The following is a 72,089-nucleotide window of genomic DNA, read 5'->3' on the forward strand; positions in this document are numbered from 1 at the left end:
CTCTCATACACAGTACAGCCACCACTGCCATACCCCACAAGGCCAATGTGATGTTATTCACCTTACAGGTACCTTGTAACACTCATCACACTAGTAGTCCTGTGTCACCTGCAATAACCGCATAATAGTGTGGTACCACAACTTGATAGATAGGGGATCCAAGCACAACAATGGCAACTGTGATCCTGTGTGTATGTGTGTATGTGTGTGTGTGTGTGTGTGTGTGTGTGTGTGTGTGTGTGTGTGTGTGTGTGTGTGTGTGAACTGTATTCTCTGTGAGTTTGGTCAACACAATATCCTCTGGGGTTGAGGAACTTAGCAATCTGAGGTGTGTTCCACCCACCACATTTACCATTGTCCATTATACTAGAGCTGATGTCAATGACCATAGACTGAGATACAACCCCTCAGCCCTATAAGCTGTGAGACACATGCAAGAACTGTTAGACCTGGGAAATGTGTGCAGATACAGCTGTACCTAGACAATGACATGGTCGATGTGTTGTAACACTGTCATACCCCTCATTGGTGATGTCTGCAGGGCCACATCCTGCTGACACACAGACACCTGGAACACAGAATATAGCATGTGAGACCACATTCACTTAGTGTTACTAACACCAATAATGCATCATGGCTGAAAAGGTACACACACACTCTGATGTGTACCCGATACAAATGCCAGATGACTGCTCCTTACACAGAATTAAATAGCTACACTCTACTGAAGTCACCCTGTGCATCAGACCCATATAAGCATGTCCCTAAATCAATGGTATGGATGGCATGAATGTGGTACAGGTATAATCATATGCACAAGGTGTTGTGTGGGTTTGCCAGAAGCCTAGACTGGCCCATACACTTGACATCATGTGTGTGTGTTTGTGTGTGTGTTTGGGGGGTGTTAATTAAATGTGCCATGCAGGGGTGGTGTGTGTGTGTGTGTGTGTGGAGGTGACTTTTCTGATGGTGATGTGTGTGTGTGTTTGTAAGCACACAGTCACACCATGTGGGCACCCTATACATGGGTATTTTGGACAGCTGTGGGCCATACATGGCAGGGTGTACAGTTCACAGTCTCTGGCCATGGTCACGGGAACTGGGCCTGCTGCGGGTATCACCGGCGTCACCAGGCTGAGTCCAAATGCAATACAACTCCCTGCTCATGACTGCTGCCTGCTGGTTCTGCATCCCTGTTGGGACTGGTGAGGATTACGTGCCTATGGATGGCTGTGTCATGGCGTGGACAGCACACCCCCTGCAGTAGTAGTGGTACTGCCAGTATGGGAATGTGATGATGCACAGCCACGTAGACCCTTAGCTGATTGTGGTGCTGCCCTACTGCCAGGTGGCTGCTGGCCAGCATCTGCCAAATGCTCAAGCACAGATATTCCATGGTCAAGGAGGTCATGGTCTCCCCCACCATCTATCTATGACCCCAGTACACTCACAGATGGCTGCAGTGAGTTCGTATCACCAAGGACACCAGGGAAGTGCTCATCCACTACCTGGCATATATGTCTAGTATTACATTCATTACGTGCCTGCGCCCCCATGATGACCCAAAACATGCATCTGGCGACTGCTGCCATGGCACTTGCAACAGGGGCATTATGGGCTGCAATCCTTCTCCGAGCATCCTTGCCCATCTGCTTGTGTAGGACCTTGCCAGCACTCTGGCTATGGCTAGTGCCTGCACCCTCACTTGCCATAGTCACCATAGTAGCCTGTTCTATGCCACCACCCGCCAACTGTCCATTATCTGTGGCTACTGGTAACGGGGTATGTTTGGGCATTGCGACTTTGTACAGAGATGGAGTTGACAATAGTAGGATGCCAACAGATGGCACAGTATCAGCCCTTGACAACATCAGCTGTGCCTCAGTATGAATATCATCATGGTCAGATTCTGCAGAAAAACTGACATCAGTATCAGACCGGGAAGGACCGCAGCTACCATTTCCACCTGTGAGGGAAAAACAACATATGTAAATTACTACCGGCACTATAAGGTTTACTGGTGCACACACACACACACACACACACACACACACACACACACACACACACACACACACACACATGCAGACATACACAGACAGGTGAGGTGCCTCCAAGGCATTACACACACCTCACATTAGCTGACTGGGGGCATTCACGACACACAGTCAGACAATAACATATACACTCTGGACAGACCCTCATCATCATGCAGTGCAGCCCTTTCTAATTACCGTTACTACTAATATACACCTTGGGATACATGAGTGGTGAGAGACCTCAGAAATCAGGTCATAACATTGTCATCATTTCATATGACATATAACCTGTGCCATCTAAGTGAAGAGCATACACATCAGTTACAGGTAACATCTGGTAACTGAAATAGGTACAATAGACTGGTTGCATGAGTGTGCACACCCTTAAAGTAATAGTCTGTTAAAGCACCTTTTGATTTAATCACAGCATGCAGACCTCTTGATAGGTTGTCTATCAGCATGGCACATCTTGACTTGCCAATGTTTGCACACTCTCCCTTGCAAAACAACTCCAACTATGTCATATTGCAAGGGCATCCCCTGTGCCCTGCCCTCTTTAGGTCACCATGCATATATCCTATTGGACATAGGTGTGGGCTATGACTTGACCAGTGCAGAATGTTGCATGTGTTTTGGTGAAGCCATCCTTTTGTTGATCTGGATGTATGATCTGGGCCATTGCTGTATCTAAAGGTGGAATTCCTCACCATCCACAGCTATGTGGCAGACACCAGAACATTTGGGAGCCACAAAGGGCCACTGTTTGGAACTTTTCATAATCCCTGCTAGCTTGGCTACATCTCCATTTCCAGGTTGTGAACAGCAACCCCAAAGCAGGATACTGCCATCACCATGCTTCACCGTGGGGGTGTTGTTGTTGTAGTGATGTGCAGTTGTGATATTGCACCAAATACACCTGTCAGAATTGTGGCCAAAGAGTTCAGCCATGGTCCCATTATACCATAACACATTTTCCCACTTGCTTTTTGGAGACCTGATATATTGTTTTCAGACTATTACCAGGGCTGGATATTGTTTGGTGTGAGGAACTTCTGCCATCTTCCAACCCTACCCTATAGGCAGGACTTATGGAGACCATGGAAGATTGTCGTCACATGTAGTACAAACCCAGTACTTGCCAGAGATTCTTGCTACTCCTTCACTGTTGCTGTAGGGCTCCTGTCAGTTTTGGTCTTGTATTCTCATAGACTTTGGTGGGATGTCAACTCCTTTGCAATGTCACTGTAGCCCCATATTTTCACCACCTTTTGATGACTGTCTGCACTTTGTTCCATGGTATGTGCAATGCTGTGATATGTTTTGGTACCCTTCTCCAGGCTGATACATCTCAAACATGTGGTCCCTTAGCAGCTTTGTCAGCTCTATGCGAAACATAGCTGTTGCTGTAGCAGGCAACTGGGTATATGTTAGGATAATCCTGGTAGGACAGCTGACCATTATTTGCTGTTAATCAAAGAGTCTCTGTAATGGATGGCTGTTGTGTACCCAATAAGATGTACTGCTGCAGTTATATTGAAAGCTGCCTCAACACAGTACTAACTTTAGCCTGTGCACACATATGCATCTAGGTTGTTTTACTATTGTTATGTGTCATTATTGATTCCCTAACAGATTTTTTTGCTTTACAATTTAATTTTACACATTATAGGTCATATGAAAGGTAGGCAGTATTTTGAACTTGTCTATTGTGCTCTCATTTTTGTATATCACACACACCTGGCATTCTAAAAGGTGTGCACACCATTTATATACACTTTATACCACTAATTTCTATAATATGACCCTAGTTTTGGGCTTTTGTCACCCCCATTTTGTCAATCTTTGTCCAGATGTCCTGCAATGACAGGCTGTGAGGTATGCTACAGATATGTGACATCTTCTGCAAATAGGCCCCTGTCATGACCACCGTGATGCAATACAGTAAACACCACCACAGGTGGACATGCAGATATTGGCAAATGGCTGAGTGTAACAGTTGCGTGGATGGTCAAATGCATTAACTGTAGCATGCCTGGGGTACTGGTGAGCCACAATAGGAAAACCCCCATACTTACTGGGTTCAGACTGCTGTCCCATGTGCAGACCAGAGGGACCTATGTAGTTGTGAGGGAGAGGTATTGTTAGCAGATTCACATTAGGCATTGGCATAAGATGAACGCTACATTTCTGCACAGGTACAGTACGCACTATGATATGATTTTCTGTCCTTCACCATAGATGTGCACTTGTGTGCATTACTACACCCCACCCACTAATTCATTTTGCACTGACATATGCATCTAGAGACTCTGTAAAAGACAATTTAAATGCTACCTCATTAAATTGATGTGCACTTTGGCCTTACCTGGATGCTCCTCGCCTGTTGCCTGGGTCCCACCCAGCACCATGACTACTGTTTCCCGTGTTTGAGTTTGTATGGGGGCTACCCCAAGGTTAGTAAGGAGCTCCTCTGTCTCCATAAGTGGGGCCTGTGTAGCTGGCCCCCACCGGAAGCAGTATGGTCTCTCACTACAGCAGCAGCCCTTTGCTGGGCACGATGTATCAGGTCAGTTGCTTTATGCCTAACCTGATTGTATGTGCATCCATGGTGGCCCAAGACAAGATGTTCACTCTGTGGATGTTCTCATTCAACTGGGAAGTCCGTTCCGGCAGATTTTGCTGGCTATGGCCAGAAAGGATGGCATAGTTTAAGATTACAGCTTCTGTGATGGCTGCTGTCCCTGCATCATTGTAAGGTGGATGCCGCTGCATGGCACCTGGAAGACATACACAGGGAAACACATCACAGGACCGCGGACATTGACCAGAGTTCTTTACAGAGCCAGCACAGGCATATGGAGTATCATTAGCCACCACTTACAAACACATCATACCCCTGTACCTGGCAGCACTGTATGAACATGCATTGTACTCCTGGTGCTGATGTTTCATGTTCCCCAAAATGAGGGCCAGTACATTGCATAAACCACCATTCATCATTCACGTTTGTGTAGAGAGATGACAGTGGCCGTGTTCCTTGCAGATGGGATGTCAATGGTGCTCAGGCTTTGCTTGCAGACAGTGTGTAATGGAGCTTGGAGTATATGCCTGGGTTCATGTAGAATGCAGACAGTAATGTTATCAGGCCCCAAGGGGACTTACTTTTGTTAACTTTGATTAGGCAATTTGCACCTGATCCATGATGATGAGGGGAAGGGTGTGTGTGATGTGCATATCCAATTACACTGATGGTGATCCAGTGGGGGCAATGTTTGCCCTAAACCTGTCTGCAGCAGGTTGGCTCTAGCTATGGTGTATGTGTGTATGTGCTGTGATTGACCAGCATTACAGGGTGGGTTGGGCTAGTGCCTCAGTGACTGCAGACATATGTGAAGATGGCCTTGTGATTACCCTTAGTGGATGTGTCCATTTTGTACTCATAGTTAGCCTTGCTGTAATCCATCTGTGACCTATTATACTCATTCAGACAAAGGTTGACATGCCGCCCAGTTGGTGTCTGCTCCTACTTTGCCATGTATATTCAATATAGCATCACATTATGTGCTTTGCGCATTGCTGCTGTCCAGCAAAGAGGTTTTCTCTACTTTGGTGGAGACAGGTTTTACAAATAAGGTATTGCTGAGGCCATACAGCTATGTGGGTGGTCATATATCTGTTTGTAGTAGGAATGGACACAGGGTCAGAACACAGTTGGCCACCTCTACAATTTCAATGTGATATTCATGCTTATTATACTACCCATGTCTGTGTCAGGGCAATGACACAACCAGTAGCTGTAGAGTTGTAACTCTGTTGGATGCACAGAACCCAAGGTTACACACATGTACAACATGTGCAGCTTATTCACCTGATGTTTTGCATCCCATGTCAGTTGTTATGAGGCAGCCAGGTACACCTACTCATACATACATATGCACAGGTAATACCTGCTATAAATTTCTGTTCTATGTCAGTATAACACACTGTAATGACAGACTTGCTGCTCAATCAGTTATGTCAACCTATTAGGGTAGGACATCTGTAGGACAATGCACCTACATGGTGGGCTATGGGCCACAATTAGTGACACTTTCTTCATATTGCTGTAACACACATGTGTCATTTGATTGTACAGGTAGTCTTTGCATTCACAGACATACCCTGGAGGATGTCTGATGCTCATATTGTAGGCAGAGAGGTGAAAGGCAAGGTGTGTGGTAGTGAGGGTAGGAAATGTTAATGTTGTGAGTATGACTGGTATGGGGACAGAGCTAGCTGATATGCTGGACAGAGGAAAGGTGGATATATTGTGTGTGCCAGAGACCAGAAGGAAGGGGTGTACAGCATTGTGTATTGGAGTTGGGTACAAATAGTTCTACCATGGTGTGTATGGGAGGAGAAATGGTGTAGGGGTTAACCTGAAGGAACATTATGCCAATAGTGTTTGTGGAGGTGATAAGAGTGTCAGGTAGAATGATGTTCAGGAGGCTGGGAATTGATGGTGTAATGTTGACAGTTGTTAGTGCATATGCTCCGCTAATTTCGTGTGTGATGGATGAGACAGACGTACTTTGGTGTGGTTGAATGAAGAGGTGATGTATGTACCCAAAGCTGAGTGAGTAGTGATTGAAGCAGATTTCTATGGGCATGTTGGTGAAGGGGACAGAAGGGATGCAGAAGTGACGTGTATGTATGGTGTTTTATTTATTTTTATTTATTTATTTATTTTACATCTGTTGACCGGGATAGTCCGACTGGATATATGTCCATTTTCAGCGGAAGCCTATAGAGAAAAGCTCCATATACCAAAAAAGATACAGTACATGTGTCACTGAGTGATAAGTTCAGGCAGACATGTGTTAAGCAAAGGAATGCAGAAGGTGAGATGATGGTGGAGTATGCAACAGAGGTTGCACATGGGTGTGGTGAATATATAGTTTTACAAGACCGAGGGGCATAGGTTGACATACAAGAGTGGAGGAAGATGCACACAGGTGGATTATCTCCTATGCAGGTGAGTCTGTTTGAAGGGGATTGGTAACTGTAAAGTGGTGACAGGGGAAAGTGTAGTTAGGCAGCATGGAAGCCTGGTCTGTGGGATGACGTTGGTGATCAAGAAAAGGGGGAGGAGTGTGAGGGCAGCACCATGGATCAAATCGTGGATACTGAAAAAGGGTGATTGTGAGGTTGAGTTCAGGGAAGAGTTAAGACAGGCAGTGGGTGGCAGTGAAGAGTTAGCAAATATCTGGGTAACTACATCCAAGCTAGTAAGGGAGATGAGTAGAACAGGGCTTGGTGTGACATCTGCACAGAGGAAGAAGGACAAGAAAACCTGGTGGTGGCATGAGGGAATACAGGGTCGTGTACAGAGAAAGAGGTTGGCGAAGGAGAAGTGGGATTGTCAGACAGATGAAGAAAGTAGACAGGTGACTAGGAAGATGGGGTGCATGGCAAAGAGAGTGGTGGCAAAGGCTGAGGATGGGGCATCTGAAGGGTTGTATGTAAGGTTGGACACCAAGGATGGAGAATAGGACCTGTACCAATTGGCTTGACAGAGGCATGTAGCAAGGAAGGATGTGCAGCAAATAAGGCTGAGAAAGGATAATGGTGGAACTGCATTCACTAGCAAGGAGAGTGTGTCGAGCTGGTGGAAACAGTACTTTGATGGGCCGTTGAATGAAGAGAATGAGAAAGTGAGAAGGTTGGATGATGTGGCTATGGTGAATCAGGATATGCAACAGATTATCAAGGGGGAAGTAAGGATAGCTATGAAGAGGTTTAAGAATGGAAAGGCTATTGGTCCAGATGACATACCTGTGGAAGCATGGATGTGTTTAGGACAAATAGTAGTGGTCTTTTTAACCAGATTGTTTACTGTAATCTAGGAAAGTGAGAGGATGCATGAGGAGTGGATAAATGCATTTGGGTAATGATTATGAGAATAAGGGTGTGTGCAGAGCTGTAGTAACTACAGAGGGATAACATTGATCAGTCACAGCATCAGGTAATGGTAAAGGGTGGTGGAAGCTAGATTCAGAAGGGTGGTAAGGATTACTGACCATCAGCATGATTTCATGCCAGGAAAGAGCAGTACAGATGCAATGTTTGCTCTGAGAGTGTTGATGGGAACATACAAAGAAGATCAGAAGTAGCTGTGTTGTGTCTTTGTGGACTTAGGGACAGCATATGACAGAATGCCTAGAGAAGAGTTGTGGTATTGTATGAGGAGGTGAAGAGTGGCGGAAGAATCTGTAAGAATGCTACAGGATATGTACAAGGCTAGTGTGACAGCAGTGAGTTCTGCATTGGGAGTGTCAGGTGTGTTTAAGGTGGAGGTGGGAGTACATCTGGGATCAGCTATGAGCCCTTTCTTATTTGCAGTGGTGATGGACAGATTGACAGACATGATCAGACAGGAGTCTCCCTAGACGGTACTGTTTGCAGATGACATTGTGGTCTGTAGTGAGAGTAGGGAACAGGTTGGGGAGACCCTGGAGAGGTTGAGGTATGGTCTAGAGAGGGTGAGTAGGACTAAGATGGAATATATGTGTGTAAATGGGAGAGAGTATGGAGGAATGGTGAGGATGCAGGGAGTACAGTTTTCAAAGGTGGAGAGGTGTAAATCCTTGGGAACAACAGTTCAGAGTAATGGTGAGCATGGGGGAGAGGTGAAGACATGCGTACGGGCAGGATATTGGTGGTGGGGAAGAGTGTCACGTGTGGTTTGTGACAGATGAGTGCTGTAAACAAAACTCCTCACCTGGACAGCAACTGCAAGGCCAAAGTAAAGGTAGCACCACAAAAAAAAAAAGGGCCAGCAGATTCGAAGAAACAAACATTTATTACATTTATTACAATGTACAGACTGGTTTCGGTCTAATGACCTTTCTCAATATAACAAACACTAATCCAAGAGCCTTAAATAAATACATGTGACCAAATTTAAACCCACCAATCAAAAAATGTTTTTTGATATTACAATTCAAAAATTAAAGGTATAAACCCATTATATGAAAGCTGGATATAAAATAGACATCAAAATTATTTTACAATGTGAACATGCATTATATACACCCAAACGAAAAAAGGTGTATATATATATATATATATATATATATATATATATATATATATATATATATATATATATATATATATATACAACCTTGTGAAGTATAATAAATACAATACATAACAAAATTAAATATAAAAAATCTAATCACATTGTTCATATACAAATATAATCAACTGATTGTGACTGACCATGAAGTCAAAACAATGAGTACAAATGTATTGTATAAAAATAATCGATTGTACATTATGGAGCCACCTATACATTATGGAGCCACCTAAACATAGGTGTACATATATCACTAATATCATGAAATCAATATATAAAATTGATGGTATAAACACAGATAGAAAAAAATGACTCGTCAGTATATAGGTTACAAGAGCTTAGTGATATAAGATGTTGCCTCTCATAAAATATACAAAAATCATTATTTATAAATGGTCATTCAAACCAGTGGGAAATAAACCCCCTAGGTTAATGATCCAAGATCTCTCTTTTTTATTGAGAATATCATGCCACTTATTTTTAGAGAATTTGGAATCAACAATCCTATCAATAATCGTGAATGAAAATTTAGCTGTATTGTGAGTCTGAACATGTTTATGTAGTGCATCGGTTATTACCTTGTTGCGTATATTGCTCAAATGTTCTGAAATTCTAAGTTTAAATGGCCAAGAAGTTTGGCCAATATAGAAAGCTGAACATTGGCACTCAGCAAGGTATATTACCCAGCTGCTACAGTTGGACAATGTGCGGATTTCAAAGACTTTAGAGGTGTTTTTACTAGAGAATTCTTTAGTTTTTAGTACATATCTACAGAAGATACAATGTTCACATGGATAACAACCATAGGCCGTGTATCCCCCCAAGGTCTTTTGTATTTTCTCATGAGATTGGATGGGTAGAGATTTTGTATAATGATTGAAATGGGCCCCTAAGGTGACTCCCTTTCTATAGGAGAATTTGCATCTGTCATCTAAAATGGTAACAAGATGTTCCTCAGCAAAAAGTATGTCCCAATATTTATTAATAACCTGAATCAACAATTTAGTATTTTTACCATATGTAGGGAGGGGGTAGATGAAAGTGTTGAGGGTACTTTTCTATCTGACTTTTCATGCTGCTCCAGCTTCTGGCGCTGTATATATTTGTAGGGGCATACTGAGACATGTCCCATACCACAGTCTGGCATCAGACTACACTGTGAATTTGGCCAGTATATGTAGGGGTAGTGTGTGAGTGGCAAACATGCTGATGATTTTGTTCAAACAGTCCATATACTCTACTGTTCCTGTGGCTTACCAGTATGTCACTTTGAATTTGGTGCAATTGATTGCAATTGATTCTGGGTATGCACTTTCACGCTGGTGTCTGTTGGTCAGTGCTGTTACATCCTTGTAGTGCCTGATATACTTGCAATTACAGGTCTATATTATGAATGTGAAAACCCTATGTGCGAATACCAAAACATCGACCCCTATACCACGAACTGCGACAATCCCAAATGCACTAAACAGCGGGAAAAAAAATCGAACTGTCATAGTCTGCCAACCCCACCACTACCTATATACTACCTACCCAAATAAAATAAATAAACCACATACATACACTAACCAAACCCTACTTCTAACCTAAAGTAAAGTACAAAACACTACTTCGAACCTCACACTAAACCCCACATACACATGCACTTTCCTTAACCCCTCCCTAACCCTAAGGTCCGTAACAATCGCACACATCCCCTACAGACATACACCCAAACAAAACAAATAATCCACATACATACATTTAACAAAACCCTACCTCCAACACTACTAAACCCCACATAGAAATCTATCTATGCACTATCCTTAACCCCTCCCTAACCCTAAGGTCCGTAACTACCACACACTTCCTCTATGAAAACAGACGCAAACAAAATAAATAACCTACATGCATACATTTAACAAAACCCTACCTCTAACCCTACACTAAATCTAACATACATTACTTATCTAAGCACTTACCTTAACCCACCCTAGCCTAAACTCAGTAACTATCCAACACTTACCTTATGCAGCTAATCCACAGAAGGGCCAACCATGGAAATTCGATATTTCCATTTTCGTGGTTTTCGACTTTTGCTATAAGTCCACTTCACGCTATATGGTTCGACGTTTACGTATTTGCGTAAGCATCTTTTCGCTTTCGTAATATAGACCCTGCAATTACATGTGTATTCCCCCATAGCAAAATTGGGTTTGTGTTGTGTCAGTCTGCCTGTAGTTTAGACAGTACTTGGTGATATACCTAGCAGCTCAGTGTAGTTTCCCTACTGTGATGTTATGTCCCGATAGTCATCAGATGTACTGTTGCCTGGCCCCCATACATGTTGTGTATGTCTGACACATCGGTGGGATGATGTGAAGATTTATGTCAGTGACTAGTGGGGAGAAATTTGGTGTTGGACTTGGGCTATTCCAGTCAATATATGGTACAACAGACAGGAGGATGTTACTGCATCAACTGTGTCACTTTATTTACTCCAGTATTTGGGATATGTTCCCAGTTTCATAGCTTTACACCCCCCCAGGTCAGGCTTGGTCCAGATTTGTTGCACTAGGGGGTTCTGAGCATACCTCTAGACTGGCCAGATTGTTTCAGACTGTCCAGGATTATTGTTCATATGTATGTTCTGTTCCACAGAATCATTATTTTCATTTCTGTGGTAAATCACTGTGATGATGTGAGGATTCCTGTCTGTAAATGATGACATACATTTCAGTTTCAGAACACACATCCTTCTGAACATGTATGCTGACATGAACCCTGTTGTTGTAGCAACATTCTACATTTATAACTGCAGTACGTACATTATGTCCCTGTTCTTGGACCATTCTCCCCCCATTTTGACGGCCTTTGTCAAGAATTATTTCACTAAGAGGTGTAGAGGTATGGTGCTGGGACTCCACTACACTTTATGAGCATATATATATATATTTATTTTATATATATATATATATATATATATATATATATATATATATATATTCCTTTTTTGATATCTTTACATATGTTTATAAAAACTGTCTTTTGGCTTTTCCTGGTTAGTGGTCACCACAGCAGAACTCACGCCTGCTAATGACTGGCAGCAAATTTTTTGGTGTTGAGTTGCCAGCCTGGCACCCAACCTTCAAGGAAAGCACACCCACCTGCATGTCTTTTAAAGTGAATTCGACCATGGAGAGGACATGCAGACTCTGCAGAGAAGGCACGCCAGCCAAGAATTTAACCAGAGAGCCTCTTGCTGTGAGGCAACAACGCTAACTGTTGCACCACCACAGCCCATCTATACATATGTTTATATAAAATATATATGTATATATGCTATACGTATTTGTTTTATAGGTATAGCTCCATATATCTGATGTCTATACTTTTTAATATTTAGCTATCACCATAGAAATCTATATGTGTATATTTATATATACTAAACATGACTGATTCCACAGTGTTTGTTCCCTACTATTCTATACCTGTACTGAATGATATATTTGACAGCATTCATTATTGCAGCACAGATGGTATAGTGGTACATTGCTGTGACTGTGTTTTGCAGGGTCCTGGCTCGTGACTTGGCAGGGTTGATTATTTTGTTGCTAGGCAGAACAGTGGCTGATGGAGACAGGGTGATTAAGGCAGTTTTAAGCAGTTGTAAATAGGTTTGCATGGGTTTGTGTGATGGTAAGCGATGCCAACACCCAGTTAAATGGGAAACTGCTTAATCTGTGTAGGCATGGCTTAGTATCATGCAAACTCACTTACTGCTGCTTATTGCAGCTTACTCCCACTTACCCACATGCTAATTTCTTTAAAAGAAAAGAAAAAAGGGGTGATAGGAAAGTGGTGAAAAAGGGGGCATGCAGAGGGAAAAACATTATGAAAGATAGCTAGGGATGTGCAGGATGGGTGTAGAGAAGGTCCATAGCTGTCCATTTCTGATACAGCAACAGCTGTGCATTTGTACAGAATTTGGAGGTGAATTTGGACACTCAAACCCCTGAGAGAGGGGTGAGGACAGCAGTAATGTGTTTTTAAGCGAATTAGACCAGATTACATGTGTCCAGTGGACACGTGTGAAATGGACAGCTATGTATGGGGCGACATTTTTTTGTGGGAACAGGTTGCCCTTTTTTTTATAAGGTGAGAGTGGGATGTTTGGGAAGGCTAGTAGGTATATTTGGGGAGGTAGGTTTGGTAGGAAGACAGATAAGACAGACAAGACAGCAGACAGGGGCAGTATATGATGCATGTGGGGGGTGAACACCTTGGACCGGGAGTGTGGTTGGGAATCGGATGCCCATGAGCCCCCAATTGGATACAGTGGGACTTAGATCCCTACTCATGGGCAGTCACCACTGCACCTTCATGGCCCCAAAGGTGGCTGTGCTGGGGACTAAGCAGGAGGGGCAGGCTGACCCTCAAGATGCACAACACAGCCCTCAAGCTGGCTTAGCTGATCTCCGAAATCTTTCAAAGCTCGCTATGCACCAACCCCCAGACCTGATGATGGGTGATGGTGTCCTGTCTGCGCCAGCTCCCAGGGCTGGGGATGGGCTCCATCCCCTGAAGCAGTTCCACCCGAAGGTGGTGCAGGACCAGCAGATGAAGAGGTCCCAGGTTGGGTCCCAGATATGCTGGGGCCCAGTGCCATGGCCAGTTGAGGCAGGACAGGTGGATCCACTGGGATCGGCCTTCCCAGATGTGCTATGGTGCTGAGGTTTTACAATATATGTTGGTTAGTCATGAACAACACATTCCAGAATTAGTTATAACAGCCTGCATGGGTGTTCCCCTTAACCCAAAACAACAGATTTTAAACAGTTACATAGCAAACAGAACACATGCATATATGGAACCACAGCGGACATTACAATGGCATGCAGGTTACATTGATAGCAACAGGCCACCAATGATAGTATTTGAACAGGGAACATTAATAATCAAATATTTAAATATTTATAAAACAATAGGACACATGTCCCAACAGTTGGTTTTGTGAAAAACATACCTGTTGATTTATGTTTTTATATTACTGGTGCAGATAGGTAGGGGGAGAGAGAGAGATGTCAATTAACAACTGTATAGGCTTCAATTGCTCACACCTTTAATGATCATTGCTCTAAGCATTACTCTCCAGGTATTACCTCACTTTGCATCAACCTATGGCCTTGTGCTGGGCAGTGGTATGTTTGTACAGAGTGTATAATTACAGCCTTCTTACAGCTCATTTATGCCTTTTTTTACCTGGCAAACCAGTGGAGGAAATTACTGTTAATGTTACCTGACTGTTTCTACCCATATTCATATAGTCAATGTTACATAAGTGCACTCATACTGTGTATGTGCTACTGCCATACTCCACCTTGATTTCTATCGGCAGTGACCACTAGCTGTGACAGTGTGACACTTGAGGGACATTTCTTGGAGTAGACTACTTGGTGCATGTACTTATCTTGCTGTCATTTGTAGCCTTGGGGTTGGACAGTGGGTGTTGTACACAGTGTATAATTACAGCCTTCTTACAGCTCATTTATACCTTTTGTTACCTGACAGACCCGTGGAGGAAATTACTGTTAACACTAAGTGACTGTTTCTATCCATATTCACATAGTCAAGGTTACATATGTGTACTCATAGTGTGTGTGTGTGTGTGTGTGTGTGTGTGTGTGTGTGTGTGTGTGTGTGTGTGTGTGCTACTGCCATACTGCACCTTTATTTCTATTGGACGCCCTGGGTGTTGGCAGCAGTGAGCACTATCTGTGACAGTGTGACACTTGAGGGACATTTCTTGAAGGAGACTACTTGGTGTAGAACTTATCTTGCTGTCATTTGCAGCCTTGGGGGTGGACAGTGGGTGTTGTACACAGTGTATAATTACAGCCTTCTTACAGCTCATTTATACCTTTTCTTACCTGGCAGACCTGTGGAATAAATTTCTGTTAACAATACCTGACTGTTTCTATACATATTCACATATTTTTGGGTGAGATTATGTATACAGCTTAATACCAGTCCCGGGATTCGAACCATGCCGGTTTGTCCAAAAAGGTACAACACACTTGTGTTTCATCACAATGAACTATTGGGAAACTGTTGTTTATTGCTTTACTGTTTTCTGCATAATACTACATTGTTTGGGCAATCTGCTTTGTAATTCTGATATTCATGCATGGCAGATAGTTCTTATACTGTGTATTCATACCTTCACATATTACTGTATAGAAAACAATGATTAACACAACATTGCTATTCAGAGATCAGATCTTGGTGCATGGAACATTTGTTATAGTTAATCTACAACTCCACAATCTTTGTCAGATGAGCCTCAATTAATTCATGCTGTCAGAGCCATAGTTGCTGTGCAAAACCTGTACACATTCAGATTCATACTACCATATAGCAAAGTAAACACAACAGTCTGGGGTTTTGAGTTTTATTGACAGGTACTGACACTTTTATTGATATATATCCTATACATCAGTATTACTCTGCTAATGTCTCATTTATTCAGTACAAACAATACACATTTCTAACTACTGTCAGCCTTTCTATTTATTTTTCCTGACTACTGCAAGCTAGATTTGTACTCACCTGCCTTGCAACACAGCCTTAGCAGCCTGCTGGTGTGGGCGTCCATGTTCACAGCCCTCTCATCTGCAGCTGTACAGGAGATAGAGAAACATTTATGCATACCTATCCATCTCATATTTAGGCTTGACTTTGTTACACAATAATTGATACTGATGCTTACACACTCCTGGGACATTCTGTGCCCGAGTGTCTTGGATCCACTGGTCCAAGAGGTCCCTCTTCTTTCGCTTCAGGTCAGGATAATGGTGCTGGGCATGCTCACCAGTCCGAGGGATACCAGTAGCACTGGTGAGGTCACATGTGAGATGGTCCCAGGCCTCCACTTTGTATTGGGAGCCCTGGTACTGGTCCTGCAGCAGTCTCCCTTCATTGTGTTTTACAAGGAGTCCAACCATGACCCTGGACTCCTGAATGCCACAACTCTATGCCCAAAAGTGCACACCTTCACCAACACCAGCCATAGTACCTGCAGTGATCAGCTACAACTGGCTATGGTTGTATTCCCACCTGGGGGGTTTCAATAGGGCTGTATTCCCACCCTTTGCCCTGTTTGGCCAATTTTTAATATGCTGAGCTAAGCTAAGTGATGGGCAAACCTGCTTAGCACAGATAAGCATTGCTTAAAGTGGTAGATAATAAGCACTGCTTACCAGTGCACAAATCCGCTTAGCTACACTAATTATTGCTAAGCATACAAATTTAAGGAATGCTTACTCCGGCTAAGCATAGCTGAGCACAATTTAGAGATGTTCAACTTACATTTTATGGATTATCAGGATTGTGGGGTTGATTTCTTCCTAATTACATCTTATTATATGCATGTTTCTCTTCCATAACACCCCCCTATGTGATTTCATTGCATTATATTCTTTTGTGGCTATACTGTATGGGACACTTGTGTTTATATGGGGGTTTCACATCTGTACTACACTGACACCTCACACTTGGACCTGCTACACTACCCTGGTTAACAAATATGTATTATCCACTACCTATTTATAAAAAAAGATACTTTTACTGCTGTTTTCATGTATAAAAATGAATGGACTACATTGGGGCTCTAACTACTATGATATTTAACTTTGACTATTTTGACTGTATATTTCTATTTAGCTCCTTCAGAGATTTAAGCTATGCTATACATAGCTGTGTGATGCATATACCCACTCAGCTATGCTTAAACATTACTAGGGACAGAAAAAAATAATAATTTGTTTTATTTTTATTAGCTTAGGGATGTGCACATAGCTAATAGTCATACCTCTCCACCTCTGACAGAATACAATGTGGATTAAGCCTGATATGATGGGAGGGCAAAGATTTTAAATATTTCTCTTATAAACTTGGAAGTTGATGAACAATAGGTTTTGCATTAGCATGACTTACTTGATGGATGTGGACTCTTACACTCAATTGTTTGTCATTATTTATTGACTTTGAGCCTCAGCTCTTTGGCAGGACAGTAGGGGGAACACACCTGATATATGGGGCACAAATCTGGACATTCTGCAGATATCTGTTCATTTGGGGGTATGCTAACAGTGTCTGCAGACACTGTTTTTGTTTTCAAAGTGCTGTACTGCACTTCCTGAGTGCAGGGTGCATGTTTACTGTGTGAGCAATGCTCGGACACACCCCCTCACTCGTTCACGGCTCATACCCGTATAGGTTATACAGCAGCGCATCTTCATGAATATGCAAGGTGCACTGCTGTGCTGAATGGGCACGATCCGCTCTGTGCAAGAATAGACTTATTCTTGCACGGAGCTTTAATGAATCCCAGGGTTTGTTTTCCATCACTGTGGTTGGTTTCAAGAATGCACCAGTTATTATACATAATACTGTATATACTGCTGGCTCTGCAGTGGTGGTGCTGGATTAGCGTTGTCACCTCACAGTTAGATGTTGCCCATTCGATCCTCAGTTAGAGCGTCTTCTGTGTGGCGACATGCGTGAATGGGTGTTCCTTCGTTGAAGGTTGTGCATTAGGCCCAGCAAGCCAGCACGTAAAACTCTACTGCCAATCATTAGCGGACCGGAGTTCTGCTGTGGTGACCCCTAACCGGGAAAAGCCGACAGACACAAACAAAACTGTATATACTGCTGGAGTCCAAACTATGGGAGTGATATACCAGTCTAATCACTCTTGTCTACCTTAACATTCCTGAAGTTAGCAATGGCCCTAGTATTCATGAGTGGATACAAATAAATTCTAATATTTTGTAAATAATATTGTCTGTGCATAAGCAAAGATAGATACTGTATAAAAATTTAGATTCTAGCTGGCACATTTCTTTCAGAAAGGTGTGATCATCTGATGTTAGTCTAGATGATGTAGTTACTTGTCCCTTAACCACAATATTTTTTACTAGTATAAGGTGCAAACTGTCATAATGTTGGAACGAATTGTTGCTCTTATTTCTAGCAGTTTCAGTAACAACCTCCTGATTAGTCCAACCTTTATAACTCTGTAAACCCATGAATAACCGTCACAGTCTGTCTTTAAGTATTTTATGACTCTGGAGAAGTTCATGACGGACAAAAAGACAAACTGGTTTATTCTGTTTTATATTGATTTTATGTGTTAATTTTAAGATAACTGAACCGATAATGTTAGAAGCTTTAACAAATGTTCATTATTTTATGGAATATGCTAATAATAACTGACATCACATCACCTTGGAGAAAAGGAGAGCACATGATAATATGTAAAACTGTGAGCTAGAAAAGAGATGCATTTGAACTAGGAGTTGTACAAACTGTTCTGAAAATTACTTGGACTGCAAGAAGATCAAACCAGTCAGTTTATTCAAGGAATTAGCCAGGCTATTCAATGGAAGACCTAACAGCAAAACTAAAAATGAAATACTTTGGCTTGATAGACAGGCTTCACTGGAAAATATGATGATTCTGTGAAACATCAAAGCCAGAAGATGAAGGGTTAGTAGAGGTTAAGAAATACAACATTACTGATGTACGTAATAAATATGAATTTGCAATAACTTAAAGAGGCAGTTTTTGACAGACATGCCTGCTGTGCTAAATTCCTTGAATTTGCAAAAATTTGGAGTCAACTAAATGACTAAACAACCACAAAAACAGCAACAACAACAGCAAAATAAACCTCCCCACCTTGGCAAAGCCCACCACTCCCTCTTCGAAAACAGACAATACAACAGACTCTATACTCACACATTTTAATTCTACTTTATACAATAAGTATTATTTATCTTAGACACTAATACATCGGCCCCCCTCTCTCTACCCCTGTCCAATCAAAAGCACCCACAGCTCTTCAATTTTAGTCCAGTACAGCAATAACAATCCCAAGGATAGAGCAGCAAAAATGACTACAAATAAAAGTCCACCACACTGGTCGAACAAAAAGAGAAGAAGCACGCTTTACCGAAAAAACAGACTTTAATATCGCTTTCGTCTCAAAAGAGACTTCATCAGAACAAAGTAAGATAATAATTACAGAACAATATATACCATTCAACTAATGAACACAATAATTCAATTTAACAACCAATTAAGTATTTAAAACAACAGTACACGTTTAAAAAATATAAAAAAAATATATAAATCATTTTAAAACTTTTATCCTTCTGTTTTTTAAAAAACACTTTATATTAGCAGGATCATTTATTCCAGGCTGCTTATCAGCCCCTAACCTCAACTGCCACATAGTTTCTCTTTGTTCGACATAATCTCTATAAGACCCCCCCCCCCCGGCATTTTCAATTACTTGTTCTAAAACTGAAAACAACATTTTTTTATATCCTGTACATTTTGTAGAATATCTAAACAATGCATTATTACTATTTTAGTTTTTATACAGTAATAATGCTCTTTGATTCTTTTACTTAAACATCTAGTCGTCATGCCTATGTAAAATTCGTTACAACCTGAACAAACAACAATATACACTATACCATGTGTATTACAGTTGTACACTCCATCAATAGGAATACTTTTGTTCAAATATAACAATTCAACATAAGGTCCTTCTAGAATAAACCTACAGGAACTACAAAACCCATATCTATACATTCCTTTAGTACGTGTTCCAATGGTGGTATTGGTTTTTGTAAAGGATTCAAACTGCAAACATTTTTTCAAACAGTAAGTATTTTTGTATATAAACCTTGGTTTATCACCTATAACCTTAAACAACTCTGAATTCCCTTTCAATATGTTCCAGTTTTTACATATTAAAGGTGTAATACTGCTTCTATCAGTCAACATATCTAAAATACAGGATGCAGCATAATTATTCTTTGTAACACTCAAAACATTTAGAGACGAAAGCGATATTAAAGTGTATTTTTTCGCTAAAGTGTGCTTCTTCTCTTTTTGTTCAACCAGTGTGGTGGATTTTTATTTTTAGTCCAGTACAGTTGATCCTTAAACTAAAAACTACTTCTGTAGCTGTAAAACAACTACCATTAGACTACCTAAAAATGGCCACAGAAGTCATAGCCTTCCCTGTGTCCATACTAATTAACAGGTCCATAGAAGAAAAACACTTCCCATCACTGCGGAAAAAATGGTATATCTTACCACTGCACACAGGCAGCACATATACAGAGTTTCATTACTACAGACCAATTGTGATTCTCTCCCTCCTCTCCAAAATATTAGAGATATGCATCCATATGCAGCTGATGCAATGCCTAACCTCGAATAACTTGCTCTCAGAAACACAACATGACTTTAGGCCCAGCGCAGCATCCCTACTTCTCTAATACATTTTACTAATATAATAAACCAACATAGAAACAACACAATGGTCTGCATGTGTCTGCCATGTTCTTAGACTTGTCAAAGTAGTTTCATACTGTCTTGCAACAGCAGCTGCTCGTTCAACCCTCCTCAGTAGGACTTTCACAATACTTCTTGCTGTGGTTTCTTACTTACCTATATGGAAGGCAACAAGCCATTAAATGGCAACAAACCTAATCATTTTTTCAACCAATTACTACAGGTGTCCCTCAGGGCTCTATCCTGGGTCCTCTCCTATTTAATATATTTATTAATGACCTCCACACTTCCACTCACCATGTTAGTTCAGTTCAGTATGCCGATGACTCAACATTAATATGTATGGCTTCAACAATAAATAAGCTCCAAGACATTACCCAAAAATTATTCTCCTCTGTAGAAACCTGGTTTAAAGAATCAAACCTCCCATTCAACCCCAAGAAAGCTAAGTTAATGCTTTTTACCTCAAAAAGGTTCCAAAATCAAGAGCAATTTTTTACCATAAAGTCAGCAAATAATACAGTCCGTGAACGTGTAACTCACAGTAAATTTCTAGGCATTATAATAGATGACAATCTTGAATATGACCACCATATACTGCACACTATTAAATCTACTAACCAGAAACTAGGCTCCCTTTATAGGATCAATGGATTCCTTTCAGATACTGCATGAAAAACTCTACCCACCACCTTCTTATTGCCAACTCTCTTACATGCCTCTTCTAGCCTAGCAAGCATAAACAATACTCAAAGAAAGAAACTTGCCTCCTGCTGCAGTAAAATAGCTAAAATTTCCACCAGTCTCCTTCATAGGACCCACCATTGTTATAGCTTAAATCAATTTAACTAGCTTGAACTACACTAGACTCAAACAACATTTGTCACTTAACTGGCTATGTCAATGTATCAAGCCTGGCTAACTCGAATGTGTAAAAATCTGTTAACCAGTTTACTGTGTAAATTAATTTAATCCTGACTTGTGCTCAGGACTAACTTTAACCTGTGGAACTTGTTTAACTTGCTTACTTATGTAATCTCTGTAAATAATCTGTTTGTAATATGTAATGCTGGTATTATGTAATGCTGTATCTGCTTACCCTTGGAGCTTTTCTCCCCGGGCCTCCGCTGAAAATGGACATGCATCCAGTCGGACTATCCCGGTCAACAAATGTAAAATAAAAATAAAAATAAATAAATAAACTACACAACTACCTAACATATTTGCAACTAACTACATCACACGAACTCATTCATCATCCAGAAAAATGCCCTGCACTGTATAACTTTTTACTGACCTAATATGCAGCAATGGACCTCCGGTCTAGTAACAAATTCTTATTACTTACAAATAAGTTAAATAATGTTGCAGGAGACTCACTCTTCTGCCAATACATTACTAAACTTTGGAATAGTATCCCCACACAAATAAAACTCTGACAAATTCAATAGCTTTAAACCATTGATTAAAATCAATAGTTTTAAACCACTGGTCCTGCACATGCTCATCTGAAGGTTGAGACCTTGTGTTCACCATACAATACTCTCTAAATACTCTACTTAAATAGAATACACTCAACCTGTCACTGAAATGGCAAAACAATTTTTATACATAACTGCTGCCTGTACAATCCCACTAAGCTGCACATGGGCTTTCTCTTTAGTAACTTCAACCTCTGTAAAATCTTGGAATGTATAAATGTAACTATTTGTGTATAAATATAAACACTCTGTGTTTAACTGGAACTTAGTATAATGCAATATAAGCAAATGGAGCTTTTCTCCCCAGGCTTCGGCTGAAAATGGGTATTACCCAGGCAGACTTTCCCGCTAAACAAAGACAAACAAATAAATAAAATATCTATCTATATCTCTCTCTCTCACTTTTTCTTTCTGTCCAGATATGCTACCCTTCTGTGGCCACGCACACACGTACACACAAGCACACACACACACACACACACACACACACACACACACACACACACACACACACACACACACCTCTGTCTATATACATTTAATTTATCCTTGCACTTGCCTTTTGTGGCACTGCTGCCTGGTTTAAAAGAATTAGTAGTGGACTACTTATTTGATCTAGTTAAATAAATGAGTTAAAATGAAGTTGCAACTAACTTTGTCACTTTATTATGTTGCAAATTCTAGATGGCACAGTGGGTAAGGTTGTGAGCTGTAGTTCCTGTTGTACAGAGTTTGATTACCTTAGCTCGCGTTTACTACTGTGTGTCCCAGAGCAAGTCACTTTACCAGCAAGTGCTTGTGGGCAAAAGGAAATGTCAATGGTCCCCTGAATTGCAAGCCTAGTAATAAATTATGAACCTATATTCCCTCAAGGAAAGTACTATTAATTCTCATAATATATTTTGCTGGAAGTACTAGAGTATCTCCCAGCACATTTCACCGAATCACAAAATCATATTAAGAAAATGCTGAAGCCAGAAATACCTAATGCACAAAATGTTGGCAAATACTGTTTTTGAACTGATGCATAGTTTGGAAGAGCACAGTCTTTCTAACAGTGAACATGTTGAGTTTCAAGTCCCCCCGCAGTCCCTATGTGGTGTCGTGTGTACCCACATTCTCTATTACTTAGCAGTTGTCATTCTGAGGTTTTGCACCTTTGTGGGTTATTAAACTACTCAAGATCCCTTTAGAAACCAGGTATTGCACTAATGTCTGAGCTTGTATAACCCTGGTGTGAGAATAATTAAATAACTCACCACTAGGGATATAGTAGAATAGAGGTGTTTGTCTTAGATATTTGTAACTGTTACAATGTCACTACTGTACCAGCCTTATGTGCCTGTGACATGCTTCTTTCCTAAGTGAAAACTAGGTTAATGACTAGAGTGGGCCTTTTTAGGCCTAGCCATGTTTCCAGAGGTTATTTCATCTTTGCTTATTAAAGGTTGCTTTTAACTTATAGCTATAAACTTCTGCTCCTGCTGCTGCTGTCTCACTTTGTGACATAAAAATGTTCAAAGTGCCTCTGTGACCTCTCTCCAGATTTTAGTCCCCCATTCTCCAGTTGTGATCAGAATTTAATTCTATCCCTTTATTTCAGTGTGTTTTTTTATGTTTGCGATCCCTCCACTAGGTGCCAAGATATATTATTTATACGTAGCCACTTAATCTTGCCATAGTGCATCTCCTTTTTTTCCTGCTCTCCTTCTTCTGTGAGCAGGAAACCAAAGAACAGCCCTTATGTGATGTCTTCTGCAGCACAGCGGTATATTTTCTATAATTCTATTTTCTTTAGAGGGTCTTATCTCTTTCTTTCTTTCCTTCTTTCTTTTATGCATTTCCCTTATACATTTGATGATGATGGTATGTTTGCCCATATCTGTTCTGTTAGACTTCAGACACCTTTAAGTATCTGTACTTTATCAAAAATTTTCTCTGATATCTGTTAAATCTGTTGACAGCATATGTCTTCGTGTATTAAGACTTCTCCGCTAATCACAGGCTCTATGATCCACAGAAATACCGCACTGATCCAAACAATTGGTTTGGAATGATGCTGTTCGTAATAGTTCGTAGGCTCATGGGTTCATGCTGAGCTGTTGACCAAGTGGACGTCTTGTATCCTAGCCAACCCTAATCTGGTTTGTAACCACATAGGTACAGTGTCTGCAATTTACTTGTGCCATTCTCTTCTAACTGCCTGCTCTCCTGTCTGCTCAAGTGAACTCCTAGCCATATGTAAGTATGTCAAACTCCATCTTGTTATATTCTAGATGAGTTGACTAATTCCAAAACTGTTCTCCATTTTATTTATTTATATATTTTTCTTCACTCTAATTTACTGCACGTGTAAATGTGTTTTAAGTTTAGGGTATATACTAAAATGCATTTTGCTGTAGCAACTTCTCATTTAGGCAAATTATTTTGCATGTGACTGCATGTTTCTCTTCATTATCTGTCTTGTATTACAGGTTCATAGGTTCATAGGTGTGTACTAGGGTAATGGCCCTGGAGCCTTTACAAGCCTAGCCAATAGAATTATCCTGGCATAGTGCCACCCAACCTTAGTGCCCAGTGCCTCTGTCGAGTAGAGCCACTGGAATGATCCCAAGGGTGAATTTTCTATTTCCCATCCACTCATCAAGATTTCTCCTGAAGAGGGCCAGTGAGGTGCTCTGTTTGACATGTATGGCAAGTCTATTCCACAGCATGGGCAGTCTCTGGGTTATGAACCTGTCCCTCCAACACGTTCTGGTGATTGTGGTAATGAGATTGAGGTCTCTGGAGCATGTGGTGTGGAGGGATTTGGATTTCTTAAGATGTAGCATTTCTAAAAGAGCTGGGTCAGACATGGCTTTGTAAGTCAAGCAGAGATTGCCTCTAAGTAGGCAATATGAGACAGAGAATAGTTGGAGTTTTTTGAGTCTGTCCATATAGGACAAGTGTTTGAGGCCTAGGATCCTCTTTGTGAGGTACTTTTGCTGCCTCTCCAGTTGTTGCAGGTGTCTATTAAGGTACATGCCAAATGGGGCATTGCACTCAATGATTGGCCTAATGAGGGAAGAGTAGAGGGAGACAATGACCTCTTTCTTCTTGGATGTAAAACCCTTAGTAATGAGATGTGCCACATAGAAGGACCTTCTGACCACAGTGGCAATGTGGTGGTCAAAATAGAGGTTGCTCTCAACTTGTGTTCCCAGATCTCTTATAACACCTTCTGTGTTCAATGGACTACCATCAATGTGGTAATTCATGAGAACTGGGTTTTTCCCAAAGGGGATGACAACACATTTTTTGGCATTGAGATTAAGGCCATGGTTCTGACACCAGTCGTTGGTCTCAGTAAGGCCTTTCTGTATAATGTCATCACTTGGGGAGTTAATAATGGCTCCCAACTTGCAATCGTCTGTAAACTTTGTCAGCCAAAGTCCCTTCATGTGGCCTGGATGTCTGAGAAGTAGATACAAAACAGGAGCAGACCCAGGACTGATCCCTGTGGGACTCCACTTGTGACTGGTCGGCAGTCTGACTTGGAGTCAGCTACTTTCACACTGTGGGTTCTATCTGTGAGCCACTTTGCAACCCACCTAGCGATACAGGGGTTGATGCCTAGCTTAGTGAATTTTTCTATGATTCCTGAGTGGGGAATGGTATCAAAGGCCTTGACCAGATCAAGGTAGGCTGTATGAACCACCTTGCCTTCATCCACAGCTCTGGTGACTGACTCAAAGAAGTCAACCAAGTTTAGCAGGCATGATCTACCCTTCACAAAACCAAACTGTGTGGGATCCAGAGTTTGGAGATTCCCTCTATCCTTGTTTGTTAGATCCATGATGATGCATTCCATAGCTTTGCATATCAGACTTGTCAGGCTAATGGGGCGATAGTTCCCAGGGTCTGTAGTTGCTCCTCCTATTGTATTAAACACTTGCTGTTATGGATTTCAAGGGATAGTGATTATCAATAAAATTAATTGCAAAAATAATACTCTTTTTTTATATCAAAGACTGAAAAAAACTTGATATGGTGTTTGTTGAGGAGTGTACTTCTCAAAATAAGGTTTTATTATCTACTTTGCAGAAAGTGTGACAATACACTTTAATGGATCAAAACCTGATTCAGAACTGAAATTATAAGGTGAGAGCAGGTAAAGTGTCTCATATCAGTAGCTTAACGAAAGGTAAAGCAGCATATGACTTGAGATTCTTTTCTCAGTAGATTCATCCATCAGCCCATCTAGCTTGTTTCTACTATGAAAACCCTTTTTTTCAAATTTCACCTGTACAAAGCTTCTATATACTCATCACATTTATATGATTCTTGTCTCATTTATGTAGAGCTCAGCAACACCACCAGAAACTGATTTTTGCTTGAATCAGCCTGAAAAACTAATAAGTACATGTACATTGCTTCTGCAGTTGCATTGTTTACTTTTTGGTAATTTAACTGCATATACAGTTACATTGTTCACGTTTTGGTAATTTAACTGCATTATTGTACTGTCTTTCTTGTTGAATTTGCATTTGTTGCCCTTTTTTGTGATAGCATGTTAACACTGCTTTCTCTAGTGAGCGAAGAGGAAACCTGAGGCGTTTCTTGTCCCAGGATTACTTAAAAAGATTTAGGGTTGGCATAATGGCTAAGGTGTTCACCTTACAGGATTTAATTCTCACCTTTGGAAATATATCTAGGGTTAAAAAGACTCCTTGGGGCTGTTAGCCTAGTGATCACCTGTGACAGAAAAGTGTGTTTTTTTCTGTGCAACCAGAAGGTCCCAGACTTCCCTATAAAATTGCCAACTTTATTGCTCAAAGAACAATTAGTTTGTGCCATGATGAGCATAGCTCAATGAGTTTATCCACATATACTATTGATTTTGGCCTATATTCTTACAGTGTCCAAACTTGACAGGTGTAAAACCTCATGTAACATCTGCTTGTAGATCAAGTAGAAAGGCTCTGCAGCCATGGATATGTACTTCTCTACTGTCTTTGCAGCCAGTAAAACCTCATGTAACATCTGCTTGTAGATCAAATAGAAAGGCTCTGCAGCCATGGATATGTACTTTTCTACTATCTTTGCAGCCAGCTTCATGGATATCTTCATCCTGAGGCAATGAATCAAATTTTGTAAGTTTAGATACAATCATTTAAGTCTTAAAAAAAATGCAATAAATGGGAAATGTGATTATACAATGAGGTAAATGTCAATGTCTCACATACAAACACTTGTAATATTAGACAGGTGTAGTCAGCAACACTTACACTACACCCACCATACATAATATGGTCAAGACACATAGACCCTCATATGTTGAGGTTCTTAAAAATGATCTTCCTAATCCTGAAAGGGCTCCCATACATTACACTTAAAATAAACATCCTCAGCAACCTCAAAAGTGCTCTACTAAAACTACACCCACTACTACACATACAACCACATCTCTTGGTGTCTCAACTTCTTAGCCAATATGACTATCCATTGCAATATTGTGGTCATAGAAATCTTCATTGTGAGAACCACAGAAGTTGTACTTTCCAGGCTGAGTAAGGAGAGAGTCATGGTCAATAGCCTATCAGGGGTTGAGATCCACCAGATTATGAACGCTCTTAGATCATTGAGTCACAAGCACCAGTATGACTTAGTCATAGTCCATGTGGGTGTAAATGACCTGAATCATACTTCTTTGGACTGTATGAAGAATGACATGATGTAGCTCTTGGTGGACTATATGTCCCACTGGGGGGGTGTTATAATATTAGCACTGGGCAGCAGTCTACCTTCTCCAAGGATGGTGCTACAATATGAACAAAAGATAATTCACTTTAATAATTGGCTTGGTTTTCGTTGTCATTCAAAGGGGCTACAATATTCCTTAGCATGGGAGGATATGATCAATAGGCCTGGCTACTTTACCAAAGCTGTCTGCAACTGTCCACACTAGGCTTTCAAATATAGGCTAAAGTCTTTTCCACTCCCATAGTGCCATTTTTTGGCATTACCAACCCGACAAACCTTCCAACATAGCAACACCATTCCAAGAAAATCTAAAGGTGTGACTGCTCAGTGCCAGGAGTTTAAAAAAGAGACTCCACTCCTTGCAAGCTTTTCTCACCCTGGAGAATATAGATTTCTGTGTGGTTACTGGGACATCATTTAAGCTGCAGAGAGAACCCAGCAGTGAAGGGCTATAATGCCTTTCTCACCAGCTACTGCATGTGATGAGACAAAAGGTGGATGTGTCTCAATTTATATCAAAACCAACCACACTTGAAGACTGGTGAAACAGTATGATGCACTCGAGCTTTTGCACACCAAATTATCATAGGCAAAGTCTCAACCGATATCCTTGCATTCTATAGGCCTCCCTTTGTAACCCAGGAAACCCATAACACAGACTGAAATGTGCTAGAGACTTTCTGTCTTCAACCCAACACCATATTTTTGAGCAACTTTAAGTATCGCATGTTAAAGTGGCAATCATACACAATCCCAAACTTGCAGACCCACTAATTCATGGAATCATAAAGACAAATACCATAGACCAGCTCATCTGTATGTCCATTAGTGGCAAACACATGGCAGAACGAAGCACCTCTCCAGTGTAATGTCCTCTCTGTTCAAGTCGTACCATAAAGCTGTCTCCTTTGAAATAAAAATAAAACCTGGGACTCCAGCTGAACTAGGAACATTTAGGAACTATTCTAAGGTGAACTTCCTACTATTAAGTGATACCCCCACCTATGCAGAATTGTTCACAGAAACAGTATATAATCATGTTAAAAACTGTAGAGACAGCTATACCTTCCTGAAATAAGTGCAGGAAAATCTCAAACAAAAAGCCAGTCTGGTAGAATCCTGACATCAGTAGGTTGTATGACAAAAGAAAATCATGGCAAAAATTAGGAAGTGCAATGTCCATCAAGACAAAAACTTGCTCATCGATCTAAGCAAACATTTAGTGGATTAGTTAAGTCTACAAATCCAAATCTGAGGTAAAAATAGCCTCCCAGGCATAGGACAAGCACAAAGCTTTCTTTAGCTATGTCCCAACCTCAAAGAATACACCAGAATGGCATTTATATTATGCTGTCAAAAACTCAAACTGTCGACAGCGTAATAATCGACACGAAAATGTCAAAACCCCTGAACATCAAAAACAGACAAAAAAAAAAAAAACACCCAAACACAACACAGATTGCTCTATGCAGTGGGGCAAACCCTCCTGCACCCCACACCCCCGCTACTTAAATATACCAACTCCGAGATCGCACTACATTGAAGTAAATGGAAATCTCTCCTTATGGAGATTTCCGTTTACACGCGCGATTACTTTTGCTTTCGACATTTTTGTGCCAACAATATCAGCTTCGATATTGTTGGCCTTCGACAGGGTGAAGTAAACCCACCAGAATGTGCTGAACTAATTGTTAATGGAACCACTTACAGTTAACAAGAAGATTTAGAAAATCTACTTATGAACAAACTACAATATTATCCCCAGCCCCAGACACCCCCGAAAAAGACCCTCTCATATAACTAATCCCCCCAATTATCACTAGGGAACAAGTACTCAATGCACTGTTCAAGGCCAAAAACACCACATTGATGGGCTCCAATAATATCTTAGAATACCTCCTTTAATAGCATTTAACATACTTATCTGGACAATTAGAATCATTATTTAACTGCAGCCACCAGACAGACTTTGTGCCAAATGAATGTTGGACTGCAAATGTCATTCCTCTGCACAAGAGCAGGTCACCTGTAGACACCGGTAACTACAAACCCATAAGTCTGACTGGTCCTACATGCAAGGCCATGGAAAGAATTATCAAGGAAATGACATTGAAAACCTTCAGACATAGGACCCAGCTCAGTTTGGTTTGGTGGACTTCTTTGAGAAAGTCAACAAAGCAATGGATGAGGGCAAAATGGTGCATACTGCCTATCTTGACCTGGATAAGACATTTGACAGAATACCCTACATGGTAATTATAGACAAGCTCATGAAATTATATATAAATCAATATATCAACTGTTGGATAGCCACCTGGCCTACAGACAGGTCACAAGAAGTTAGGATAAGAGAATCTACCTCCACAATGAGACAGGCCACTAGTGGAGTCCCTTATGGCTCTGTGCTATGTCCACTCCTTTTAGACATCTACTTTTCAGAAGTCAAGTCCAACATCAAAGGGTTCTGGCTGACCAAGTTTGCAGACAATTACAAACTGGATACAGTCATATAATTCCCCAGTGATACAAATACCATCCGTGAAGGATTAACACAGACTAATAACTGGTGTCAGTGTCACAGTCTAAAAGTCAATGCAAGGAAATGCATAATAGTATCCTTTGGGAAAATGGCCACCCCTGAAAAGAGCATGTTGATAATCCACTCTTTAGAGAAGACCCACTAGTCAGGGACTTGGGAATATATGTAGACAGTAACATGGCCTTTGATCATCATGCATCTGCGGTAATAAGGAGATCATTCTATGTTGCACAACCTATAAGCAGGGGTATGGTATCTAGGTCCAAGGATGTCATTATTCCACTGTACTCAGCCCTCATCAAATCAGCTACTGAATTCAACACTCCCCTTTAGTATATATCTGACCAGGTATATCCAATAAAGAGAATGTCTACAGAGGTTTCTCATAAAAAGAATACACATGGTTAACAACAAGTCCTATTCAGACTGTCTCAAAGCATATCCCTGTACTCTGTCACCTACAGTCTGCTGAGAAGTAATCTGTGCCTTGCGTTACAAGACATCCTCTGATCCTGCTCTGATGGACCTGCTGCACATTTGTAAAACAAATAACATTGGAATTACCTGATCAATGGACCTAAACCTCATTTACAACATAAATAGGATGTGTTGGAGGGACAGATATACCCTTTCTCTGGAGCAGGCTCCCCATCCATGTAAAGCAGAATTCTTCTTTAACCCAATTTAAGCATAAGCTGGAACAGTGGGTGGAGAGCTGGAAATTTACCTCTTGTCTAGCACCTATATTTCCAATAGACAGAGGCAGCCTATAAATGCTAGATCACCCAAGCCCACATATATTCCATAAAATAGCCTTGAGTACCAATTTCTTTAGATATATGTGGGAAGCATGACTTGGCTTAAAAAGCCTCCAGGGTCATTAACCTAGTATACACCTATATATTTATGAACCTATAACAGTTCTGCAGCATATAGGCTAACCTGCAAAATTCATGCATAGGATCCAGTATATCCACAGTAGAAGAAGTGTCCTCTTCCATCTTACTCCATCTCTAGTAAACAACCTGTGTAAAATTTCTGAAGAGCCATCAGCAATATGATTTGCACTAACTACTGTGGGGTTGCCAGATAAATCACAGACTGTAAGTTAGCCTTCTGCATATTTGTCAGCAAAGAAAGAATTCCTAGTGATCTAGCTACAACAAATGAAATACACATTCCCTTTGCCATCATTTTTTACTATTGTCAGAGATAAAACCATGTTGCTTTACTTTTCGGTGCCCCACTGCCTGATGATCACTAGCTTTGTGTGATTAAAATAATGTATCACTTTCATCAGAAAGCTCATCAGAGAGGGATGTCCATAGGTAAGTACTAGGCTAGCTACCCTTATCGGCCATTTTAAGCCTAGCCAATCTCCTTCTTTTTTGGGCCATTTTCCCTCCTGCACCATGTGCCTAACCATTATGTAAATCCCCAATCTCAAAGATACATCTACTCCACTTCAAGGAATCAAACCTAGATCTCTGAGGTGACAGGTGAGGATACTCACCACTATACTGATGACTCTTCCCTCTGTGGTGGATTTTCCCTCTTTGTTGTCCTGGTGTTTCAGGGGAGTGATATTGGCTGTACCCTGGGGGAGTAAAATTAGTGGGTCCACCTAAGCAGGTTGTGTAAAGGGAATACCTTATTTAGTGGTCCCTTCAGTCTTCGTGCAACGAGAACTATTCTCATCCAGTCCACTCCACAAGACATGGGAGATGATCATGTCATCATCCTGGAAACCATTAGGCTATTTTTATTTTGCTGCTTAAAGCCAGCCCCTGATGGTGACATGCATTTCATGTCATCATGGAGTTCCTGCCTATGTTTCTGATACAGAGACATGCCTGCTCCCTGACTTGTCTCTGCAAGGGTTTCAGCAGCAACTTGGTTGTCCCAAACATATTCCATGTAGTGTGTTGCAAGTCCATAAAATGGACTTGAAGTGGGAATTGATAACGTTTGTGTAAATACAGAATGTTTTCTCTACTCTGTTTTGTGTTGAGCTTCTATGTTTAGATACCATTGGAATGTAGGAATATGACAAGCTAATATGTAATGTGGAACCATTTTTCATTCTTCCTAAATGATTAGAAGTGTTAGAGGTTAATGTTGTTTTCTTAATTAAATGCACAATGAAGTACTTCTATTTTTTCAACTAACTATTATAAAAAGAGCTTCACTAGTAGTCCATTCACCTTTAAGACTTTGCAGCCTACTGGTCTCATATCACACAAGAAAAAACACATTTAGAAAAGTATGCCAGCAATGTAACTGCTTTGGGCACAGACAGTGACGTGGAAGCCTTAGAATATCCTACTGGAGTCCAGTTATTGTCAATGGCTTTGGGCCTTTGTTGTCTGACAATGTAAATAAACAGTTGAAGGAAGAAAACTTTGAGTCTTTTTTCATACAGTGTAAATCAAATTATTAGTTATCATCAGTTTTATCAAAAGTTCTATCAGGGGGGGGGCGTGGCTAGCATGAGCCTTGAGTAGCAGCACTTTCTCTCAGCTCTGTCTTATTACATCTTTTATGACAGGAATTTTTTAAATTAACTATCTAAATAGTAATTATTTCTACTTATTTGGACTCTCCTTACAGTTTATTTGGATAGTATCTCATTAATTTTTTTTTTCAAATAGACTTTTATTAGATTTTACACACCACAACTTGAAGAATAAAACTGTAGTTCAATAATCATGTGAACAAACCACATAATAATGTACAACTAACAATGCAACTGATATAAAAAACTATTTACAAAATGTACAAAATGCTGCTATAAGATAAAATAAGTCTACCTATATAACAAGATTATAAGTAGAGTTGAGTACTTTACCTTTTGTTTAATGGGTAATAAAACAGTATATAAAAATCAAAAGGTTAAGTTATCTGTATACAATTCAGCAGATACAAAAATAGAAAGAACTGTTGCACAAGTTAGTACCCTGAGACATAGCAAATAGGACCTACTGGAGATATCGCAGTGACCCAACAACAGAGTAAGCTAGGGGATTGAGATGTTATGTGTGAAATTATCTTCAGTCATTCATCAAAAGAGAAAAAATAAGATCCCACACTTTTTGGTAAGCAACTCTTTTGCAGGGGTTAGTTATTATCAGTTTTTGGGCAGTAATGTATTTAATTGCAAGAGTTTTAAAACCTTTTCATGACAGTTTGGAACAGTCATTCCAATGTTTGACAATATAAAACTATATTAATAGACATAACGTAATGAGAGCTTTAAGTTTAAAGTTTGATAATCTAACATTTGTAATGTGTAACAATGCCATTTTCCAACTTAAGGTAGATTTATAGTATCCCATTTTGTCTAGTCTTATTTTAAGAGAGCACCAAATACTATGAGAATATCTGCAAAACCACATAATGTGGAGAATATCCGCATGTGGACAAGAGCAACAGGAACATGCCATGGAGACAGTTGGATTAAATTTATTTAGATGAACAGGGGTCAAGTATAGGTTGTTAATGATCATAAATTGCATATACCAAAGCTTTTTGAATGGCGAATGTTTAATAGTGCAATTAATTGAAAGCAATTTATGTTGAAGGGAGATGGTGTCATTCTGTTGATTCCAGTACTGGTATCTCATTAATTTTTACGTTTTATTACTTTTTCCTGTCAAATTTCATAAGACAAGCTTTTGGTGCCTGACTTCAGTATGAGCTTCACAAAATCTTCTCACCAGGATACATCATTAAAAAAGGAGCTACAGTCTCTACTATCCACTATCCAAGAGCTATCCACTAAAATAGACGGAATAGACCTGAAATTGGATAATTTTGAAGAAAAATGTTCACAGCAAATGGAGACTTTACACCAAGACTTAAAACTGCAGAAAGAACAAATTACTGGCATAGAAACCTCACTGAATGACATGGACTGTAGAATTCAAGAAAATGAACATAATTTGGAATTTCTCTTAAAACAAAACTCTTTACTTCAGTCAAAGATTGATGACCTAGAGAATAGAAGTTGTAGAAATAACATCAGGATTTTTGGGTTGCCGGACAATATTAAAGAAAATAACATGGAGAAATTTTTAACCTCATGGATACCTGAGATTTTACAACTTCCTGAAGCCCTCTCTTTTGGTATTGAAAGGGCTCACAGATCCCTGGTTCAATCTAAGAACAATAAAAGTAATTCCACAAGGCCAGTGATAGTCAACTTTTTATCTTCACATGGTAAAGAAATTGTATTAGACTGCATGGTCCAACTCACCTATAAAATTTCAAGATAATATCATACATTTTGACAATGACTATTCTTCCTCTGTGATTGCCAAAAGAAAACTATTTTTGCCACTACTCAAAGAACTAAAGAAAACTCAAATAAAAACGCATCTGCTTTTTCCAGCCAAGCTAAAGATCTTTCTACAGGATGGTCCTAAAATATTTGAAGAACTAGAACCAGCTATCATATTTATCAAATCAAAGAAAATATTGGAAAAGATAGATGAGATGGATTGGGCTACTTCCAGTCACAAGAGATTAGCAGAAAACAGATCCTGGAAAACATCTGATCCTAAAAAGAAACTAAAAAAAAAAAAAATGACATGAGTCTGTTCATATTACCCTTGTAGTTTTTTTGTTCTATTTCTTTATATATAAATAACTCTTGTTTATGACACAGAAGTCTAGAGAGATGAAAATGGTTCAACAGGTGAGTGTTTTTTTTTTTGTGTTCTATGTCTGCTATTAATGAATATATACATGTTTTTTTCTCTCTTAAAGTCTTGCTCTACCTTACATATATAGAAATAATAATTAGCTTAATACTTTCTCATAAGTTTCTGATCATACAGAATAACTAACCACTTACTTGATAGGTATTGAAAATATCTTGCCCAGTTATTAATAGTTTAATATGTTTTTATTGCTCTTTTTGGATCTAAAAACTAGCATTTACCCTTAAAAGTTAATAAACGTATAGCTTATATTCATATACATAATGTAGAAGTGGTATATCTTGTTCGTTTGTTATAATACATAGGTTTAGTTAGATATTTTAGTAAGCTAGGGCTTGTTGTTGCACTGATTGCTCTGATCTTTCTTTTGGTCTGGTTGTCTAGTAATTCTGTTGTGAATTACATGTACGTTAATAGTAAAAGAATGGTGGTTTGGCAGTTGGTGCAGGGTTCTGGTGGTTAGTGCATACATTTGTTGCTTTTGTTTGTATATTAACAGGATAATAATGGTGGTATGATAGTTGGTACAGGGTTCTGGTGCTTTGTGAATTTATATGTTGCTAACGCTTGTTACACTTTTTTTTTTCTCTGTTTTGCTTGTACGCTTGTATTCTGTTTCAGACAATGCGTATATGTTCTTGAGAGTAGTGCTATGTTGGTGGCATTATCTTTGGTGGTGTACGTGGTGAGCCTGGGGAGCTTTTGGCCTTTGCAATAGCATTTCTTGCTTTGTATGTGATGTTGAGATTGTTCCAAGCAGCTCATGAGCCTAATAAAAGCTGTGTTTGTTGTTAAAGTGCCTTACCATTTCCCGCTGGAACTCTAGCAGCTTATTTTAATCCTGGAACTCGTTGAATTGTTTTCCGTATCACAGGAACGATTCCCATTGCTATGTGACATCATCAGCGACTCGACAAATTACAAAGGGCGAAACCTTTTGAACACCTCTTTACTCAGCGGGAAAGGGAATGAAAGGAATCAGTCACCCTACTTATAGCATAACAACAATATCAACATGAAATGCAGATGCATCTTTGTGTTCTTCTCAACTTAAAGATATTGTGCAGATTATATTGATTGCAGTGCTTCTCACAAATAGTTGTACCGTGAATGCCTGTTATAAAACAATGTTTTGTATGACCTCCTTACACTGTATTATAATATAGTTAGGCTCTCTTAGAGAGCTCTTTTTCAACCCTTAGCCAGTTGGTGTTTAGTTAAAGGGAGCTGATAAGATACATTGGTACAGCTAGAACATTATTGATATAATTGGGAAAAGAAAGAGTGTAAAAAGCAGAAAGGTATACATTTACAAGGGTGACAGCTCAAGAAAGAGTAACATACTAAACATTACATCTTATATGGATTGTTGTGCAGTACTGCAAAACAAGTAAGAATTTATAGATCATAATCTTGATGGTATAAGATATAATAGCGAGATTCCTCCACAGCTTAAACATTTCTTATAAAAGTAGTTAAAGAATAATCCCTATTACCAACTCGATACATAAAGCTGTTATGGTACAAGATGTTTTTTTTTCTCTCATCAGAATGTATTTTTAGTTTGTTTTGTTGCAGAAATATAATACATTACTTTCTGTACAAGAAAGATTACAGTATTCCATGACAGGCCTCACAATGTCAGTGTACATCTATACTTTGTTGAAGTTTATAGTTTTGTTTAATGAACAGAAATTCAGTCTTGAAAGTTTTAAAAAAAGGAGAGCTAGGACTGTTGTAGAGATTTTATGATTAATATATATAGTTCTTTCAGCTGGAATCCTTATAATGGAACCATTTACTTCTGAGTACAATTTCACTTGAGTTCTCTATACAGCCTTAATTTACTGTATTGCAATATTGTTAATACGAGCCCTGACACTATTTTTGATCACTATCCTTACTTGACTTTGAAAGTATCACTATATGCTTACATTTACTGAATGCTTGTTTTTAAGGACAGTATATAAGTATAATTAATTGTCATTAGTGCACCTCAGCTGATTTTATTCATCTTGATTATACAACATAATCTTATTTTAATATATGACTAAAAAACTTCAAAACTAAACTAGGAGAGTATGCAAATAAACTAGCAGGCAAAGCAGTTTCCTTATTATTATATATATATATATATATATATATATATATAGAACATATAGAATATATAGAATATATAGAATATATATATATATATAGAATATATAAAATAAATAAAATAAAAATAAAATATATATATATATATATATATATATATATTATATTATTATATTATTTTAATATATGTCTAATAATCAGCTTATTAATTCATTGTAGTACAAATAGTAATATTTCATGTTGTTTTTCATAATTACTTAATAATATTTAACAATGTATAAATTTTATTATTATTCTACTTTAGTCGTGTTTACTTCTGTACATAAGAAAGATAAGTTTACTTAAAAGCCATACATTTGAATATATAACAGTTTGCAAATAGGCGGTTCCTGTTTGAAACTTGCTGCTAGTTAGAATGATAATTTGAGTGATAGATGTCACTCAACTTAGGCGTTTATAACTTCAGAAAGGTCTTGGGTGTTTTTTATGTTAAAAAATTTTGCTACAATTTATTGACAACGTTGTTTACAATGTTCACTGTAACTTACATAGTTGAAAGTTATTTTAATATACCTTTGATTTTACCTCTATATCATTTTTAAGTATGTCAAGCAGTGGTATTCCTTACATTTATCTTTTATACATAAACAGACAAAAGAGTAATAATTGTATAGACAATATGCATTATCACACATGGAAACTACCTCATGACTTCTTTACATTGTCTGTCACTCAATGTTAATGGTCTAAACAATCCTAATAAGAGAAGATCTTTAAATAAATACCTCAAATTGCAAAACTCCCAAATAATATTTCTACAAGAAACCCACTTGATATCTGAAGATATTTCTAAACTGGACTCTAAATCATTTTCTATTCTAGCCAGTTCAGAACATTCAAAGAAAAAAAGGGGAGTTGCTATATTATGGCATTACAAATTACCTAAACCAAAAATAATAGAATCATACCAAGATAAAAAAAGGTGTGTTAGTGTCAGTTATTATAGAATTTAACAACAAAATATTTACTTTAATCAATACACACTGGATTCCTGGCTTTGGACTTAAATCAGCACAGCAACACACAGAACACATCTTACATTTTTCTAAGGGTAATATAATTTTGGCCGGTAATTTTAACTGATTTTTGATAGCAAAGACTCTACCGTTATTGGTAAAAGAAAAATCTCGTCAATGGCTAGACTTTTGAAAGAATTTTCTGATTCTCTCCTGCTAAAAGATGTAAATAATTATGCAGACCCCAACTCTCTTTTCTACACGTTCTATTCACATAGGCATAATTCATATTGTTGGATAGACAGAGCCTTTGCTTCTAATAACTTGGTTGATTCTTTAACTAGAGTAAAGGTAATTAAATGTCCCCTTTCTGATCATAACTCCATAACCTTTGATATAAATATCCACTCAACGTCTAATGTACAGATAAAAAGAATCCCAGCATATATCACTAAATTAAATGATTTTAAAGCTTTCTTATCTGAGGAAGTACGTAACTTCATAGAACTTAGAACAACTAGTGCTACATCCTAAAGTCTTTATTTGGGACTCAATAAAAAACTACTTATATGGTAGAATAACTAATTGGTATAAAAAAAAAGACTTATGTGGGATAAAGAATTAAAAGAAATACAGTCTAATCTTGACAAATTAAACCATGATCTTTTAAAAAACAAAGATGACAAAGACAAAAAAAAGAAATAAACTCTTTAAACAAAATGTATCTTGAAATATTAAATCGTAAAACCATGATTAGCTTAGAGAAATTTAAACTCATTACATTTTCATCAAATCCTAGATCCATGAATATTCTAGCCAACAAAACTAAAAGATTAAATACATTTAACCATATTAATGACATTTTCTCACCACAGAAGAAGAAAATGGTCTCTGGTTTACATAATATACTAAACGAATTCAAATATTTTTTTCATAATCTTAATCAATCTTCCGAATTATTAAATCCAAAAAAAGGCATAGGGACATTAATTAGTAAAAACTCAAGGAAAAAAATTAACAGAAGAGCAAGCTGAATTGCTTGATAGACAGATTACTTTCAAAGACATTCAACTGCAAATTAATGAACTTAAACAAAACAAAGCTCCGGGAAATGATGGCATCATCCCAGAAATTTATAACATTTTACCTAATAAATCTATCACAGTTTTACATGCTGTTTTTAACATAGTACAAACTAAAAACTACATCCCACCTTTGTGGAAATATACTTTTATAACCCCTGTTCTAAAACAGGACAAAGACCCCACTAAATGTAACTCATATAGACCTATATCCCTACTAAATATAGACTACAAAATATTTATGTCTATATATGCTAATAGACTCAAACATTTTCTTCCTAATCTAGTGGAGGCAGATCAAACATGTTTCATAATAAATAGAACCTTGTATGACAATATTAACAGAATATTAACCTTAATTGAATCAGTAAAGATTTTAAAAACAAATTTAACTATAATTAGTTTAGATATAAATTGTGCCTTCGATACAATTAATTGGGATTATCTCCTCAATCTTTTGGGGGAACTTAATTTTTTGGAACATTTTGTAAACCTTATTACTCAATTATATAATGGTTGTCATGCATACATCAAAATAGGTCCTAATATCTCTCAATCTATACCAGTAGTAAAAGGCACTAAACAAGGTTGCCCGCTGTCCCCTCTTTTATTCACCTTAATCATGGAACCCTGGGCAAACTTGATAAGGGATAACACTAATATAATAGGATATGAATTGGGTTTTAAAGAAACATCAAAAATTCAGATGTTTGCAGACGACATTCTGATTACACTGGGTGGCAAAGACCCATCATTGTCAGAACTATTTAATAATATAGAGCTTTTTCAAAGGAACTCAGGCCTTAAATTTCACCACAATAAAACACAAATTATTTTAGTTGGTCAAAAGAAAATGTATATACAAGATAATTTTAAGAAATATATAGCGCAATCTAAACAAATAACATATTTAGGCATAATTATTACTAGCAGCATAAAAGATATTATAAAACTGAACTTTAATAAAAGTATTGCAAACATAGATAATTTAATAACTAGATTGTCTAAAATAAAATTCTCCATGGATGAGAAATTATCAGTTATAAAGATGGTATTACTCCCCAAATCTTTTATATAATTCAGTCCATCTCTATACCCCCAACACATTTAGTAATCAAAAAGTTTAACACGATGATTAAAAAATTCCTTTGGCATCCAATTAAACCCAGAATTGCTCTATCAACCCATATGTATAGCTGGGATAATGGAGGTATAGCCTTACCCAACCTAGACCTTTATTCAATTTCTTCGGTAATCAAATCAATCACTCAGTTAATTGACAGTAAATATTCAGCAAAATGGAAAGATTTTTTTACTTTGTCTATCTCAATCTCCAAAAAACAGTGATACTCATATGTTATACTTAATGAATAACACCTTTATTTGGAGACTGAAAGAATATTTTTCTTTCCACTACACCCAAACATTTAAATCTAACTACATAACTCTAATTTTAAGTTCATTTAAAAATTTCATCCTTAGACATAAAAGATATGAAAGCTGGATATTTCTTACTTTCCCCATCGCCAATACACAAGGGATTATGTTTACAGATTATCAGAAAATGTCACTATTTAAACAAAAGAGCCTCATAGCATAGCATCAATTGATGAACAACCACAAATTAAAAGCTCTTAATACTATTATAGAAGAGAATAATTTTGACTCAGTACTATGGCTAGACTTACAAGAAGTAAGGAAATACATCAAGGGTAAACTCGATCTAATCCCTCCTTCAATTAAAACCTCAATTCCTAGTCTGATACAGCGTTTAACTCTCTTAACCCAACAGAACATTTCACCAAAAGTTAGTCTTTCACTCATATATAAAACAATAAAATCAGACTTGGATATATATATATATATATATATATATCTATCTATATATATATATATATATATATATATATATATATATATATATATATATATATATATACAGATAATTACTGGGAATTGTTTACCACCACTAATAATGCCCATCCTTCAGATAAGGATAAATTAAATATTCTTCAATCTGCTGGTAAAACAACATCTTCACACAAATGGAAAATTTTCACCTGGAGATTTTTAAATAGATCATTCCTTACACCTCATAATATCAGCAAGATAACTAAAGATAATGTTTTATGTTGGAGATGTAGGAATAAAATTAATGCAGATTGGATACATATATTTTATGAATGCTCACTTTTAAAGACATTTTGGGAAGATGTTAATAACTTCTTATAAGCAATGTTTACAGATAATTTTATTATTACTAAATCACTTGTTCTATTTAACACTCCAATCCCAAAATGTGTAAAACCCAGCAAATATTCAATCTTATTGTCTATATTGTCCATCGCCAGGAAAGAAGTCACAAAAAATTGGAAATCTTCACATAGTCCATCTTTTCAAAATTTTAAAGATCTTCTCAAGGATGTTTCTAAACTCGAAATATTGACAATTAGATATAGATCCTCAAGGAATACAACATATAAATATTGGAAGAGTATATCTGAACTATTAGAAAACCAATAACCTGAATGTAAAATCAAATCCTTTTTCTATTAGCCTAACAGTAATATTTCATTGTTGTACAGTGAACATTTCTGTATATAGTTTATGGTATTATTGTTTATTATACCATTCTTTTTTTATTTTTATCTAATGTATCAAAAATCTGTACAATTATTTTAATAACTGTGTATATTTCAGTTTTGATTTCAATAAAAAATTTTATTAAGAAAAAAAAAGTTCTATCCAGTGGGGGGTGAGGCTAGCATGGTCATGGTATAGCAGCAGATTTCACAAGCGCCACTAAGGAAAATATATCTTCACTGGAAATTTGTTTCATATCAAGAAAAGGTGGATTTATTTTTGCAGAATTTGATAGTATTCAACATTCTCTTCAGGAATATCTACTTATAAATCAAAAATGGTTATAATTTCCAGTAAAAACTTTCATCTGAACAAATACTTCACTTCTGGGAGATTTTCAACATGAGTTATACTAAGGGAAACAACCAGGACTCCAGTATAAAAAAGGAACTACAGACTTTAATAACAACTATTCAAGACCTCACATCTAAGACTGATATAATTGACTGTAAAATAGACAACTTTAAAGAAAAAGCTACCAAGCAGATGGATATGCTTCATGAGGATCTAAAACAGCAAAAAAATTCAAATTACTACTATTGAGGAATCATTAACAGACTTTGATGGAAGATTGCCAGAAAATGAAAACAACATAGAATTTTTGCTTAAACAGAATACTTCACTACAACATAAACTGGATGATCTAGAGAATAGATCATGCTGGAATAATATAAGGATTTTTGGTCTTCAGGAAAATATAGAAGGAAACAATATGTCAAGTTTCCTTAACTCATGGCTGCCAAAATTTCTAGATTTACCAGAGGCTTTATCTTTCGGTATAGAGAGAGCACATTGGTCTCTCACATCAGGAAACAGTACCAATAGGAAACAACCTAGATCTGTCATAGTAAAATTCCATCTTCAGATAAAGACTTAATTCTAACAACAGCCTGGTCAAAATCACCTTTAAAATACAATGACTCTATCATTCGCTTCAATAACGACTATTCAACAATGGTAATTTCCAAAATAAAGTTTTTTTTACCTCTAATTAAAAAACTGAAAAAGGTACAGATTAAGACTCATCTCTTGTTTCCAGCAAGGCTGAAGACTTTTCTTCCTGATGGACCTTTGTTGTTTGTGGATCTTGATTATGCTGTGACATATGTTAAAAAACAGAAATTACTGGAAAAAATAGAAGAGATGGAGTGGGCTTACCCCTCTCTTAAAATAATGGCTCCTAAAACTACATGGAAATCTACTGAAAAACAAAAGAGACTAAAGAATAAATGAGAAACACAGACTATTTATAAAACAAACTATTATTGTAGACTATGCTTTTATTAACAAGTCTGTTTTGATATGTTATAAATACAAGGTAAGATCTACACTGCTTTTCATATGTTGCATATATATATATATATATATATATATATATATATATATATATATTATATATAATGTTTCATTCATAACTTAATTTAATGTAATAAAACATACTTAATCTACCATCAATATATTTATAATTAACACTTTAAATATTCATTTTATATAAGTAAGCATACCATATAAAAATGCATTACCTCAGTTTCTGCTTCATAGTATAAGATACTACTTAGCTGTATATTACACTTTAATTTCACACAGCTATAATATATACAGTTATAAATATTTAATATTCTATGTAAGATAAAATGAAGGGATACATTGAAAAATATAAAGTAAAGAAAAAGGGACGGTAGGGGAGAGAGGAGGGTAAAAAAGAAAAACAGTTTTTTTTATATATATATACATATAATTTCCTGTATAGCTAGCATATTATACACAAGTCTCTCTAAACTCAAAGTAATAACAATACATAACATATTCAAAGCCTTCTTCTCTCTTCTAATTGCACTTTATTTAAGTCATAGAGAATAATATATTCATATAACAGTTTCCATCTCACTTCTAATCATACAGTACTGGTCAGCACTGAGCATAAACTGTGTTACACCCTCAGAGTAGAACAAGAATTCACAATGTAATTATTAAATATGTACATGATATGCATTTGTTCAGGATAGGTAAATGTTGGGAAGGTAGTGTAGTATCTGTGGGTTTAAATGCCAATGCATACATTAGCTCTGAGAAGCTGGGAGATGTTATATGTGTTTGTATTACAAGGCTTATTATTTATATATTAATCTAAACTCTAGGGAATATATACAGTTAAAAATAAACATAGTGCTTTTAAATGACAAAACAGAGCAGTAGGAAAAGTTAGAACATTACATTCATTCTTTGAAAACTTTTTTATTGATGACAGTTTTGCAGTTTCTAGCATGGGAAACAGAAATATGCTGATTCACATGTATAAAAACGTTTTTTTACTGAAATTCAGCTGTTTCCAGACAAAAAATTAAGGGAGACAACTTTGAACATTCTCTTTTCCTCGTGCAGTGCTCTCATGAGCTAATTATTCATTTGGAAAACTTTCTACAGTTTGTGGAATCATCTCTTCTTTCTCTGAACTCCCTTGATGATGTGAAGCAGCTGGATGACATCATCACCGTGCGACGAACGTTTCTATGAAGTGCAAAACTGTATTTTGACTGTAACTTGGTTTAACAGTCTTTTTTGTTTTAAATCAACTATTTACTTAAAATGATCATTTATATGGTCGATGACAAGATTACATATTACAATAACATAATATTTTCATATTTTGTGACTTGAAGAAAGGATTACAGAACAGATAAAGGAAGAAAATGTAAAAAGAAAAGAGGTGAGAGAGGAGATGGTTTTGAGAGAACTGTGTGAGTATTAAAATGTAAATGTCTATGTGCTTTATTCTTAGACCCTACAAGTGTAAATACTGATGGTAACATTCATTTATATATATATATATATATATATATATATATATATATAGTTCCCATTCAGAAGCCTGAAACATCATAAGCCTGAAAATCAAAATCCTGAAACCAAAAGCCTGAAAATTCAGAATCCTGAAAACTCAAAATCCTGAAAGCCCAAAATCCTGAAAGACCAAAATCCTGAAACTCAAAATCCTGAAAACACAAATAATGCTAATATGTCACTATAAAGACACTAATATCTACCAACTGACCCTGACCCTAACCCTAACCCTAAGGTCCGTCACTATCGCACACTCACCTGACCTGCGCCCTAACCCTAACTCACTTAAACCGCCCCTAACCCCAATATTTGTCACTATTGCATACATGCCTAACCTGCCCTAACCCTAACTCACTTAAACCGCCCCAACCCTAAAATAAAACCAACGCACACTTACCTGACCCCAACGCATGACCTAACACCACAGGGCTAACAATAGCAAAGCCACAATGACATCAGTATGTCTATTTTGCGTTTTCAGGATTTTGAGTTTCAGGATTTTGGTCTTTCAGGATTTTGGGCTTTCAGGATTTTGAGTTTTCAGGATTCTGAATTTTCAGGCTTTTGGTTTCAGGATTTTGATTTTCAGGCTTATGATGTTTCAGGCTTCTGAATGGGAACCATATATATATATATATATATATATATATATATATGTATATATATATATATATATATATATATATATATATACTCATCTTTCTTTGAAGTATCACTGCATACTATGATTATGGTTACCATACTCAAAGTTAATATCTTCACAAATTTGTGCAATCTTTATATTTCAGTGTCATAAGTAAGGTTATGCATATCATTTCAAAATGTTTGTTTGCATAGCAAAGAACTGAATAACAAAAGTGGTATACTAAAAAGAACTTTGCAAACAGATATCTTATTCTGCCACTAGTGAAAGTGGTTGTATATACATGTGTTTATAGTGACTACATCCCATTTGGGGATGATACAAAGTTTATTTAAATGACATACTGTTTATAATTACACTTATGTCTTCTAAACAGTCATTCTAAATATAATAATTTACAAGGGACCCTAACTACATGTTAACCTTGTTTTACTTTTTTCTCTCTCTCTCTCTCTCTTTTCTCTCTCTCTCTTCCCTCTCATGTATATAAGTTAAATAAAGGGAAGAGATATAACGGGAGTTACAAACATGTTAATACAAAATAGAATCGCATTTAAACAAACCATGGTTTGAACAATAACATTGTGTCATGGATAACATATTATATCTGATAACCTAATAGAAATGTTGTTTATACAAACAGCCTCTGTTATCTATGTTATTAGTAAGGCAGTGGGCTAAATTACTTAGTCCTTTTAAATAATCTGTTAGACATTTGACTTATTTTGGAATGTAAATGATGTTTTGAATCTATTAGGTTACACAGGTTTCTTATTAGATATGATAACTATGAACGTATAAACCTTCCACATAACACTATATTAGGACAATTAATGATTCCATAAGAATTTGGTTATCTTAATGTTTCTAACTTAAAGTATATAAAGTATTTTATTAGTGGAGTTTGTACTCTGTTGTTACAGTTTAGGGGTTGATCTCAGGGACAGATGTCATTGGGATTAGGTTATAACTCCTGGCAGGGAGCTTTGGGGTGTTTGTTTTTATCTAGTGTATGTAATCATTTTTTAAAAAAAGAGTTTTTTTTTGACATCCAGAGTAGCTTATATACAGAAAATATAGAGAATAAAGCTCAAGGAATACATTTTTTTCCTAAAGACATGAGGTTTAATATTTTTACTCGGAACAAATTCATTTTTTGCAGAAATATTCACATTATACATATGATATTGATATTTTACTAACACATCTTTCAGGTACAATTACATAATATGACTATGTTGAAAGGCATGTTACTTAACATAAACGGTTTGAACAATCCATATAAAAGAAGTAATTTATTTAAATATCTGAAAAAATAGTGTCAAATTCCAAATGCTAATCCAATGACAACAGAAACCAAATGATTTTTAGCGCTTTCATTCACTATTTTATTACGTGAACTTCATCAGAAAAAAGTATGTTCCACCCAAACATCCTTTTATATCAAATACACAGGAAATGACATCATTAACTAAAAATTTTTCATAATTCAATTAAATAATTTAGATGAAAAACTATATGTTTATATATTTATATATATATATATATATATATATATATATATATATTTATAATACTTGTCTATTTGTTTAATAAAAAACATTTTAAATTATAGTTTTTCATCTAAATTATTTAATTGAATTATGAAAAATTTTTAGTTAATGATGTCATTTCCTGTGTATTTGATATAAAAGGATGTTTGGGTGGAACATACTTTTTTCTGATGAAGTTCACATAATAAAATAGTGAATGAAAGCGCTAAAAATCATTTGGTTTCTGTTGTCATTGGATTAGCATTTGGAATTCAACTCTATTTTTCAGTTTGTTTTTCGTGTTCGGTGTTTGCAGTTATTTAAATATCTAGCTTTTCATAAACCTAATATAGTATTCTTACAATAAACCCATTTAACAAAAGATACTATTAAATTTCTAGATACAAATAAATGCACAAATATAGTAAGCTCAGAGTGTGCGAAAAAAAAGGAGGTGCAGTAGCAATATTGTGGAACAAAACATTACCATTACCCAGAATAATGTAAACATACCAAGACAATAAAGGTTTGCTTTGCTTGGCTGTAATTGAGATGGGTAAGAAACTATATACATTAATAAACAACTATTAGATACCTATTGAATCAAATAGTTTCACTATCTGAGGGTCATATCATTATGGCAGGTGACCACAACTGTATCTTAGACCCTAAAGATATAACCACTTCAGGAAAAAAAAAATTACAGCACAAGCTAATCAACTTATAAACTTCATAGACTTATACTTACTCAAAGATATATATAATTTTGTGGATCATAACTCATTACACTACACGTTCTATTCTAATATATACAAAACATATTCTAGAATTGAATATTTCTTTCCACACAGATAATAAATAACCTAACCAATAGCAAAATTATAGCCTGCCCAATCTCGGACCATAATACTATCATATTTGAACTTAATATTAATAGCACCCATAGTGTCCAAATTAAAAGGATTCCAGCATATCTCACACAACTTAAAGATTTTCAATTATTCATAACAGAAGAGACACAAAACTTAATTAATATAAGCTCAGCATCAGACACACATAATGTATTTATTTGGGATGCCCTAAAAGCATATTTATATGGACAAATAAACAAATGGTTTCATAATAAGATGAAAATATGGGATAAAGATATAAGAATAATACAGGATAAACTGGACTCACTATACACAAATAATAAAGACAATCTGTCTTCAAAGAATATAAGGGATGAGATATGCAAACTAAATGAGGAATATAGATCTATCCTACATCATAAAATAAAGCTAACACTAGAAAAATATAGGTTTCTTGCTTATTCCATAAATCCTAAACATCTATCAAACCTTAAGAATAAGACCAAAAGATTAAATAAATATAATTATATTAAAGAAATACATTTTGCAAAAAAGAAAAGAGAAGTACATAGTATACAAGGTGTATTATAAGAGTTTAGATGTCACTTTCATGAAATTAATCAATCCACACAACAAATTCAAATACAAGATAACATAAGAGATTATATTAAAAAGAATATCTATAATAAACTAAATAAGCAACAAATAGAAGTTATTAATAAACAAATTACTTTATCAGATATACAAAGTCAAGTAAGTAAGCTTAAACTAAACAAAGCTCCAGGTAACAATGGAATTATTTCTGAAATATATAAGATAATGCCCAAAATGGCTATTTTCTTACTACACAAAGTATATAATTCATCCCAAAATGATAATATTACACCCCTATCCTGGAAATATGCATTTATATCCCCTAATTTAAAATCAAATAAAGACCCAAAATTCTGTTCCTTATACAGACCAATATATTTACTGAATATTGATTATAAGATGTTTATGAATATATTCTCAGAAAGATTGAATAAATTCTTACCCCACTTAATAGACAAAGACCAGACAGGATTTATAACTAACAGAAGTACTTTTGATAATATAAAATGAGCCCTAGCTATTATAGACTTCTCACAAAGGAAGAAAAGGAACTTATCATTAATTAGTCTTGATATTAATGTGGCCTTTGATTCTATTAACTGGATCGATCTATTTGCTCTTTCAAAATGCTTATATTTTCCACATAATTTTATTAATCTTCTAAAACATTTATATGAAGAAACCTATATATATATATATATATATATATATATATATATATATATATATATATATATATATATATATATCAAAATAGGGTCATATATTTCCAATAAAATATCTATTACAAAAAGCACCAAACAAGAATGTCCTCTCTCTCCTCTACTATTTACTTTGATCATAGAACCCTGGGCAAAAGAAATAAGAAACAATAAAGAAATAGAGGGTTTGGAAATGGATAAAGACAATATAGGCAAAATCCAGCTGTCTGCGGATGATGTTCTTATCACCACAAAGGGAAATGACTCTTCATTCATGTCATTATATGAATCAATTAAAACATTTCAAATGATGTCCGGTCTATCATTCAATGACAATTAAACAAAAATTCTACCCATATATCCTAATAATAAAAAAAAAAAAAAAAAAAAGGATGATAGGAAATAATACATATCACATTGCTAACGCAGATCAAATCACATATCTTGGAATCATTCTTGCCAAAGACATTACATCAATAATTCAATTAAACTATAATAAATGTTTACAAAATATCCAAGAATTATTTTCAAAATGGAATACAATTACAATAATATTTACTTCTGAAGAAAGACTAACCATTATAAAAATTATAGTTCTACTTAAAATCTTATACATAATACAATCTATTCAAATTATACCCTCAAAAAGGTTTATAAATAAACAAAACACTTTAATACTAAAATTATTTTGGTCACAAGAAAACCTAGAATTACTATTAATCAACATACTAACAGCTGGAAGAATGGTGGAATAGTTTTCCCAGATCTAAATCTCTATTCTATTTCCACTATAATCAGATCAATTTCTTAGCTGTTAGATATAACCTATTTAGCTAAATAGAAATCTTTATGGGAAGTATCAGCCATGGAACTTATAACAAGACCAACAACATATCAACTAGAATTCATAAACGTACCTTTTATATGGATCTTAAAAGAATATTTTATCACACATACTAATCCTAATCATACTGCCAGTTACATACATAATATTATAATTAACTTTAGAAACTTTATATATAAACGCGTTAAATATAAAGACTACTTTTTTTGTTATTTCCTATAGCATATATACTAGAGACTTTTGTTACCTCAGATATTAACAACATTTCTCAACTGAAAAACAATGAACTCAAATACTGGTTCCAGCTAACTTATGAATACAAGACTAGTTCAATGGATCATATTATACAGGAATATACACTTAATAATTCCTCATGGTTAGATATACAAACACATACTATATCTTGATAATAAGCTGAAACTAGCCTCACCAACTAGCAAACACGACACCAGGATATTATTACAATTTCTTCAATCAACATTATTACACCAGCATACATATTCAGGTAGTCTCTCCTTTATTTATAGACTTTTAAGAGAAGAAACATTTTCTTGTACATATAACTACTGGAGTTATTATAGTTTAATTACTCATAATTCCCCAAGTGAGCAAGATAATGTTAATATGCGACAATCAGCTGGGAAAACATAATTTTCTCTGAAATGGAAGATTTACACATGGAGATTCATGAACAGATCCTTTTATAAACCACAAATAATGGACAAAATTAATAAAAAACAGAACATCTTCAATAGATGCAACTCTAATGTAGATATTAACTGTGCACATATGTTTTTTGACTGTCCAGCCTTAAATATCTTTTGGAATAAAGTAAATGATTTTTTACAAGCCCTTTTTTCAGACAACTTCATATTGAATAAATCATTAATCATATTTAGTACACCTGCTCCACAATGTGTTAGGAAAACCAAATACTCATTACTATGGACTATATTGGCAGTGGTTAGAAAGATTATAACAAAAAATTGGATTTCAAAACATCCTCCTACATTCTCTGAGTTTACTAATTTATTAAAAGAAGTTAGTCATTTACAGATAAGAACCATAACCTCTAGAACATCTAGAAAGACATATGAACATCATTTATGGGTTAACTTACAAAATATGTTGGAAAAAATGATCATTTTGCATAAAGGTAATTGACTTCCCTTGTCATTCATGAGAACAAGTTACAAAAGGAAGGTTATAGTGTATGTTAATGTATAAATACTGGATGTCTATGGACATACTTTAGTTTGTTTGCCTTGTTATTTGTATATTCATATTTAAATGCTATAAATACATGCTATCAATTTGTAAATCTATAATGTAAATTATCTTATATATGTCTATGTGATCGTTTTCATTATAATCAAAATCAATAAAACTGTTAAAAAAAGTTCTATCCAGTGAAAGTGCTTAATAGACTCAGAGTGGTGAGCTTTGTAGGGTAGTTTAGTTTTGAATTTTGTGACTTTGTAATATTATTGTTTAAGTAGTTTATTTCAGGTTGCCTGTAGATTAATAAATATAAGAGATACACAGAGATGAGTTTGAAGTAGGAATGTTATTGCAATGATCCCAAGAGTATGCCAAGTTTTTTTGTGGGTGTTTTTAGTACCTCTTTTAAGTGGTAGTCAGATTTCATGTTTTCATCAATGATAACACCTAGTAGCTTAATGTGGAATGTCTGTATTGGTGTTATTTGTGGAGGTTAGAGCAAGGAGAGTTTTCTCAGCAGAGAGTTGTTTTAAGGTAAATCGGATAAGCTTGGATTTTTTTTTGGGGGGGGGTTTAGAGTAGTTGTGAAACAGACAGCCATATTTGAGAAATTCCTGAGTTAACTGTTGTAGTTTTATTTTGTTTAACAATTATTTACCAGAAAAATTCGAATTGGAACAAAGTCAATTTTTTAGCAGAGGCCTGGGGAGAAAAGCTCCAGATGCATGTCTTTGTTAAGTGGAAGGAAACTGGAGCACCTGGAAGAAACCCATATGAATGAAGGGAGGGCTTGCAGACTCTACACAGAAGGCATCCCAGCCAAGAATAGAACTGGAGAACCTCTTGCTGTGAGGTGACAATGCAACTGCTGCACCACTACACCATCTATGTTCTTGATGAACTAGATGACGGCTGAGTCATCTGCATACTAGAGTATGGTTGTATACTTTCTGAGCGGAGATAATTTACAAATATGTTACCTAGAAAGGGGCTGTGAATAGATTGTTGGGGGACACTTGCAGATATGGAGAAAAAAGGAGAGAAGTCATTCTGCCATTTGACAGTCTGTTGTTTGTTGGATAAGTAGCTATCAAACTATGAGAAGGTTGATGTGTACAAGCCTAAGGAGGACAGTTTGTGTAGTAATTTTAGGATGGAAGCAATATCAAATGCCTTAGAGAGAACATGAAACACTGCTGTTACTAAACTTCTGGTGTTGACAGAGTGATACTGTGATGAGGCCAAAAAACATGTTGTGTAGGTGATAGCTGATTATTATTTGTGATGAAGGTAAGAAAGTGTGATTGGACACATTTCTCAAGTATGTTTGATAGGGGGATAGAATGGCTATGGATCTATAATTAGTGCGACCAGTGAAGTTCCTGACATTATATAAAAGTAAGATATAAGAATGTTCTTTGTTAGATCACTGTCACAGTAGCCATATGTATGTGGGATGCGGCCTGCTAAGGATATGATTTCTGGCAAGTCTACAAAGCTTTGGAATCCTTCCTTGAGCAGCACAAGCCTGCCCTTAACATGAGTGCACATGTTGGTATAAGGGGCATACGACTGAAAATAACTCAGAACTTCCTTGCTGTAAGTGCTTTTAAGCAGACCTTTTACAAGCTCAGCATTATAAGTTTAGCGGTTGACTTCCGTTACAATATCAGGTTTTCTGAAGAAAAGTTTATTCAAATTTGCTTCTGTAAGCAAACTTTGTTTAATCTTAAAATGTTTAATAGGAATGTGTTGTTAAAGATTATGTTTAAAGATGAAGGGGAGGTTGTACATGAGTTTAGGAAACCGAGCACCTTTATACCACCCACTAATACAACAGTTGAGGCCTTCTCACTGTTATGTGAAGCAGAGTTATTTGACAGGCATAATGGACAGAGAAAGGGAGGATTTTTTAACATGAGTAAGACAGATGTGGAAGCTCTAACTAAATTACAACAGGATGCTGAGATTATCAAACTGGTAGATAAGGTGGGCCCAATAGTAGTCATGGATATTGATTACTATAACAAGACCATGTATCAAATGTTATCAGATCACAATGTGTACAGTGAGATTAGTTTCACTGAAGTAAGGAAATTGATCACCAAGGTAGAACATCTTTTTTATGATATGATGTTAGAACATATTATTGATTTAGATCTATATGATTATTTTAAAGTAGAGAAACCTATGGTACCAGTGATAAATGGTTTACCTAAGGTTCACAAGAATGCAGCTCACCCCCCGTTGAGGCCCATTGTCTCTGGGAGAAATTGGATTACTGAGCCCAGCTCTATTTATGTGGAGAAGAATTTGAGACCAGTGGTCAATAAAAATCTGAACATTCTCAGAGATTCCAAACAATTTCTGGAAGATCTATTTATATTCAACAAGACTGTTCTATTATTGCAAGGTACAGTGATTTTTGTCACTTTAGATGTAAAGTCCTTGTTCACATGCATCCCTAATGGACAGGGTGTTGAAATGCTGAGAGATTATTTACTTGTTGATCAGACCTATGATGGGAGACAAATTGACCTACTTACCCAGCTGATGTCGATTATTTTGGATAATAATGCATTGATGTTCCAACATAAGCTATACTTGCAAAAAGAGGGCATAGCTATGGGCACATCTTGTGCCAATAGCTACGCCAACTTAGTAATGGCTAGTTGGGAGAACCAAGTTGTATTGTTGAATAGTATGTGGAGTCAGATTATCTTTTTACAAACGCTTTGGAGATGACCGCTTCATCTTATGGAATGGTGACTTAACAGGATTGAGCAATTTTTGCAAATATATCAACAGTACCACAAGCTTCCTTGAATTTGAGGTCAGTTTTTCATATGAAGAAATGAACTTCCTTGATGTATGTATATATTTGGATGATAAAGGGACACTTTCTACCAAGATACATAGGAAAGAATGTCATAGGAATTATCTATTGCATAGGACTAGCATGCATCCCCACCATGTTTTCAGTAATGTAGTTAAGGGACAGGCATTAAGAACCTCAAGGTTGACTACAGAGGAAGGGAGATTTAATACTGAGATGACGGTATTAGAAGAGAGGTTTGTTAATAGGGGATATAACAAAGCAGAAGTTTCTGATGTAGTTTCTAATGTTGGGCAGCTTAGGAGTGATAGAGGGAAACCTTATTTCTCTGAGAGGGAGGTAATCAAAAATGTTGAGCATGTGAAAGGTGGAAAATTCAAGAAGCGTCATGTGAGAGTGCCAGTTGAATATTCCAGTGATGTCAGAGTAGTCACTGATGTCATTCGGAAATATTGGCCAATACTCACACAGTATCCTCAGATAGGACCCATAGTTGGTGATAGACCATTGTTTCTATACAAAAATAAGAAATCTTTGAAACAGATGTTGTGTTATTCCAAGGATAAACGACAGTTCAAGAGTCATGATAAGTTGGGGACGGTCCCATGTTTGAACTGTAATCAGTGTCAATATATCGACACAAGCAATGTGTTTTCACACCCTGACCTTAGGAGAGACTTTTCTTTCAAGGTAAAGGCAAAATGCAATAGTATCAATATTGTTTATTTGGCCGTATGCAACAGATGCTCCACTTACTATGTGGGTAAAACCAATAGAAAGCTGAGATATAGAATTAGAGAGCATTTATTGAAAATTAGAAACAAAGACAACACCAATGCATTGGCAAGGCATGTTGACAAGACTGATGCCAGTCACAGTTTTAGGTTTCAGGCAATAGAAATGGTGTATGGTAATGAACGAGGTGGCGATATAGTGAATTTGACTGAGACAACAGAGAGCAGGTGGATATTTAGGCTTCGAGCAGACAAGGGGAGGGAGCTGAATGAAAAGGTATCCCTCAAACCCATATCGAAGTCCAGACTGCTACATAGGTAAACATGCTGTCTTGAACTCCTGTATATGACCATATATTGTTTAGGAAAATAACATTCTGTTATGAATATAATGTTGCATTTTTTAGCAGGTTTTTCAGCATTGCTTATACAGGGAGTTTTGCCTTGATACATTTGTCTTTTTCTGCAGTGCACATTAATGAAGTTAGTACAATGTCTTTTTTATATTTTTGTATGTTCTTAAAGATGTTGCACATCGGATTTGTATTTATTATGATGTGTTTTTATTTTTATTTTGTGTTGATTTTTGTGTCAATATGTATATGCTTATTGAGTATAACTCTGGTTTTAGGTAGTGTGAGTTTAACTAGCATATAGTTGAATGATGACATGTGAAAAGGTTTGGGTGTGTGAATGACTGAGTGGTATTTAAGTAGAGTGCAGTTTAGTTTTTATTAGGTCTGAAGAAGTGGTGTTTCAACACCATGAAAGCGCTCACCAATAAATCTACTGTTTTTATATGCAGCCGTTGAGTAGTTCTTTGGATGTGTTTGTGGCGAATATTTTTGGAAATAGTATTCAGAAACTACGTACTACTGACCATTACTTTGTTTGTGTTTGGAGATTCCCTACAAGGATTCCTGTTCCTCTTCTGTTTTTTTGTTTATGGGACAACCATGACAGAAGGTTCTGTCAGATTTACCTTTCAACTATTCCCAAAATCTAGAAGACTAGGCAAAAATGTTTAAAATTTTTTTAGAGAACAAATGCCTTAAAGAGTTGATACATGTGACCACGGTGAATGAATCTTTTTCAATGGTTCTCCCCCTCAGAAAAAAAATTAAATGTGTTTAAAGAGGTATCCAAAGAATACCAGACTTTCATCTTCTGTTTTGCATTATAGGTCTGACATCTCCACTGAAGTGCTTTCACAGCCCGTGGACTGTCAGTCTGGTTTTGTGGTCTACCAAGACGATCTCCCCAGGATTCCTCTATGGCCCATGACTTAAGCACATCCATTCAGAACATACATCATACTTTGCGCTAAAAGGGAGAATATAGACTCATAATCTCTGAGTGTCAGGAAGATATTCACCAGGTAGTAGTGCATGGAGGACGTTGCTAGATCTTTGATGGATGTCAGACCTTTTGATGCACCCCCTAAGACCTTAAGCCTACAGACTCCTATAAAGAAGATTCAAAAGACAAAAAAGTCACCTTCTTCTACCCTTTCTGCTTAGAAAACTTCTAAAAAAAACTAGAATAAGTGTATCCAGGGCCTGTTTAAAGCAATCCAGTCTATTCAGACTTTGCTTCCAGTTTCTACACCAGTTAACAGAAAGAGATTCTATTTTCCTCAGGTACTGAGGGACTGGATTACACCTCCCAATTATCATTGCCTATTCCTTGTGAATCTGAATCAGGAGATGTCCTCTTCTCAGATTCTCCCAACAAGGAACTTTCTTTTAGAGATATAGTTTCAAAAATGAAGGAATATTTTAATGGGAGGGATGGAAAGTGCCAAGATATCAGAAGAGATGTTATGAATTATTGGATATGGATTCCCATAACCCAGTAGCTATTTTTGCAGTTGTAGGGGCCTTGAATGATGCATTTGCTTCTTCCTGTTTTCCCTTTTGATTCCCAACCTCCTGACACTAAAGAAACCTAATGGATTTTACAGGGAGCCTGACACAAATTCCATTACAGCAACTCTGTAGCAGATCCTGCTATTATTTTTAGGTTGGGACAGAGTTTTTAAGGCATTCTCTGATTCTAAACCTGCCCCACATGACAAAGATAGTTATTCCTTTGATAGATTGGAAAGAATGTCTATATATCCTCCCTTCTAGCTTTTACAGCTATTCATTGCAATACTTTTCTGTGCAGGTATCTTTTATCTATTTTGCTAAGCATGGAGTAAATCTTAGCTTCACTTCCTTAGTATGACACTGAATCTTCTCTGTTAGAAATATTACACTCTGCTTCCCATGTCACAAAGCATACTATTGATTGTATTTATGATGCAGTACATTCTGTATCTAGGCCTGCTACAAATGGTGCTGCAGTGTGTAGAAGTGCATGGATAAGATTACATAATTCTCCTGATGGTGTTAAAGTTCATTTGCTTAATGCCCCTCTTGATAGAGATATTTTATTTGACAATTATTCAGCAGAAGAATTAAAGAAATGTGAAAAAAGGGGAAAGGTGATAAAATGAGTCAAACAACTTTGTTCTCATATCCCTAGATATCAAAGGAATTATCCATCTTCTTTTTGTCCTTTTTTTTGAAAGTCCGTTAAAACTTCCCAGCAAAAGCCAGATAGACAACAATATAAGATGAAATGGCAGAGAAATTCAAAAAAGGAAAGGAAAGGAGACACATTCCAATGACCCTCTTTTCAAAAGAAAGCACATTGAGTACATATGGTATTTCTTTTCCCTCTCCTCTCCCCAGATTTCAGATACCCATATTCTAAAAATAATCAAGGATTGTTACAAACTTCAGTTAGCATCCCTTCAACCATTATTCACATATTCCATATCCTCCAAAAAATGCAATCCATCTGTTTCCTTAAGTTCTGCCACATTTATTATCCCAGGGTGTAGTAGGACCAGTGACTTCACTGCAAATAAGGGAATAATTTTTATTCCGGAATGTTTCTGGTTTGCTTATTTATTTCCATTTGCTTACCAGGAATATCTGACAATGTCATAAGAGACCCATTTTCAGCAAAGGTCAGGGGAGAAAGCCTCCTGCAGGTTTACAAATGATTGCATTCAAAGTAGTTAATTTACATAGTGCAGAACATTATATTTTAAACAGTAGAGACTAAGTTCTAAATGCTGAACAAAAAGCTTTACAGCATTAAAAATGAAAAATGAAGAAAGCATAGAAGAAATATAATTTGCTTTTTCAAACTGAAAAGAAAAATCAATAGAAAATCATGTGGCATACTTACATTTATAAAGTAGAATTTTTAAGGTTGTATAGTAAACAAGGCACTTTGAAAGATAAGAAGTTTTGGTGTGAAAGTTAATGATAAGTGATGCAACAATAAAGATGAATTTGTAAAGATTGTCAGTCCTCACTTTCTTTTACAGGAACAGTCCTATTTTCAGGCTTGATTTATCCCAACACATGATGTACCTATTTTAGAAGAATGTCCCAAGTTTCATGCTTAATTTACCACTTCACACAATTTTCTCATAACACATGATTTTTGAATACATCTACTATACAGAAAACTGCACTACAAGACCAACATACTAGTGGCACCAATAATTTAAAGAAAGAAGGCACATTTCACTTCAGAAACGTAATGTACTATTTCCCATCATTGTTGTAAGTATCTGTTTCAAAACGTGTTTCTGAGTAGTATTCCATATTTATACTGGAATCTGGAATATTTGGGTGCTATTTGGTATTCAGATTTTATGTCTTCGTGCCTATCCCAATCTGCAAAGTGCACAAGTGATAACTAAGATTCTTTGCTTGGAAATGCACTTTCAATTTACATAATTGTGTTTTGACTACTCCAAGAGTGTTCACAAAGTGCTTAACTACAGACAAGTTATTTTGCAGACTTCAGGGCATCCACATTTTCTAATATTTGGACAATTGCTTCATCTCATCTCAGCTCCATCAGTGCAAGACACCACAGCTGCTCTTCATTTAGTTATAAATCTTTTCAGCAGTCTGATGTTCAAACTAAGTCTAAAAACTTCTTGTTTAAACACCCCCTATACTTTTTTTGTTCATAAGGTGCCTGCCAGACAGCTTCCCTTTTATTGCATATCTCTTTCCAGATAAAGTGTCATCTTATTGAGCTCACCAGCTAACTCTGGTCTGTCACAGCATGATCACTGCAACAGTGTTTTTCAGAATTCTAGGTTTCAAGGTTTCCTTTATCCTAATGGCTCCATTTGCCAGACTGCACACGAAGAAAATCCAATGGTATCTCAAATCAGTTTGGATCTAGCATTCCTTGTCTTATCAGGTTCCAGTGCTCAGTTAAATCAAGAAGGAACTCATATGGTGGGTTAACCTTGTCTTGCTAAATTCAGGCTTCTTATTTCACCACCTTTTCCTGATTAGTGGGCAGTCATGACAAATGCTTCAGACTTCACATGAGAGGCAATGCCCCATGCCATGTGGGAGCCTCATTTTAGGAACAAGCATATAAATCTCATGGAGATGATGGCGCCAGTAAAAGTCATCAAAGCCCAAAGTCAGCTGAGAACCCCTGGTCCATTATTAGTGATAGGAGACAACACCATAATTATGTGGTATATAAACCAAAAGGGGGGGAGGCAAAGTTATATCTTCCATACAGACTAGTTATGATTGTCTGGGACCTTGAAATACAGAATAAACTTACACTTCAAACTCCATACATTCCCTCAGTGAGGAATATAATGATAGACACATTGAGCATATCCAGGATATACCCTCACAAATGGATGCTACACCCAGACTTCTTCCAGAACATTGTCCATCTCTGGAGAACTCATCAAGTAAACCTGTTTACCTCCTATTTCAAGGGACAACTAAAACAGTTCTGATGCAGGACAAGTTGCATTTTGTTTCCCATGGATGGGAAAGCTCCTGTATGCCTTCCTGCTTTCTCCAAAGTTCTTCTAATGATTATGATAGATTTGAGAGTGTTGCTTTTCTTAACTTCATTTTGGCCCAGACAACATCGATGTTTGATCCTTCTACAACTGGCCAAGCAGAATTACCAAAAACTTCCTCACAGAGTAGATTGTCTCACATAAGACAGGGATCCATAATCCATCCATATTTTCAAACTTTTCATCTAACAGCTTGGATGATAGAAATTTAATTCCATAAGGCACTCTTTTTTTTCTCAGGACATATAGCAGGTATTAAAACAGAATATATAGCAAAATAGAAAATATTTTCTAGCTAGTGCCATAAAAGAGAAGATCCATCCCAGATGGGGGCTGCTATGTTTATTCAGCACTTGTGTGAATTGCTCAATTCTGGTCTAGGGTACATTTCTCTAAAAGTATATTTTTTGGTCATCTCTGCTTCTCTGTCTTTGGATACCCTTTCAAGTTAATCATTTTTTAATGGGTTTTGTGAATTAGGCCACTTAATTTTGTTTTGAAGAAGTTAACTTTAACTCTCTCTCACACTCTCTCTCTCTTTTTGAATCTGCAGCTAGTGCTTCATTAAAATCTCTTACATGGAAGACTGCTTTTCCTTTTGTTTGGACATCTGCTGGATAGATGTCTGAATTATAGGATCTTATGTCAATGCATCCTTTCTTGATTTTTCCAAAAGGGCAGGGTAAGTCTTACAACCAACCCTTATTTCATGCCAAAGATTGATTCTGAATTTACTTTGAACAAGACCATTCTTCTCCGTGTGTTTTATCCTGAATCAAAAAACACAGAGAAAGCATTATTCATACCTTAGATGTCCACAGACAGTTATGATTTTACCTAGACAATAACCATTTTATATCCTTTGATGGTAAAAAGAAAAGACTGCCAGTTTCTAAAAAAACATTTCTAGATGGCTGTCTCAGTCTATGGAATTTTGTTTGTTATGAAATTTTGTTAGCACTTGTTATGGAGAAAGCCCACCTCAAAAAAGGCACGGCTCACTCTTCTAGAGCTGTGGCTACTTTTGATGCTTTTTAGAAAGGGGTGGACTCTAGGTTTATCATAGAAGAGACTACTGGTATTCTGTGCACACCTCTACAAACTTAATTTAATCTCCAGAGCTGGAGTTAGATTTGCAAAAAACATCCTTCAAAGGGTTCTATACTTTGATCCTTCTCCATCCACTCTACCTAGGCTATGGCAATCATCCCATATAGTTAGGGCTGCTGCAACTGTAACCTAAAGAAGAACATGGCACAGGTATCTAAGTTAACTTACCGTGTTCCATGTTCATGTTGCCAGTAGATGTTCAAATGTACCACTGTTGTGGTATTAGTACCCACTGTCCTTCCCCCATTTCTTACTTTTTTTTCTTTAGCCATGGTAGGGTATCCTACTTTATCTTAGCCCTCCTGAAGTAACAATACCTGCTGATTTTTACTTATTTATTATATATCTTCAGGTTTCAACCTCCCCTTTGGGCAAGAAAGCTCTGCATTTTTCCATGCCCATATATTCCTGTTATACCAGCATATGCTCTTGTGCTAAGGGCAGATGTACAATGTGTGAAGATGGTACCCAAAGCTTTGTAGACTGGCCAAATGTCTGATCCTTGTCAGGATACTTCCCATATAGGTACAGATACTAGCACAGTGATCTTTTCGAACATCTAGTGTTATGGCAACTTATCTTACAGAACTTTACATGTAGCAAGGCTGTACTTTTCTTAATGGACTTGTTTACTGGAATAGAAACTTGGTATGCCAGACTATCTGCTGCAGTTTTCAGATATTATCCTGATAAGTTATTAGGGCAAGAGTAGTGGGCTTTAACTTAAAATGTAGTCTTTTAGTGCTCAACACAGATATGAGTTCAATGGAGTGCATTTTGTGGTGGTATACGGGTTCTGAGGATAGAGCTATGATAGTGGGGTCTGAGTGTATTAGCAGAAAAAGTGAATTGCATGGGAGATGGTTGAGTGATGTGGCCAGGATTAAGTATCTGATGAAATGATGACCAGAAGAGTCTGTGGTTGTTTTGATTTGTAGTTTGGAGATTTGTATGGTATGATTTTTTTTTTATCTGATTTACTTTTGTAAAGAGGTCTTTGTGATATATTTGAATTTTTTAAAATTGAATCACTTTTATTACATTTCCAGATTTTCTATCTCTATCTCTTTGTTTCACATTTTTTTCTAGATACCCAGGGAACCAGATTGATTTTAATTGTTTTGGTTCTGATCAAGCATGTGTATTTAATACATTTAGAAAAAATATTGAACCTAATAAACATTCAGGCCACATGACAAGTTTTATATGCATCTGGTTAGGAACATTCATAGAACAGTCATTAATGCAGAGATCAGGACAGAAATATGCTTTATTAGAAGGGTTGTTACTCTGTTAGATAAAGAGAAACAAATGACTCATGATTGTCTCAGAATGTATCAGGTAGATGCAGTGGTGCAGCAGTTAGCATTGCCATCTCACAGCAAGTGGTTCTCATGTTCATTTCTCGGCTGGGATGCCTTCTGTGCAGAGTCTCCGTGGGTTTCCTATGGGTGCTCCGGTTTCCTCCCACATTCCAAAGACATGCAGTAGGTGGATTGGACACTCTAAATTGGCTGAGTGAATGGTACAGATAAACTATCAAGGCAGAGCTAGCCACCTGGCAGTGTAAACCTTGGCTCAAGATGATCGTCACTGTTGAAGTGACACCCTGACCTCCTCCGCCCATGTGCAAAATGGGAAAAAGGGGGCTGAGGATGGATATGTTAAGATTTTGACTCACCCATTCATACCAAAGGTTTATACTCCAGACATTTGCTCTAAATAGAAGTTTAGTGTGCGTGCTTAAATCATTTATTCATATCATGTCCAAGGACAGCATAATTATGAATGCAAAGATAAGCCAATATTTATTTATTTATTTATTTTTACATTTGTTTACTGGGAAAGTACGACTGGGACAGACACCCCTTTTCAGTGGAGGCCCAGGGAGAAAAGAACCATGCAGTTAACAAAGTAACAAGTAGAAACTTGCACTTACATATCATAATAATATAACAACATAGCTTAAAACTATTTCATCACAAATAGAAGTTGTACAAACACAAACATAACAGATTGCAACAAAGCTTATTCTGTTTAATTTTTATACAAGATTTGAATGAAGAAGTAGATATGGAGATTGCATAAGTCACTTAGACAAGTATGACATTAGTTATATGTTCTAGGAGATAGAGATACACTGAGGTAAGTTGAGCATGTGGCAATATGTAATCTGAGCCATCCTTCTCAAATTAACAGTTGTGCTACATCAAGAGCTGTAACTTTGTTCTTACTTCCATGAAGATTTTCTTAAAAATTGTAAAATTTCACATTAATCTAATATCCACTGTAGTAGTTAAACACTAATTTCAGCTTACATAAAATGACTAAGACAATGAATTACTCACAAATCTACAATTGCTTACTAGAGTAGCTTGAAATGAAACCCATGCATTAAAAGGTGAGGAAAATTCATGTTATATATTGGGCTATAACAATAAATAACAATGGAGTTTCCAGTATTGTTCTTCTTGGCCATATGTAATTGGTAATTTCATATCATTATGTAATTATTTTTTTACTTAGCTATTTAGAATAGAATGTGTAAACCTAAGCAAATACAAAATTAAAACTGCTTAGCAATGAGTGAATTAATAGCTATTTAAAATGCATTGCATGCCTAAAATTTAACAAATAAAGCAGAGCATCTTTAGAAATCCGAAATTCTAAAATTAGTAAAAAAGCTCCTGCCTGGGGACATATTTGTGCAATAGGACTAGACTCCAGCTATGGAGAGTATCTTTTCAATAAAAATGAATGCTGCAGGTATCTATATAAATGAATAAATAGGGAGAGGTATTTGAAATGGGTAAAGAAAGTGCAGTGTCTGACAGATAACGATTATTTGTTGCAAGTCCTTTATTTACTTCTCCTTTTTGCATTTGTTTATAATTCTGCAACTTATACGACAGATACACATATTATGTACAACTTGCATAACAGAAAGTCCTACTGCAGCATATAAAACTGAGAACTGGTAAGGAATATCAGAAATACAGGGGTTGGATATTTAGTGGCCATTTTATTTAAAGTCATTTAACAAAAACAGTTGAGGTGATTCAACAAACTGCAACGCACATATGGTAGCAATGAGTTTTGGATTCAGTAAACACTGTGTAGAGGCAGACACCCCCACAGACACAAGATAAACACTGTGGCATGCTATTTGCAGCATAATCAGCTGAATTGCATGCTAATCACCCAATCCAACATGGTGCAGCTATTCAACAAACTATAAAACAACTGTGTAGATGCCATGCTGATTTTCCCTGTGAATTCCTATCCTTTCTTGAAACAATAAATCAAGCTCATGACTCTGGTAAACTTGTATCCTCCCTCTTCTTTGACCCATCCAAAGCTTTTGACACTATCTCCCACCCCCTACACTTAAGTTTACTTTCTTCTCTCAACTTCTCTACCTCCACCTTAGCCTGGTTCTCAAGCTACCTCTCAGAATGTGAACAAGCCATCCAATGGAAATCCTCAACCTCATCCATTCTACATACCCCAGAGGGGTCACACAAGGTTCAGGTCTAGGACCACTACTTTTCAATACATTTATTAACAACTTTCACCATGCCACCCCTGACTCATCTATAATCCAATATGCAGATGACTCAACAATCATTTGCTCTGCCTCCACCCCCTTCGACCTTCTTCTAAAAACTCAATCAGCTTCTCTAAAACTGAATCCTGGGTGAAAGATAACCACCTTGCCCTTAATGCTAATAAGACCAAACTGGTGATCTTTTCCCCCTCTGGACATTCCCCTATAGACATAAACTCTTTCACAGTACTCAGTAAGAACAACATCCCAATTGAAATCTTTTCAAATACCAAACTCCTTGGTGTCATTATTGATGAGCACCTAAAATTTGACACCCATCACTAATCCACCATTAAAAACAAAACACCAAAAACTAGGGCTTCTATATAGACACAACTGCTATCTCTCCCCCTCCACCAGAAAAACCCAACATCCTCCTACCTGCTCCCCTCTCTTATGTATGGTGCCTCCCTGCTAAACAATCTCCAACACAAACTTGAATCATGCTATAATAAAATAAGCAAATTTGCTACCAACTCAAATAACTTCTCCCACCATTGTCACTCTCTCCATACATTACAGTGGCTCAAACTTCCCAATTACCTGATCTTACTTAGACTCACTAATGCCCACAAGTTCATCCACAAGTCCACTAGCTGCCCCTCTCTCTCCACTACACTAAGCCCCTACATCCCTAATCACTCACTAAGATCAGAAAACCAAAACCTCCTAAAAATCTACAAATCCTCTCAACGCCCTGGCCAACTCCTTCTCTCCTGCTCCATTTCTAAACTTTGGAACTCTCTGCCTCACACGCTTCATAATACCCCCAATCACACCAAATTTAAATCCCTCTTATTCTCCTATCTTACTACTAAATGGCTATGCCCATCCCACTCCCCAACTTAAATTTCTCCCTATAGCCACTAACCGCTCCACCCTCTCTTCAACAACTACTGCAATCACCCCTTTTTATCCCAGCGGGACAGTCTTCTACTGCACCTACATCTCTATCCCACTCAAATTGATCTCCTAATCTGCCAAAAAAAAAAAACAGGTACACTTATTTGTTGTTATCAAAATCTTTATAACACATTCACTTTATTTTTTATGTTTTACCACATCTATTTTGTATTGAATGCTGTATTTTACTTGACAACATTTATTGTATGTATTGTTTCTCTGTAACTGTTCATTTGGAGCTTTTCTCCCCAGGCCTCCACTGAAAATGGGATCTTAGTGGCCCAGTGGACATCCCCAGTCATCAAACTGAAATAAATAAAATAATAAATAAATAAATTCCAAAACCTATTGGAATACAGCCACAGAAAAGAGTATACATGGAAAGAAGGTTAGTAAAATATGGGATATTTGTACAAAATTACCTTAATATGTGACCGGAGTGAAATATTTAACTTAGATGTGCAGGCTGGATGCAAAAAAGGGTAGTAACAATAGTAATATATCCTTGTTTGTGCCATAACATAAATGCAGCTTTGGACCCCCACTCCTAAAAGAATAGGCAAATAACACATTTGGCTAACCCAGCATCTTTGAAATGCTAAACATGCTATCAGATGACCTGTACCTGAAACATGCTTACAGATTTAATACAAAATATTCCAACTGAAGGTATTGCCAATCATGTATACCTGTAAAACAGCCTGATAAACGTACCCATACCATCAGTACACTTCTAACTAATGCATACAGATAAAAGTGTAAAAACATTTGCTAATTAAAATAAACGCATAAAACTATTCATAATTAAATGTAACCATATGCAGTACTTAGCTGACAAAATGCAGGCATACCATGTCAAAATCAATAATCTTCTGTGCACATATATCCAAACGTATTAAGCCTCTCTTCTGTGTTCACCAGCTAAATAAGTCTGCCCACCTTCAGTTTCCCTAGCTACACAGTTGCCTTCTGGTGTAGATTCATGGCTATTAGCACAATGAAAATACAAATGAGGTGTGAACTCATTAGAATTGCTGAATCCTAAATAATTGGATCCATGTATGAGATGTAAATATAGTGCAGGCACTCCCTCGGTGTTTTTTTAATGCATTGCAAGTGTGAATTATTAGTTGTTGGGAGAAGGAAAACACAACAAAACTGCAGGCTGCCTTACTTCCACTGGGTATGTCAGGTTAGATCTACAAAATATTATATGTAAGGTTGGAAATGTAAGTAAGCAGCGGACAAGTCACAGGTTTTGTTCCTTAATATCCAACCTGCCTTTCATTTGTTGGCAACTGCATATATTATTTCCACTTAACATCCTCACACATTTTTAAGGCCAATGATATAGAATGACTTACACACTGCATGTCTCAGATTACTGCTCAGATACATTAAGAATGGCCAACAAACACAGAAATGCAAGACAGAGTTGTATATTTGCAAGCAATAATCATGACAGGTTGAGTGATCACTAGGTGTACTGCATCAAAAACTAATAAATGTACAAATAGCACTTGTATGGTTTGATATCACTATAGATGCTGTTGTAGTAGGTTGTGTGCACACTGAGTTCATTTCTTTGCTGCAAAGTAGTTTAAAAAGACTTATCTGGAAGGCTAGGGAAGGAATCAGTATGTACCATATCCACAGGGACATAGGTGACCTTCAACACACTTGACCCTACCCATTTTATTTTTGTCAATGGCAGATCTTGCTTACTGAACCATGTGGACGTTTTGGATACTGACCCCAAAGACCTGGATGAGGGATAACAGGACATACCACCTATGCTGCCTTATCCAAGCCCTTTGGCACTATCCCCCATTCATGTGTTATAGTGAAGATCTCCCTTGTGGGAATTAAGCCATACAGTAGTACAATATTTTGTCTGTACATGGCTTGCTGATGTAATCTACTATAAGTTCCCCTGCAGTCTTGTAAAAGTCAGACTTGTGACATATCGCTAGCATAATGTACTGTATTCTGTAGTCTTGTATACTTAGATAGGTAGGGCAGTCAACTGGATGTGTCCATGTGTGTCTAGAGAGAAGAACATAAATGTGTATCCCGCAGTTACTGCTCCAATGACATGGATTGTCAGTATTCTGATACTTGCAGATGCCTACACATCAATTTCATGCAGCCCCCCCAACACATTGTCTCCGACATGGCCTGTTGATGTTATCTACTATTAGTTCATCTACAGTCTTGAAAAAGGTAGTGTGCTGTGGCGCTTGTGTAAAGTACTGTGCTCTGTTGTTGTTGTGTCTTTCGGCTTTTCCTGGTTAGGGGTTGCCACAGCGGAATTCTGGTCAGCTAATGATTGGTAGTTGATTTTTACGTGCCGAGTTACCAGCCCTGACGCACAACCTTCAAGGAAGGTACGCCCATTCACGCATGTCTCCACGCAGAAGATGCTCTAGCTGAGAATCGAACTGGACAGCGTGTTACTGAGAGGTGACAATGCTACCGCAGCACCACCACCGTGGGACAAAAGTACTGTGCTCTGTAGTCTGTGTAATTAGATAGGTATAGGTTCTAATCTCCCTGCAGTCAACTGTGTGTGTGTGTGTGTGTGTGTGTGTGTTTGTGTGCATGCGTGTGTGTGTGTGTGTGTGTGTGTGTGTGTGTGTGTGTGTGTGTGTGTGAAACTATTGCTTGACATTACAGAGAGCAATTTACCCCAGCATGTGGAACACTGTTATATTCTCCTCAACAGACACTGCTAATATCATCAGCTATAATGTGTTGTCTGAGACACTCAAGTCAGAATTGAGCTGTGGATCTTCTAAAAAGTACTGGAGTTTTGTAGACATTTTACTTAGATAGGTAGGGGTTCTACACTCCAAGTCAGACTTGAGCTGTGGCACTTGCATAAAGTAGTGGGTTTTGTAGTCTGTGTACTTAGATATATAGGGGTACTATTCTCACTGTTGTCAAATGTGTGTGTGTGAGCATTTGACATTAGAGAAAGCATTTTAATCCAGCATGTGGAACACTGTTGTATTCTCCTTGACAGACACTGCTGACATTATCAGCTATATTATATTTTTGGATCTACAGTACTCCCATCATGGCAGGGACAGAAGTCACCTCATCCTATAGAATAAAGATCACAGTGACATGGCTTTTAATCTATCCACAAACATCATGGCATGGTTTGTAGGCCCTGTATTATCTTGCTGAGAAAGCCTGTGGTCTCTCCAGCTGCTACATGTATCTGGTAAGGTATATGAAAAAGAGAATATTATACTCTATTAGTGTTGTGATGAGGTTTGACTACAGTGATATCATAAAATCCTAAGAACTCAATATGATGTCATGACTTATGATGTGCAAAACACAGGCTTTCAATACCAGTGTGGACACTTGGTGGTCAAAGTTCAGATTGCTAACTACATGTATTCCCAGTGCTTGCATCACTGGGTTTCTGCATAACAGGGCTGTTGTCAATGCTGTAATTAACATGCAATTCTACTTTTCTGATGGACAACATACAAACACACATCTCTGCATTTATTCGTAGATTGTGTGCCTTTGTCACCATTCAGTTGTAAGTGTTTGCTCCTCCTGTACTATGTCATCACCATTGATGGCCTCAATGATTGCACACAATATGTAAGTATCAACAAACGTGGTAAGCCAAAGGCAATATGCTTTAGCCTGAAATGTCAAGAAACAGAGTTCAAACTGTGAAGGGCCAAGTACAGATCCCTAGGGTTTGCATATGGTGACAGCTCTACTGGTACAGGTTGATTCACCGACTTTCACATGATGTGTTCTTTGATTGAGCCAATTAGTTACCCATCAACTGACATAAGGGTTAATCCCCAGCTGGCAGGTTTTCTCAATGATACCTGCATGGGAGATTGTGTTAAAACCCTAGGCCAGATCACATCTTACCTTCATCCAGGCATATCATATGGAATCAATGGGTTGTGACAACCACAGATTATCTATAACATGACTCAGCAAATACACTTTCCTGATATGGTTGAATACACAGTTCAACACATCCTCCACACAGCCTATGTTGTCATACAAGGGTGTACATCAACATGCATTCACCTGAGTTGGGGGACAGCACCTGATGCATGCTTGTATAGAGACATCCTGACTCTCCTTGACTGTGAGGTAGACCAACATGTCTCCCTGAACGTCTTGTACACTAGTAATATACCAGGTGTGTACAACAGACCTGTGTGAGTTGTTAATGCTACATTAAGTTTGTTACATCCGATAGATGTCCTCAAAGAGGTCAATGGCATGCATGATGACAACAGTATCATCTTGTGGAACTTGACTAGGTCAAGGCATTTGACACAAATCCACACTGAGGTATTCAATCAACATTGTCATATGTGACCATAAACAGCTATATCACCAAATGGGTAGACCAGTGTAGCATCTCACTCTGTTGAAATATGTGACATAACCTATATCTCAGGTCCAGTGATCACGTCAGTACATCAGGAGTGTCTATTAGGCCCTTTCCTGCCGATTAGTTCAGTGATGGACATTACAGATGACATATAGGTTCATAGGTTCATAGGTTTATACTAGGCTATCTGCCCTAAGGCATTTATAAGCCTAGCCCAAATTTTTGTGGCTTACGCCACCCCTTATATGAAAAAATACTGTGCCCATTAGTTTGTTGTGCCTGTGTCCAGCAGTGACATAGAGATGATTCCCGGGGTAAAGCTACGATCTCCCATCCACAGGTCTAGATTTCTCTTGAACAGAGTCAGCGAGGTGCTCTGCCTTACATGGACCGGGATTTTATTCCACAGCATAGGGAGTCTCTGAGTGATAAATCTATCCCTCCAGCACGTCCTATTTATATCCGTGCTAAGGTTTAAGTCGCTTGCTCTAGTGGTTTTGGTGGATTTGGATTTTTTGAGGTGGAGCATGTCCATTAATTCTGGGTTGGACATGGCCTTGTATGTCAGGCACATGTCACCTCTGAGCAGATGGTATGCGACTGAATAGAGCTCGAGTTTCTTCAATCTGGCAGCATATGACAGATTTTGGAGTCCCTTTATCCTTTTGGTGAGGAACTTTTGGGGTCTCTCCAATTGCTGCAGATGTCGGGTGAGATACATCCCGAAAGGGCATTGTACTCGATCATTGGTCTGATAAGTGAAGAGTACAGGGGAACAATGACCTCACTAGATCTGGATGTGAATCCCTTCATGATCAGGTGGGCAACGTATTAGGTCTTTCTAACCACTTTAGCAACGTGAGTGTCAAAAGAAAGGCCACTGTCAACCTGGGTCCCCAGGTCCCTGATAACCTCTTCTGTGCTTAGTGGATTGCCACCTATATGGTAGCTTGGGGTTACCTTGTTTTTCCCGAAGGGTATGACTATACATTTTTTGGCATTTATCTTCAGGCCATGGCTCTGGCACCAGCTATCTGTTTCCGTGAGTCCCTTCTGAAGGATATCCGTGTCCGATGCACTTTCCACTATGGCGCCCAGTTTGCAGTCGTCTGCAAACTTTGTCAGCCAAAGTGCTCCCATGTTGGCCTGTACTTCTGAGAAGTAGATGCCAAACAATAGGGGGCCAAGGACCGAGCCCTGTGGGACACCACTTGTGACCGGCTTGGAGTCTGACACAGCGCCAGCAACTCTAACCCTGTGGGTTCTGTCCTTAAGCCAGTTTGCAACCCATCTTGTGACATATGGGTTTACATTTAAGCTGGTAAGTTTTTCTACAATACCCGAGTGGGGTATTGTGTCGAAAGCCTTTGCAAGGTCAAGGTAGGCTGTATGGACTGCCTTTCCCTCATCAATGGCCTTGGTGACTGTTTTGAAGAAGTCGACCAAGTTCAAAAGGCATGATCTTCCCTTGACAAAGCCAAACTGGGTCGGGTCCAATGTCTGCAAGTCCCCTATATCTTTGTTTATGAGCTCCATTATGATCCTCTCCATAGCTTTGCAGACTAGACTTGTTAAGCTTATGGGGCGGTAATTACCAGGGTCCGTAGAGGCGCCGCCTTTGTGGAGTGGGACCACAGTTGCCATACGCCACTCCTTGGGCACGTATCCTGTGGTAAGGCTGAGATTAAACAGCTGCCTTATGTGCGGGTTTAATTCCTCATTTAGCTCGTGTAGCACACAGCCTGGGACACCATCCGGTCCCATTGATGCTGTGTTTTTAGCTTTAGAGAGAGCAGCTTTCACCTGCGCATTTGAGATGTCCGGGAGGCTACACTCAGCTGGGATAGTTATCTCTCCTTTAGGGAGGGAGAGGGGGGTGAAGTTTGCACTGAACCTGTCTGCCAGTATGTTGGCAATGTCTGTGGGTTCAGTGATTTTTGTATCATTTTGGACTAATTCTGAGCATATCTGGGAGTTTCCACCCAGGTTCCTAACATAGCTGAAAAAGGCCTTATGATTGTCCTTTGAATCCATGGCAATTTTTCTCTCAAAATTGGCCTTAGTTGATTTTATGAGTGCTCGTATTTTTTTACTAATAATGATCAGGGGTGACTTCCCTTTTATGGATTTTGTTCTATCATGTAATAGCTTTCTCCTCTTATTGTAAAGTTTGTTAATGGCTGGGGTCCACCAGACTGGACGTTTGCCCTTTGTGGAAAGAGTCCTGGTTTTATTTGGGATTGCCTGATCCATGCAGTCCTGGAGGTGTTCATAGAAGGCATTTGTAAGGGCTTCCGCACAAGCTGTGTCTAAGCAGCTGCCAGAAGGACTACAGACTGTGGCCAATCATTGACTCCAACTATGATATTAGTTCAATACAGACAGTATCAACACATGTCAAAAACTGCTGCCACAGCCATGACAACACCTGCATTAACAAGAAACATGGATGGATTTGCTGAATCAGAAAGCAAACACACCACTCAAGTATAATGTGGACATCACACACTATAATCAAACCAATAGGTATGTGTCCCA

The sequence above is a fragment of the Protopterus annectens genome, chromosome 2.part1, assembly GCF_019279795.1.
Source record: "Protopterus annectens isolate FY-2018-M chromosome 2.part1, PAN1.0, whole genome shotgun sequence".
Classification (NCBI taxonomy): domain Eukaryota; kingdom Metazoa; phylum Chordata; order Ceratodontiformes; family Protopteridae; genus Protopterus; species Protopterus annectens.